Source organism: Heloderma suspectum, chromosome 4 (assembly GCF_057233095.1).
Source record: "Heloderma suspectum isolate Gila_16-S chromosome 4, 16-S_ref, whole genome shotgun sequence".
NCBI lineage: Eukaryota > Metazoa > Chordata > Lepidosauria > Squamata > Helodermatidae > Heloderma > Heloderma suspectum.
Window position 1 is genome coordinate 268,644,264 of NC_139461.1, and position 68,693 is coordinate 268,712,956.

Consider the following 68,693-nt stretch of genomic DNA (forward strand, 5'->3'; position numbering starts at 1 on the left):
CTTACGAATCATTACTAACAACAAAGCTAGCGGAGATGACAGTATTCCAGCTGAGCTATTTAAAATCCTAAAAGCTGATGCTGTTAAAGTGCTGCACTTAATATGCCAACAAATTTGGAACATTCAACAGTGGCCACAAGACTGGAAAAGGTCAGTTTACATTCCAGTTCCAAAGAAGGGCAATGCCAAAGAGTGTTCAATCTACCGTACAATTGTGCTCATTTCACATGCCAGCAAGGTTATGCTCAAAATCCTACAAGCTAGGCTTCAGCAGTATGTGAACCGAGAACTACCGGAAGTACAAGCTGGGTTTAGAAGAGGCAGAGGAACTAGAGATCAAATCGCCAACTTTCGCTGGATCATGGAGAAAGCAAGAGAATTCCAGAAAAACGTCTATTTCTGCTTCATTGACTACGCTAAAGCCTTTGATTGTGTGGATCACAACAAACTGTGGCAAATTCTTAAAGAGATGGGAGTACCAGAACACCTTACCTGTCTCCCGAGAAACCTGTACGAGGGTCAAGAAGCAACAGTTAGAACCAGACATGGAACAACCGATTGGTTCAAAATTGGGAAAGGAGTACGACAAGGCTGCATATTGTCACCCTGCTTATTTAACTTATATGCAGAGTACATCATGAGAAATGCCGGGTTGGATGAATCACAGGTCAGAATTAAGATTGCTGGGAGAATTATCAACAACCTCCGATATGCAGACGATACCACCCTAATGGCAGAAAGCGAAGAGGATCTCAAGAGCCTCTTGCTGAGGGTGAAAGTGGAGAGTACAAAAGCTGGTTTGAAACTCAACATTAAAAAAACTAAGATCATGGCATCTGGCCCCATCACTTCCTGGCCTATAGAAGGGGAAGAAATGGAAGCAGTGACGGATTTTATTTTCTTGGGCTCCAAGATCACCGCAGATGGTGACTGTAGCCATGAAATTAAAAGACACTTGCTCCTTGGGAGGAAAGCTATGGCAAACCTAGACAGCATAGTAAGAAGCAGAGACATCACCTTGCCGACAAAGGTTCGTATAATCAAAGCTATGGTTTTCCCAGTAGCAACGTATGGCTGTGAGAGCTGGACTATAAGGAAGGCTGAGCACCGAAGAATCGATGCCTTCGAACTGTGGTGCTGGAGAAGACTCTTACGAGTCCCCTGGACTGCAAGGAGGTCAAATCAGTCAGTCCTAAAGGAAATCAACCCTGAGTGCTCATTGGAAGGACAGATACTGAAGCTGAAGCTCAAATATTTTGGCCACCTAATGCGAAGAGAAAGCTCACTGGAAAAGACCCTGATGCTGGGAAAGATTGAAGGCAAAAGGAGAAGGGGACGGCAGAGGATGAGATGGCTAGATAGCATCACCGATGCAATGAATATGGACTTGAGCACACTCCGGAGGAGAGCGCAGGACAGGAAGGCCTGGCATGCTATGGTTCATGGGGTCACGAAGAGTCGGACACGATTGAACGACTAGACAACAACAACCACTCAATAGCCAGTGGGCAACCGAGACCATTGCTCTCCCTTCTTATGGTTCTTTATCTTTAAACCAGACTTGGACTGGACAGCCCTTCAACAGAGAACATTTTAAGCAGAGGAGTTGACAGTCCTTCAAATAGAGGACTGTCCTCTATTTCAGCGGTCCCCAACCTTTTTGGCACTAGCAGGGACCGGTTTCGTGGAAGAAAATTTTTCCAAGGACCGGGGGGTCCATTTGCTTCCGTGTTCTTTGCAGTAATAGGCTACGTAAAGATTTACGTAGCCTATTACTTGAAGAACAGGGACGCAAATGGTGTCCGCTACACGGATGCCATTTGCGTCCCAGCGGACGGAGCTGGCTGGCAGCTCTGTGGACTTGCCGTGGAGTGGAGCCAGCCAGGGCTGGCGAGGATTCTGGGGGGCAGGGATGGATCACCTCCCCCCCCCGCAGACCCCCATGGACCCAAGGTAAGAGGGTTTCGCACACCCCTACGCTCACCTCCTGCTGTAAGGCCCGGTTCCTAACAGGCCACGGACCAGTACCGGTCCGTGGCCTGGGGGTTGGGGATCCCTGGTCTATTTGACATGGCCACCCTAATTGAAACTAGCAAGGAGTTTCTCCAGACTTTACCTTGAGGCTTTGCCAGCTTCTCCTTCAGCAAGGCAGTGCAAAAGTTTCCACCCTCCGATTTACGAAAAGGATCTTGTTACTGCCAAGATGGGGAGAAGTTTCACTGCCCCACTGACATCGGAACTACCAGCCTCCACTGGTTTCCTCACAATAAAATATTGTAAGTTAGATCCTGGAAAACTGTGATGGCCTTCAAATATAACCACATCCTTAAAGGAAGATGTACACAGTCTTAGAGAAACAGCTGTCCTTCGTGCTATAATTTGATCAACAGGGAAAGGCCCACATAATAAGTAAAGTGATACCTAGCCTCTGTTGTTGGGTGTGGATAGGTTTTCAGGTTTTTCAGAACTCAACCAAGAAAAAAGTTCTGTGAAGGTCAAATGTACATTCTGACAACTAGAGATACATTCTATAAATATATTGCTTAAACCACTTATATGTGTTATTCTGTGGAACCCAAAGCAGAACTATTACTCCATACTGAACTCTTTGTTTATACATTTATAACTCTTGAGGCAGAATTGTTGTCAGATTTCTCCACCAGCACCACAACACGCACACAGCTGATCTCAGCTAAATTTTCTGTCCTTGATATCAGGAGGTTCTAGGCTGCAACTTGCCAATGACATTAATTCTGGGCAAAATGTTTGATCAGATTTGGGGAACGTGTGGGACTCTCCTTCTGAGTACTGTTGGGATCTGTGCAAACTATGAGATCTTCCTGGGCATTCTTGCTATTCTCATCCTCTAGCCCTGGATCAGGGTTATGAAATAAAACAGATAATACAGACACTTGGTAAATCTACCATGTATGGCCCTTTCATCCATTCCCCCAAACAAGCTTGCATGCACTTGTGCAGGGATTGGTAAGAAGCGTTTTGCAGTGGACACAACTTAAGAACATAAGAGCCATGCTGGATCAGACTAAGGGTCCATCTAGTCCAGCACTCTGTTCACACAGTGGCCAACCATCTGTCTACCAGGAACCCACAAACAGGACACAAGTGCAATGGCACCCACACACACACCCATGTTCCCCAGCAGCTGGTGTACATAGGCTCAGTACCTTTGATACTGGAGGTAGCACATAGCCATCAAGACTAGTAGCCATTGATCGCCTTCTCCAGGAATTTGTCCAACCCCCTTTTAAAGCCATCCAAATTGGTGGCCATCATGACATCCTGTGGTAGTGAATTCCATAGTTTAAGTATGCGCTGTGTGAAGAAGTACTTCCCTTTATCTGTCCTCTTGCTGTGTTATTGCAATCTGCTAAGTGTTTGTTTAGTAACAGTAATTTTTGAAGAGTCACCCTTTGCACATAGAATAGAGTAGGGGTGCAGAACTTCACTGCTGGTCAAATCCAGCCCTCAGAGGGTTCCAATCCAGCCATCCAGGGTTCCTTAGATGGCCATGTACCCTTCCCGTGGCCCCACACCCTTTCCCCTAGCTATCAGTCATTTGGTGGTTTCCTGGCCTTTATGCAATTTTCCCCCTATTCTAAAAGGCTGAAATGTCTTCTCAAAGGCTTAGTTACTGGCAGTGAGAGCTTTAAGCTAGAATATGCTGGTATTTGGGGCATTTTGCCCCTGCCTCTTTTTACCTTTGGCCCTGCCCATCATTGGAATGTGGCCCCCAAGAGCTTCTCTGAAATGGAATTCAGCCCTCTGACTGAAAGAGGTTCAACACCCCTGGAACAGATGACAGTGACTTGGGGTAGTGCTGCCATCCTTAATGTATTAGTGAGAGGCTGAGTAAGCTGCCTGTACCAAGGATGAGGGTAATCAGAGAATGCTTGATGCTGCAGATTAAGCAAAGGCTGTGCTATGAAAGCTTGATGTGGTAGGCAAGTGGGACAGAACAATCTATCCAGTTATGATAGCCCCAAATCCTTGTCTGCCCCATCACTATTAAAAACTGTTAGCCCAACGTTGCACGGGCTCTGGGGAATGGTAGATACAGCGCAGTGGGACGTCAGCAGCACTGCTCCTTCTCTCAAAAAATCCCCCTGTGCTGCACAGATATACCATGGATGGTCTTGGAGGAATTGTCCTACTGAGCTGGCATGGAGGACCTGGCAAAAGGCTCCACCGGCATATCACACGAAGTAGTTAACATTGCACCTAGTGTCAGCTCCAGGTTTTTGAGAGCTCTTGGGCAAGACACTCTCAATGGGTGCATTCTCTCAGTGAATCTACCCTCTCAGCACCATTGTCACCAGCTGCAATTGCTCCTCATTGTCTTTCTCATCATTGCTACCAAAGGCAAAGCACCAGTAAGAACATAAGAAGAGCCATGCTGAATCAGACCAAAGGTCCATATAGTCCAGCATTCTGATCACACAATGGCCAACTGGCCACCAGTGAGCAAGTAGGCAGTGGCAACTACTGCCTACTTGCTTCTCACCACCACCGTTGTCTGGACCAGAGCGAGAGGCAGGTGAACAACCAGGTTGCAGTGGCGAGGAGGAGGATCAACTCCAGGGGGTTCTTGTCAGTGGGCCCCTGCTGGGGTGTGGGCCCTCAGTAGGTGCCCAACCATGCCTCCCCTTGATGCCAGCCCTGATTACACCCATAAAAGTCCACTTCGCTGTGTTTATCATACCCCTACTGCATATATGTGTTATCTGTAAGGTATGCTGTATGTGCCAACCAAAAGGGAAAAACAATAGTTCTACTAAGGAAACATGTGGATGCCCAATTTTTAAAGCAGTAGTGTTTTGAGGAAAGAAACCTTTTGCACCCTTGTAGCATAATGACTAATGTTTCAGATAACCCATTTGGGGCCTCTTGTGGTGATAAGCAAGCCATAAATGCTGAAACAAAAAAACCCTGAAGCAATAATAGAGAGGGGCACTACTCTCCTTTCCCCTCTCGTATCTTTCCAAGAGACTCTCCCCTTCCATTAATGGATATTTCAAATTTGGAAAGGATTCAAGAGACCATAGTAAGGTAAGGGAAACATCCAGATGTATCTGTAATAATTATGCTCTGCTTGGGGAGTTGAAGGCCCTTGAATAACAGGCGTAGTTTCCATGGATGGCTACAAGATTATAAACATAAAATTTATAAGTGGAATGGGAACATTTGGTTTATTTTCTCTCCTTTTTACAATCACTGCCATTTAAATTGAAAACAGTGAAGGGTAGCAGATCCAGGCAACAACCTGAAGATTGTAAACATAATAATTCATGTCTTACTGATGGGATATGGTCATATAATCAGTAAATTCATTTAGCCTACTCTGGTTTCACCATTAACTTTCTATTTTCTCATTTCATTGGCATCTCCCTGCCCAGTTTATGTCTTTCTTCAATACATACTGTGCTATAAAGCAGAAGCAAATATCTTGAAGGGTAAATAAAGAGGTAATGAGTCTACAAAAATGTTATTGAGGTACATTAACTCCTACTTGCTGTCCTTTAAACTTTTCCCTCATCCAGGATTCATTTTTACTGTTTGAGCAGGTTCTGGTATTACATTCTATCCAGCCCCTTTGACTTTTAGTTTGTGTCTGCACTGCAAAATGCTTTGCAGAGGCTGGAAGATCCACTGTGAACAATGGAGAAAACGAAGTCAGACTAGTTGCCAGTTCTGATACAGGATGAAAGCAATTTTGGAGGGCTAGAAAAGTACTATGATTGTGTGAACATTTGCTTTTAAAAAACCTTCTTTCCCCTGTTCCCCTGTGCCCCTGTGCCACTGTTTCCCCTAGCTACTGTTGCTCCAGAGTCATTTTTTCCTAGTTACTGCATCTTTCTGGATTATTCACTTAGGTGATCCCAGCTGTTGAGGGATCACATGGTGAACAGGTTGACAACATGATGCTATATAGCCAATTGGAGGAGAGCAAATTAAGTCCATTGAGACTGAGAAACAAAGAGGGAGATGTAAATTAAATTGGTGAACATTTGTAACAAGGAGTCCCGAAAAATCCTTAATAGAGGTACATTTCAAAATGGCCAAACAGGTCTCTGAAACACTGAGTGGTTCCAGCTCACTTCCAAGAGGAAGACGTTCAAGTTATAGTCTGTGTAGAGGGCAACCTTGAATTATACATGGATATGAGAAGAATGACTTTGACTTTAATTGAACAGACATGAGTTTTTGAGGCACTCTTCTTCCAGTGTTGGAGAGATAAAAGACAGAGTGTGAAGGCCACCATTTAAAGAATGCTGTAAAAAGAAATGCTATTTTGGGATTCAAGTGCTCAAAACTCTCATGCAGTCATGGTGCTTTGTAAATGGTAGCTATGAGAAGAAAATAATGATGATGGTGGCATTGACACAGTAAGACCTAGGAGCCCCAAGAAGGTTACCAAGATAGCAGCAGATACTGGCCTATGCATGGAGGTTAGGGTCAAGGTCAGTGAGTGGAGGCAAAAGGCAGCAAGCCTCTCCCACATTTATAAACCTCTGAGCTTTGAATTCAAACCTAAATCTCTCCCCATCCCATCTATACAAATAATGGCTAATAAGAAAAGAAAGCATGAACATAAGAAGTGCCCTGCTAAGGGTCCATCTAGCCCAGTATCCATTTTTCAGCAAAGGTGAGCTAGATGTTTCTTCATGTGCACAATAGGACATGAAAGCAACAGCCCTCCCTCTCAAGGAACTGGGGTTCAGGAGAGTATTGCCTCTGAATCTGGAAGTTTCATTTAGCTATCATAACTGATATTTATTTATCCATACATGCTGTCCTCCATGAAGTTGACCAGCCTTACCCAATCCAAGGCCTTCCAGATGCATTGGACTACAACTTCCATCATCTCCAGTGAGCATGAATTGATGGGTGGATTGATCTATTTCCAATCCATGTCAATTTTGCATACGTTCCTTCAAGTCTGTTCCATACCGTTTCTACATTAAACTGATATTTTTTAAAAATACGAAAATTCCTATTTTACACATGCATTTAAATACACTTTCATTAACATATTGTCTCATAAAATATGCATTTCTGAATGTATTTTCTCTCAAAGTACACCTTTCTAAACATATATTCAATTTTATGTGTATTTTTGTATGGTTTTTGAGCCAAGAACTGCACAGCAAAAGTCGGGTAACTGCGAAATCCAAAGGATAACTGCATTCTGATCTACATATTACTCAGGATGGTGTGGATCAGGCTGCTTCACTTTGAAATGTGGACCAAGCAAAATCCTTGAACATCCCTAATGGCACTACGGTGGTGTAGTGGTAAATGTTGACGTGCAGGCACTCATCATGACAGTCCACATAGGCACACCCCCAAGGAGGGTCCAAACATTCAGACAACAAACTAGTTTTAGCAGTTTCCATCTCCACCCCCAGTAGATCTTTTGTAAAGCTAATGAATCTTAATTGACCATTCAAGACCAAGCCAAATACTTTGCATTACAATAGGGAACAGTATTTTGTTGCTGGAAAAATTTGGGCAGTATCCAACAGTGTCATTTCATCAAATCAAATTGTGATTGTGCATCTTCACCCAAACCAGCAGTTGTTGTGCAATGTGCAAGCAGAGCTTGTGCAAGCTATGAAAAGATGCAGATGCAGAAGCAGAAGCAGAACTTGCAGAAGTGGAACCGAGATCCATTAGTGGGGTGGCTGTGCAAGCAGTTGCACAAGCATAACTTTAGTTGTATGCTCCTCTTGGTATAGTTATGCACCTAGTTATGCAATTCATTTCCCCCCAGGAAGGCCTGGCGTGCTATGGTCCATGGGGTCACGAAGAGTCGGACACGACTGAATGACTGAACAACAACAACAACTGTGAGGATTGCTGCTAAGCTCAGAGAGAACAGGGAACTCTGAGAGGGGGTAAGGTGGCAGATGACATCAGTGTCCTTGCTAATAAAAAAGTGCCAGCTCTGCATCTCTGTGAGCCCTGACTCCACTACACCACTATCCATAGATCAGTTATGCATTATATGAAGAACTGCTTTCTTTGGCTGTCCTAAATCTACTGCTACTCAGTGATGAGTATCATGAAAGAGGGAGAAAAAACATTCTATCTACTCTCACCACACCATGCACATAAACCTCCATGATATCCCCCCCATCTGTTGTCTTTTTTCTTTGAACGAAATAGCCCTAAACACTTCAGCCTTTCTCATAGGGAAGATTTTGCAGTCCTTCCATCATTTTTTGTTGCCCTGGTGGAACCCTCACAAATGAGAGAGAAAGGGAAAGCAAGTGAGAGTGTGCATGTGTGACAGTATAAATACTGGAGCTTCCTATGTCTGTGAGCCTTGGGGAAAGTGTATACACACACACACACACACACACACACACACTTTGCAAGAACCAGATTGTTATTAGCCTAGTCTGTTCACTTCCACTATCCTTTCAAATGGCAAGGTCTGTAAGGAAATCAGGAAGTTGCCTTTGCAACTTCCTTCTTTCCATATCCTATTTAGTAGCCCAGGGACAGCAACTTGTAGGAGCAGTGATGGTGGAATTGTTTTTCACCACTTTTGCCCAGCTGCTCCATATTCTGTGAGACTCAACAGTAACCTTAACCTGGCTTTGTCTGATTCATCCGGTCAGTGCCTCTCAATGTTCTGGAAACACTTTTGCAACCCTGAATTTTCTTCAGAACCCTCAATTTTCTTCAGAAGTGAGCATGCGCTCATTCCGAGTGAACAGCTGTGGCACTGAATTATTTGAAGTTACCAGGAAAGGAGGCACAATAAGAGAGGCACACTAAGAACATATTTTCCCTCCCCGCTTCCCTCAAAGACAGTCTTAATGTTTTGTAGAAGCTCTCTTTGCAACAGAGAATGGTACAGCTAGTGCATTTTTAATTTTTAAAAAATAGATGTATAGCCTACTTTTCAGGGTAAAAACACACACAAAATGGACCACAACTTAATGAAAAAACAAAATACATAATCAGTAATCCTCAAAACAATATTCAGTAAATAAAGCACTGAAATAGCACATAAGTTATAACAAATAAAATAGCAGCAGCAGATAAAGCCTTAGTGAAAAGCATAATACACTAGAATTAATCAAATGCAGACTGGAACAAATTAGTCTTTAAAATCCTCCTAAAGGCCAGTAAATAGGGGGCCATGCACACTCCCCGGGGAAAGGCATTCCAAAGATGTGGAACCACAACAAAAAAAGGCACGACTGTCCTGACACTATCAATAGCACAGCCATCTCTATTGCTGATCAATAACATTCCCTTCCATGACAAGGGACAGGAGTCAATAACTAGCTTTGCTGGAGGAGCACTTAAGGGTTTGGTGGGCCAAGAGAGGAGGGAAGAGTGATGGAACTTCCAAGGTGATGCTCACCTTGCTCAGCATGTGGCACCTTCAAAATGGCACTGCACCTCTTGCGAGTCGCATTGTACCTGTGAAACGTTAAGGAGTGGCAAACTCTGGGCACCAGCCCTGAATTTGCCACCTATACAATTTGCAACTGGAATCCACCTTTATCCCACTTCATCCTAGGACCTAGAACCAGACGTACACAACTCTCACACAACCACAGTCCAATCAGCACAAAATTATCATACTGGGAGCACTAGTTTGGGGAGAGAGGAATTGTGTTTTCCTCATGATTAAATATGGCACCTGAATTATGGGAAAATGCAACAGAAGCACTTGTTGCAAAAGAAGCACTTCCTTTAAAGAAGACATGTGGATTTCCCTGGGACAAAAGAAGCACAAGTGGCGGCTGGTGGCTGGTGAGGCAAAGGGCGAGCCATTGGCAGAAGCAGAGCCAACTCTACATAATTTGGTACACAGCCTCTTCCCTTTCAAGGTCTAAGTACACTTAAGCAATGCATAAATAACCAGAAGAATAGTGTCTTACCTTGGTTCAGAACGTCTGAGGGCTGGCACACCAGGCTCCATGATGAGAGAAAGTGTGTAGGGCCTCCTCTTAATGCTACCCCTATCCTCTACTTAAGCTCACCATAGAGAACTGTGGCCATGGGGCTTGCAGGGGCAAAGCTGGTCGTCTTCTCCAGCTTCTGTGGAACAACTGCATATTTATCCTTTACAAAAAGATTGCCAGGAAAGGCCCTTAGAATTCTGGGACTTTTAGGGAAGAAATACATGCTACATTTGCTATGAGTGTCCTGCCCAAAACAGCCTCCTGTGGTGGATGTTCCCCCTTCAGGCCATAACATGTAGCATTACTATAGGGATCCTCACCATTAAGACATGAATATCCAACCCCCTGCTTCATGTCCCCAGCAGCTATGTGGCTGGAGACATAGAATATGGTGGATGTGAGCAATTTGATAAGCAAATTGGTATATTATAGCTAGGCTGAGGATCACTTGCCATGGGCACCTCAGCTGCATGATAAATTCTGCTGGCAAGAGGAGTCTGGCAATACATGGCAGAAAGTGCAACAAGCATGTAACCCACAGTAGATGGCTGTGAATGCGTAAGAAATACGTATCCACCAACTGTGGACTGTCCTTAGGGATATCAGAGAACTCTGCAACAGATCCAAATCAGTTCAGATTTCAATGAATCCGAACCACGGATTCTGCAGCAGACTGGCTTTTGCCCTCTTGGGCAAATTCCGTGGACTTGTGGACCATTTTCCCAACTTTCCTGAATTTTGCACAAATGTTGTTGTAGAGGAATATGCATAATTAAAAAACGGGCAAAAATGCGCATTTCTCCCATAGGCTAAAGCATGAAAATGCGCATTTGGGGGGAATCTGTGCATTTTTGCAGTGCAAATTTGCGTAAATGTGCATTTGCACAAATTCGGAAACAAAGAAATCCAGTTCCATCGATGGGTGGATGATGGAATGAAAGGTGCCTGACAATCTGCAAAACACAGATGGAACAGATTTTATACAATTCATATATCCCTAGCTGCCCTGCATGCATCTTGTTTGAAAACTGTAGCTGTATGTACATTAAAATACGCCAATCTGTTTTATTTTATGGTTATGTTTCCATGGTGTCCCTCAGTGTAGAACAAATGATCACACTCCTGGGTTAGATGGGATGTAATTACTTCTCTTTGCATTGGGCCAAGATGCCCACCTGCAATTAAGCGGTGTGAATCTTTGTGTATCTGAGTGTGTGCCATTATGCAAAATGAAATGTTGTGCATCATTTTTAATGGCAAGAATATTTTAACCATTCAACATGTAAACAACCATCTGGGCTGATCCGATCAATGCCGCTCTCCAGGCTGCATTTGATATGGTACTATATATAGAGTTCCTGGAGTTTTATTTAATAGGACGGTACATTTGATCCTAATGCACCATCTCAAAAGTAATGAAGCAGAAAAGATCTTTATCTTGTGTGAAAGTTGCAGTTATTGGCAACCATTCAGAAAAAAATAAAAGTAATTGCACAATCTTTGGGAGATATTGTATTGCTAACTGATTTCTGTGCAAGGCTTGGGTGGTTTTCATTCGGAGTTAATCAGGCAATGGACCATATATGTTGCAAATACATCATTTTCAGCTGCTCTCCAAGATATTGACAAATACAATTGCTGGAGGTGCTACTCTGATTTCTTGAGCATGTATGCTTTTTATCTCCTTTGAGCTTTAGCCTATGCTTCTTCTTTTTCTGGGTGAAGAAGCTGAAGAGAAATACTATTTCAGCGTGCTAAAATCATCTACCCAGAGTTGAATATAAAAGACTATCCAGTGTTTAAGAGGCAAGACTGCTAAGATTCCATTTCTGTTAGCATGTTTTGTGCAACTGAAGCACACATGAATACACACATTTTGTGCATTACCCAGACCTCTAAGAAGGCCTTGAACTGGAGACCATCACCCCGATTATTTATTTATTTATTGCATTTATATCCCACCTTTTTTCCTCTTGCAAGGAACCCAAGGCAGCTTACATTATCCTCCTCCTCTCCATTTTATCCTCACAACAACAACCCTGTGAGGTGGTTTGGGCTGAGAGTGTGTGACTGGCCCAAAGTCACCCAGTGAGCTTCCATGGCCGAGTGGGGACTAGAACCCAGATCTCCCAGCTCCTAGTCCAACACTCTTGCCACTACACCACACTGGCTCTCTACTTAGCAAGGGATTTAGCAAGGGAGAGTCACTCACATAAGGCGGTGATGCAGCTAGGACTGGACTTTGGAGCTAAATTCCAGTGCCCCACAGTCCTAGGGCCCCCCGGGTAAGCCCCCAGAGAGCAGCAGATGATGGGGAAAGCAGCAAACAGGTCAACACCTGGGCTGGCAAACTCCATTTTATTCTTGTAATCATGGTGGTGCTATGATTTAAGTGAGTTTAAAATGCAAAACTGCACAGGCTCGGATTGTTGTTGTTGTTGTTGTTACCTTCAAGGTTGGCAAACAGTTTCTTGTAGTAGTTGCCACCGCTGCTGCTGCAGTTGTTGGTTTGCTCTAATGTATCAGGAATTTATAAGCACTTGTAAAGTATGGAATGGTGGGCTGGAGGATGGGGAGCGAAATGTTAATTGTTGATTCACAACTGAAGTATTGTGGGTGGGGTGGTGGTGGGGCATAAAATCATTAAATCCAGGGTCTTAAATTACCTAGCTGCACCATTGATCACATCCAGGTCTGAGCCAAAAGTTTTTTTTTGGGGGGGGGGAGAACTTTTGCCTGAAAGGGGAGGGGGCTCCTTCTTCATTCTTTGTTTTTCTTGCTATGAGCCAAGTGATATCTGGCTTGTTATTTACCATCTTGAAAATATGCTTATTTATTCCATCCTGAAAAGAAAGGATGACATCATTTAACACTGGGTGAACGTAGAGATTGCAACAAGAAATAAGAAAGGTCATCCATTAGATATGCCGAGTGCAAGGAATTTTAATGAGTCAAACACAGCACATCAAACTGTGCTCAAAATCTTTTGTATAAAGTACCAGTCTTGAAGAAAGTGATGGTATACTGTGCTCCTTACACACCCCACCCTAGTTTGGGGGTGAGATACTTTGCTCAAGTTGCCTCTGCTGTCTCCTGGTTCCATGTATAGTGATGGATCCAGGAGCACCGCCAAGCTGCAAAACTGGGGTAACAAGAAGAAGACAACACCCATCCATCATTGACTCACTGGCAACACTATCTTCCACCCAGGAGAAAGCTCTCTGACTATCATTACTTTGGTTTCAGCCAGGCACTGCTTCAGTGAGCTCCAGGGCTGGCCCTACCATTAGGCACAGTGAGATGGCTGCCTCAGGCGGCAGGTGCTGAAGCGCAGGGATCTATGTTGAAACACTGGAGGACAGAACTGTGTGTGCTATCAGTTCACTTGTCACAATTGCACTGAAAAGCCTGAAAATAAGACTTCATTAGTTTTAATAAGACTTCAGGACTTCTGCAACTTTTTAATTTTTTAAAATTAATATTTATTTTATTTTTAAACCCAAGTGTTTGGATTAGCAGTCATGGGAACCAAAGAGCAAAACCTTGTATCCTGACATGAACACATCTTCAATAAGCTATTTTTTAGATGTGAGATTTGTACCTGGGGAAGGGGGACTGAATGTTTCCCTTTGAGATAGCATAAGGAGTTGCAGAATGACAGTTTGCACAAGAGCCAAGTGTTATATGCATGTAAGGGGATCAGTTTATTTGCAAAAGCAGAAAATAGGTACCAATGTGTTTTGAGCATAAACAGTTCTTCATCGGGGAGCAGAGATTTTCTGGCAAATCTCCCTTTAGATTGCTTCAAGAGCAGTTGTCCAACGATAACCTAATTCAGTGCTATAACCTATAGCTTGAATCAAGATAAAGGGTTTTATTTTTTTTATCACACTGCAGATGTTATTTAACTTACGAACACTTCTTAGTGAACAGACACTGTAATTAGTTTACATGCATCTTAAGGAGCGCCTCCAGCAACACCAGACAGGCCACTTAACAAGATCAGCCTCGGATGGCCTTCTCTCTGTCCCATCAGCCAAGACAGCTAGGTTGGTGAGGACGAGGGAGAGGGCCTTCTCTGTGGTGGCCCCCACTCTGTGGAACTCCCTCCCTAGGAAACTCCGCCATGCCCCCTCTTTAATGAGGTTCCGCCATGCATTAAAAATGTGGTTGTTCCGGCAGGCATTTGGGGTGGGTTAGGGTATTTTTTATTATGTTTTTAATGTAGAATTTTATTGTTTTAACTGTTTTGTTGTTGTACATCGCCCAGAGTGGCTGGGTGACCAGCCAGATGGGTGATTAATAAATTTAATAAATAAATAAATAAATAAATAAATAAATAAATAAATAAAATGCATCTAAGCTTTAATGTAATTATCATTGCCTGTATTTCTTGCATTTCATTCCCCTCTGACTTCACTGCTAAAATAATTTTCATTTTCTTTTCTCTTCTCTACCCCCATACGTGTATATATATTTGCCAACTCAGGATGACTTTCTATGCATCTAACGAAGTGGGCTCTGGTCCACAAAATCTTATGCCATAATAAATTAATTAGTCTTTAAGGTGCTACAAGACTCGTCGTTTTTGTTGCAATAGACTAACATGGCTGCTCTCTGGAGACTGTCTTACTTTGCAACTATGGAACGGAGGAAACCTCTCTCTCTCTCTCTCTCTCTCTCTCTGTGTGTGTGTGTGTGTGTGTGTGTGTCTGAGAGAGAGAGAGAGAGAGAGAGAGAATATTTACTTATATAACTTTCACTCCAAATCAAAAAGCTGGAACCATTGTATTACTATAATTGTAAAACTGGCCAATAGACCAGTTTCAAAGACGGACACTGTAGATGTTCAAAAGGCAGGGACCACAGGTCAGTGGCAGCATACATGCTTTGCGTGCGTAAGGTCACAGGATCATGCCTCTGGACTCTCTTCTTCTTTTTTAAATTGTCAGATTGCCTGGCTGGGTCCTTGCAGAATTGCTGCCAGTCAAAGCACACAGCAGTGGGCTAAATGGACCAATGGGCTGACTCAACATGAGGCAGCTTGCTGTATTCAAAAATAACATTGAGAGGACCAACTCAAGTTCTGCTTTGACTCAGGTAAGAATGTGAATCAGATCCACAATTCCACCTCTTGTCCAACTCCCTGTCGAAAAGTCAAGTCTGGAAATGCAAATGAGAGCAGATAGCACATTTCCTTTATGCTCTGACTCTTGTTCTCCTAGCCTTGGTTTCTCTGGTTCTTCTGTTGCTCACGCTTGCTGACCTTTTGCACAACAGGGGATTTCACAGAGGGTTCAGCAAATCAGCCTGCTAAGAGGCCATGTTAACATTACAAAAGCTGCTGCAACGTCACCGTGTTTCGAAGACATACAAAGGCAAATAAAGAGAACAATTCTTCCCAGCTGACAAATGAGTGAAGAATGAATGTGCTGCCTACCTGATGGGACATGTGTTCAAGCCTTGTGGGTCTATGGTGCACAACATAATTTGGCGAGATGTTCAGGTGATGATGGCTCTAGCTTTCCTTTTGGGGAATCCATGGTGTTGTTCCATTCTGGAGAGCGTGAAGGTGAGTTTGAGGTGGTACAAACTGTGTGACATAATTCAGAAAAATCTGAGGTTGGTGGAGTGGTGTTTGGAGACCCTTCAGTTGAAAGGTTACCAGCAGAGAGGCATCCATGCAGCTAGACAACACGGCAGTTCCAACCTCTCCATCAGCATTCTGGACTGTATATGAGAAATGTCGCGTGACCCTGATAATTGCTGATGAAATCACTGTGGTCAAACTCCATAGCTTCAAGCAACCATGGGTTCCTCATGAGTGGGGTGGAGAAAGGAAGAGTGAGCATAAAGTCATGGAAAGAATAATCCAACTCTTGCTCTTGCTTGAGCTGCAGATGTCTCACAAGAACAAGGTTCACATGGTCTAGGCATCTTGAGATGATGGCCCATAAGAAGCTCAGCTGGGCTGGATCCCATTTTGGGGCAACATGCTGAGCAAGCAGAAATCTTGTGAGGCTTGTTGGCCAGGCTCTTCCAAGATTGCTTTCTGGCACATGTTTTGTATCAGCACATTTGCTCAGCTTGCTCATTGGCCTTGGATCTGCACTGGTGATAGTTGAAATGAAGTTGGAGCCAGGACAGTCTTGGAATTCTCCCAAGGTGAATAAACTGGCATTGCCCAGAATGAGAGTACTTGGCAGTTAGTGAGTTGAAAACAATTGACAGAGAGCTGTTATTGTGGCAGCTGATGCTATGGTCCATGGGGTCACGAAGAGTTGGACACGACTTAATGACTGAACAACAACAACAATAGTTAATTCAAGCCATTTGAGTAAGAGTCCACAAGGATTTCTCTGAATTACAAAACAAATACCTAAGTTATTGCAGGTGTATGATGAGGGCTTCTTGTTCACCTCCTAGGGGAAATTGGTGCCTTAAGTGAATTATGGTGGGTAGCCTGATAGGTGCTGCACTCCCTCATGGCCCTTTCTAGGGGGGTGTTTCCACAACAACAGAAGGAGAAGTGAATGGAGGAGTACTGGATTTTTAAAAAAGGAATCAGCTTTGCTGCGCTTTGGTCCATGCAGGGCTCCACAAGCAGGTTCTCCACACCAGTAAAAATCACTTCACAGAACATACTTCCAGGTGGGGGTGGGGGCTCCCCACAGAACATCATCTGACTGGCAGGGGCTGCTCAACCAGTAAGAGAGGCTTCCCCCGCCCCAGGCGCTCCCCCTTTCTCCTTTCCCCTGAAGCTCCAGATGCACCTGCATTTCAGGATCAACCCTCATTGACCACAATAGGAGTTACTTCTGAGTAGACACACATATGTTTGTGCTGGGAAATGGGAAACACCTTTTGTCTCGATAAAAATCACTCTCCTCCCCCCTCTCCCCGCCCTCTCTGCACCTGCCTTAAGTACTTCCTTAAAGTGACAATCATTAAAACAACATAGTGTTAAATAAACAATCAGTAGGAACATAGTGTTCTAGCTGCTGTGCTGGATCCATCGAAGCTTCGACATTAAGGCTCCTAAATGTGCTTATTTCAGTTCATGGGAATGTCAGTGGCTCCCTGGAGTGCACATTTTGGGGACAAGTCTCATTGAGCACAATGGGAGTTACTTCCAAGTAGACACACATATGCTTGTGCTGGGAAAGATGTGTGTGTGAGGGATACGGGGATGGGAAACCAGCCCCCTTTCTAACCCGATGCTGCTCAGGAGCCCTATAACGAAGGTGTGAATTAGTTACTTCCTAAGGTAAGAAACCAAACAATGGAGAATCAAAGTCTCGAGATCATGCTTTACAGCCTTTAGGGACTGGGTGCTTTAAACTGTGCCATTTCAATTGAGGAGGATCTCTGTAAATATTGATGTGAGCATTCAGAGGACAAGCCTCATTGAGCACAATGGGAGTTACTTCCGAGGAGACACTAACTGGTTTGTGCAGGAATGGGAAACACACAGGAAACACCCCTTGACCGGGGTCATGGTGAAAGGCACACACCTGGGCAGGGCTAGCATACCCGAGGTAAATGCGGGGGTTGGGGCACACAGCAACTAGACCAGGGAGAACCCAACTTAAGGAAAAGAATCAAGAACTTTAAGCAGTGTCAGGAAATCCATTTTTTCCATGCTAAGCTCCAGGGTGGCTGCTGGATGGCCACAATGTCATAGATCCCTAACGGCCTCCAAAGACAGCCAGCTCAGAGTAAATCGCTCATGGAGAAACCCCCTAAGTAATTGTCTACCCCTGGCTAGATCACGTATAACTTCTGAACAGTGTTTTCATCCACACAATGCCCAGATGTTCTGTATGTATTGTTGCCACTATGATCTGGCATTCAGCTTTTGGAATTACTCATATGAGATAAACATTATGCTGGCACAATGGAAATCGTCTGAATTCTTTGGCCATTGTCTCATATGGTCATCCCCTCCATACACACCCTGCTGAGAACATGTGCCAGGATAGGATCTTCACAGTCTTTCTTGCTATCAGTTCAACCTGAAGAGGGTGTTCTAGAATGCACTAGATGGTGGTGCATCTAGTGGTGCACTAGATGGTGGAGAAATAGCACAGTTATGGGTCTCTAGTGGTAGATTGGCTCAGTGTATTGCCTTACCAATGAATTGTCTGGTTTTGTAGAAGTATGTAGACATCACAGAATCATAGAATAGTAGGGTTGGAAGGGGCCTACAAGACCATTGAGTCCAAACCCCTGCTCAGTGCAGGAAGCCTGATCCCCAGGCGGTCTCCCATCCAAGTACTAACCAGGGCTGACCCTGCTTAGCTTCCGCGATCAGATGAGATCAGGCACATCCAGCCCTTTGTTTGTTGACCCTGCTTAGCTTCCGTGATCAGACAAGATCAGGCACATCCAGCCCTTTGTTCATTAGCATTATGTGTGATGCTCCACCATTGCATATAGGGAGACAAAATAGGAGATGTTGGTTTGTCTTAAATAAAACAAAAAGAAACACCAAGAAACATCTAATGGTCAGTGCAGATTTCAAAAGTGAGGCCATAAATATAATTGGAGAATTGCTTTACTCCCACAATAAAAAGCCTTCTTTATCAATCTGGGCATTATTTCTCTTAATGGAAGCCATTGCCTTTGAGTAAAAGGAAATAGGTGCATCAAGAGTATCAGGCAGTGTGTGGCCAAGGAAAGCTACAGCACAAGATGGCAAGAGGTCACTGGCAATGTACAGTCACCGTAGTTCACCATAGTAAATAAATAAGGGCAAAGTCAGAGGTTCGTAGCTTCTCAATGTTTCTTTCTTTCTTTAGAACATTTCTAACCCGCTCTTCAGTCAGGACACAGAGAATGGCTTATGACATAAAACAATTCCAGACAACAATGTAAATGTTAAAACAGTAGAGCAGCAGCAAATATACCAGTCTTAAAACAAAACAGCAGCAGCAACAACAACAACCAGGAGACTTAAAATGGCTGTGCAAATAAAAAACGGTATTTAGCTGTCTCTGAAAGGTAAGAAGCTTGGTGCCAAGACAGGAGGTGAGACTTCTTGAGGAGAGCAGTCCAAGGACAACATGCCACAATGAAAAAATCTCTTCACCCCCAGTTACCACACTCCTCATCTCCAAAGGCAAGAGAACCTCAAGGCCAGGCCAAGACATGTAACTGCCTGAGGCAAAGGACAATGTTGCCCCACCATTGCATATACAGAAGCAACCTAGACTGGCAGTTGAATAACACTTCAACACTGGTTATAGGATAGTGTTCCCCACCACACTTGAGTGCAGTAGGCTTGCTTAGGGGAGTGTAGGGTAGGGCGTGTGGCACACATAGCTTTGTCCTCCAACACTTTGCCATTGCTCCATGTTCCTAGCATCCATCACCTGAGGTAAATACTTCACTCTGTCTAATGGTAGGGCCAGTCCTGGATACTTGCCCTGGAACCTGAAGAAAGGCCCCTGAGAATAATCTTTGCAGTCAGGCCCATGCAGGAGAAGATGCTTCTTGAAGTACCTGGGTCCCAAGCCAGTTATGGCTTTAAAGGTTAAAAACCTGCACTTTCAATTGTGCCTGGAAATGGACCAGGAGCCTGTGAAGTTTTGAAAAGCTTCAAAAGCTTACTTGCCATGCAAGTAAGACAACTTCTGCAGAGCTCCTTTATCCAGTAACCATAAGGGACTCTCTTATGGTTGATTTTATCTTTCAAGAAGATGTGGTTATAACTTGAGTAGTCCTAAGAAAGCTTCCAGGTCTTACCTGCATTTTGGTATACAGTCATCACATAATGGGGCTGTCCATGTCCAAACAAGCCATTGGTTTAAACACTGATGGGTTGTCAGGGATTTGTGGGTGCACTGCCCATAGCACGCCTGCCTCTTCTGCTTTACTCTACAACCCACAATCAGCTCAGCAACCCACAATTGGCTCCTGTCAGACTAATCTGATCTCATGTTTTGATCAGGTAACCTTCCTTGTGGACTGTGGGAATGCTGTGGACATAATATATCTCACCTTCAGCAAAGCTTTCAACACAGTGCCCCATGATATCCTGATTGTTGTTGTTCAGTCATTCAGTTGTGTCTGACTCTTCGTGACCCCATGGACCATAGCGTGCCAGGCCTTCCTGTCCTCCGCTCTCTCCTGGACCATGCTCAAGTTCATATTCATTGCATTGGCGATGCTATCTAGCCATCTCATCCTCTGCCGTCCCTTTCTCCTTTTGCCTTCAGTCTTTCCCAGCATCAGGGTCTTTTCCAGTGACTTTTCTCTTCGCATTAGGTGGCCAAAATATTTGAGCTTCAGTTTCAGTATCTGTCCTTCCAAGGAGCACTCAGGGTTGATTTCCTTTAGGATGGACTGATCTGACCTCCTTGCAGTCCAGGGGCTCGTAAGAGTCTTCTCCAGCACCACAGTTCGAAAGCATCATTTCTTTGGCGCTCAGCCTTCCTTATAGTCCAGCTCTCACAGCCATACGTTGCTACTGGGAAAACCATAGCTTTGATTATACGGACCTTTGTCGGCAAGGTGATGTCTCTGCTTCTTACTATGCTGTCTAGGTTTGCCATAGCTTTCCTCCCAAGGAGCAAGCGTCTTTTAATTTCATGGCTACAGTCACCATCTGCGGTGATCTTGGAGCCCAAGAAAATAAATCTGTCACTGCTTCCATTTCTTCCCCTTCTATATGCCAGGAAGTGTTGGGGCCAGATGCCATGATCTTAGTTTTTTTAATGTTGAGTTTCAAACCAGCTGTTGCACTCTCCTCTTTCACACTCAACAACAGGCTCTTTAGATCCTCTTCGCTTTCTTCCATTAGGGTGGTATCGTCTGCATATCTGAGGTTGTTGATAATTCTCCCGGCAGTCTTAATTCCGACCTGTGATTCATCCAACCCGGTGTTTCTCATGATGTACGCTGCATATAAGTTAAATAAGCAGGGTGACAATATGCAGCCTTGTCATACTCCTTTCCCAATTTTGAACCACTCAGTTGTTCCATGTCCAGTTCTTACTGTTGCTTCTTGACCCTCGTACAGGTTTCTCAGGAGACAGGTAAGGTGGTCTGGTACTCCCATCTCTTGAAGAATTTGCCACAGTTTGTTGTGATCCACACAATCAAAGGCTTTAGCATAGTCAATGAAGCAGAAATAGACGTTTTTCTGGAATTCTCTTGCTTTGTCCATAATTCAGCAAATGTTGGTGATTTGATCTCTAATTCCTCTCCCTCTTCGAAACCCAGCTTGTACTTCTGGTAGTTCTCGGTTCACATACTGCTGAAGCCTAGCTTGTAGGATTTTGAGCATCACCTTGCTGGCATGTGAAATGAGCGCAATTGTACGGTAGTTTGAATACTCTTTGGCATTGCCCTTCTTTGGAATTGGAATGTAAACTGATCTTTTCCAGTCTTGTGGCCACTGCTGAGTGTTCCACATTTGTTGGCATATTGAATGCAGCACTTTAACAGCATCATCTTTTAGGACCTTAAATAGCTCAGCTGGAATACTGTCATCTCTGCTAGCTTTGTTGTTAGTAATGCTTCTTAAGGCCCACTTGACTTCACTCTCGAGGATGTCCGGCTCAAGTTCAGTGACCGCACTATCATGGCTATCAGGGACATTCAGATCTTTCCTGTATAGTTCTTCTGTGTATTCTTTCCACCTCTTCTTAATCTCATCTGCTTCTGTGAGGTCCCTGCCTTCTTTGTCCTTTATCATGCCTGTCTTTGCACAAAACGTTCCCTTGAGATCTCCGATTTTCTTGAAAAGATCTCTAGTCTTTCCCGTTCTAGGGGTGGACGAAAGTCCCTTACCTGTCCTCGAAGGACGTTCGCGGTGGGGGGGAGGCACTTCGCTGCTCCCCCCGCGAAGTTCCGGCCGGGGGGGGGGAGGCTTCCCGCCTCAGCCCGGCCGAAATTCAGGCCGGGGGGGAGGCTTCCCGCCTCGGCCCGGCCGAAATTCAGGCCGGGGAGGAGGCTTCCCGCCTCGCCCGGCCGCGAAAGTTTAAAAAAACAAAAACAAACGCCCCCTGATCTGCAAAGATCTGCAAAGATCACGGCTAGATCTGCAAAGTCAGCTGTGATAGGCTACGTCAATCGTCACGTAGCCTATCACGGGTGACTTAAAAAAAAAAAAAAAGCGCGTACGCGAATGGCGGCCCCCATAGGGAGCCGCCATTCGCGTTCCTTATTTAGTCGCTGTAGTCTACGTAAATCTTTACGTAGACTACAGCGACCAAATAAGGAACAGGAATGGCGGCTCCATATAGGGGCCGCCATTATCCGTACACACTTTTTTTTTTTTTTTTAAAGTCACTCGTGATAGGCTACGTGACGATTGACGTAGCCTATCACGGCTGACTTTGCAAATCTAGCCGTGATAGGCTACGTTAATCGTTACGTAGCCTATCAGGGGGCGTTTTTTTTCTTTTATTGCAATGGCGGCGGCAGCAGCCGGTCGAAGGACCAGCTGCTGCTCCCGCCCCGCTCGAACACCCGCTGAACCGCCAGCTGGACCCGCCGCCGGGAGGGACATTCGGCGAAGGTAAGTCCCGTCCGGGGGGGGGTGCGGGGTGCGGGGGGGTTGGGAGGATTTCTTCCTGAAACTTGTTCGGGGGGCCAAACACGTTGGCGCTCGGCCCCCCGAAGTTTCGGGGAGAAATTCTCCGCCAACCCTATCCCGTTCTATTGTTTTCCTTGATTTCTTTGCATTGTTCATTTAAGAAGGCCTTCTTGTCTCTCCTTGCTATTCTCTGGAACTCTGCATTCAGTTGGATATATCTTCCCCTTTCTCCCTTGCTTTTCGCTTCCCTTCTTTCCTCAGCTACTTGTCAAGCCTCATCAGACAGTCACTTGGCTTTCTTGCATTTCTTTTTCTTTGGGATGGATTGAGTTGCTGCCTCCTGAACAATGTTATGGACCTCCGTCCATAGTTCCTCAGGCACTCTGTCTATCAGGTCTAATCCCTGAAATCTATTCCTCACCTCCACTATATATTCATAAGGGATATGATTGAGGTCATACCTGAATGGTTTAGTGGTCTTCCCTATATTCTTCAATTTAAGCCGAAATTTTGCAAGAAGCAGCTCATGATCTGAGCCACAGTCAGCTCCAGGTCTTGTTTTTACTGACTGTATAGACCTCCTCCATCTTTGGCTGCAAAGTACATAATCAATCTGAATTCGATATTGACCATCTGGTGATGTCCATGTGTAGAGTCGCCTCTTGTGCTGTTGGAAAAGAGTGTTTGCTATGATCAGTGTGTTCTCTTGGCAAAACTCTATTAACCTTTGTCCTGCTTCATTTTGTACACCAAGGCCATGCTTGCCTGTTATCCCAGTGATTTCTTGACTTCCTACTTTAGCATTCCAATTCCCTATGATGAAGAGGACTTCTTTTTTTGGTGTTAGTTCTAGAAGGTGTTGTAGGTCTTCATAGAACCGATCAACCTCAGCTTCTTTGGCCTCAGTGGTTGGGGAATAGACTTGAATTACTGTGATGTTGAATGGTTTGCCTTGGATTCGTACTGAGATCATTCTATTGTTTTTGAGATTGTACCCCAGTACTGCTTTTCCCACCCTTTTATTGACTATGAGTGCTACTCCATTTCTTCTAAGGGATTCTTGCCCACAGTAGTAGAAATAATGGTCACCTGAATTAAATTCGCCCATGCTTGTCCATTTTAGTTCACTGATTCTCAAGATGTCGATGTTCAATCTTGCCATCTCATGTTTGACCACCTCCAGCTTACCTTGATTCATTGATCTTACATTCCAGGTTCCTAAACAATATTGTTCTTTACAGCATCGGATTTTCTTTTCACCACCAGACACATCCACAGCTGAGTGTCCTTTCAGCTTTGGCCCAGCCGCTTCACTCTTTCTGGCGCTACTTTCTGCTCTTCCCCAGTAGTATATTGGACACCTTCTGACCTGAGGGGCTCATCTTCCGGCATCATCTCTTTTAGCCTTGTGATACGTTCCATGAGGTTTTCTTGGCAAGAATACTGGAGTGGGTTGCCCTTTCCTTCTCCAGTGGATCACATTTTGTCAGAACTCTCTGCCATGACCTGTCTGTCTTGGGTGGCCCTGCATGGCATAGCTTATGGCTTCACTGAGTTACGCAAGCCCCTTTGCCACAACAAGGCAGTGATCCATGAAGGGGGATATCCTGATTAGCAAACTAGCTAAAAGTGGGCTAGATGAAACAATGATCCAGTGGATCCACAGTTGGCTACAGAATTGGACTCAAAGAGTGCTTATCGATGCGATCTTCTCAAACTGGGGAATGGTAACAAGCGGGGTACCGCAGGGCTCAGTCCTGGGCCCAGTGCTCTTCAACATTTTTATGAATGACTTGGAGGAGGAGGTGCAGGGAATGCTGATCATATTTGCAGATGACACAAAATTGGGCAGGATAGCTAATACCTTGGAAGACAGAAACAAAATTCAAAGTGATCTTGATAGGCTGGAGCGCTGGGCAGAAAACAACAGAATGAAATTTAATAAGGATAAATGCCAAGTTCTGCACCTATGAAAAAGAAACCAAATGCACAGTGACAGATGAGGGATACTTGGCTCAACAATACTACAAGATCCTACTATAGAAGGATCTTGGAATTGTTGTAGATCACAAACTGAATATGAGCCATCAATGTGATGTGGCTGCAAAAAAGGCTAATGCTATTTTGGGCTGCATTAATAGAAGCATAGCTTCCAAATCCTGTGAAGTACTAGTTCCCCTCTACTTAGCAGTGGTTGGGCCTCATCTGGAGTACTGTGTCCAGTTCTGGGCACCGCAGTTTAAGAAGGATGCAGACAAGCTGGAAAAGGTTCAGAGGAGGGCAACGAAGATGATCAGGGGACTGGAAACAAAGCCCTGTGAAGAGAGACTGAAAGAACTGGGCATGTTTAGCCATGAGAAGAGAAAACTGAGGGGAGATATGGTAGCGCTCTTCAAGTACTTGAAAGGTTGCCACAGAGAGGAAGGCCAGGATCTCTTCTCTAGGGATGGCGGAGAATTCTGCCACGGATTTCAGTGAGGCTGAATGCACTGACATTCGGCCCCCCTGAAACCCATGGCGGAACGGTCTCCCACCTCCCGCCACCCCGCAGAATTCCCCCCGAAACAAAACTTACCTGTGGCGGCGGCGGTGGCTCCAGCAGCGGCAACTGGTCTTTCAGCCGGCTGCTGCGGCCGCAAATGGCAGCCGCCATTTGCATCCTGCCAGGCTGCTGTGATAGACTATGTAAGTATTTACGTAGCCTATCATGGCAAAGAGCAGGGACGCAAATGGCGGCCGCTACGCCGTTTGCACCACTGCTCTTTCCGTGATAGGCTATGTAAGTATTTACGTAGCCTATCATGGTAAAGGCAGCCACGGAAATGGCAGCCACTATGCCGTTTGTGTGGCTGCCTTTACCTATCGTAGGTAAAGTAGCCTACGTAGGTTTGCGTGGCTGCCTTTGCCTTTACATAGCCTATCACGGCAGCCTGGCAGGACACAAATGGCTTTCCGGGGGGAGGGATGGAGCACCTCCCTTCCACCACGAATCAAACCTGTCAAAAGGTAAGTGACTTTCATACATCCCTACTCTTCTTGATCATCCCAGAATGCAGGACATGGAATAATGGGCTGAAGTTGCAGGAAGACAGATTCCAGCTGAATATCAGAAAAAATTTCCTGACTGTTTGAGCAATACGACAATGGAATCAATTACCTAAGGAGGTAGTGGGTTCTTCCACACTGGAGGCATTCAAGATGAAGCTGGACAGCCATCTGTCAGGGATGCTCTGACTTGGATTCCTGCATTGAGCAGGGGGTTGGACTCAATGGTCTTATAGGCTCCTTCCAACCCTACTATTCTATGATTCTATGATTCTAGGAGGAGGAGGTGTAGATGCCCCTGCCTACATGCTCACTGGGCTTCTCCACACCAGGCTTTTTATCCTGCAGCTTACTGGGACTTCTGCTTTCAGATTCTTTGCGGGATTAAGATCGGCTCCTTATACAGGCTGACACAAGCTTTATTTCCAGGGTCTTCTTTTGTCTGCAAGTTCTACATGTTTCATTATATAGCCAATAGATGGCGCTGTGGTATAGCGGAACAATGACACATGGCCATTAAAGCGGATTAGCATTTATTACTGCATTATCCCCGATCTTTTAAAAACCAGAATAAAGTGCTGAAAGTGCGGGAGACACTCTGGAGGTTTTTGAAATCGTGTAAAGGACCCTCAAACTTTTGTGCATGACCAATCACAAGCGTGCCATAAAAGCCTCGTGTAGAAATGTCCACAGGCTCCTTGCCTGTCATGCAAGCAAGTGGCAGCAATGATGAGAAAGAAGATGAGGATCAATAGCAGCTGGTGACCATGGTGGTGAGAAGGTAGGCTCACTGAGGGAATCTTGCCCAAGGGCCCTCAAAAACCTGAAGCTGGCACTGAAGGAGAGAATTCATTTCTGAATCATCCATCGGACTCCATGTACATTTTCGCCCCCCCCCCCCAGTTTTGAAGCCAAAAGTAATAAAGGTTGTCTAAGCAACTTGTTTTTTTTTTTAAAGAACATTTTCCATTATCCCAGCTCATCTATCAGCTTGGTACAACCACTCTCTGGAGTGAACTGATCTGAACAACAAAAGCTTGAAATCAGTAAAAGCTCCCCTAAGGCAATAGCTTTTTAGGCGTGTGATTTTATTATTATTTTTTTTAAAAAAAACTTGCAAAATTCCATCTTTGATAGTGTGGCTGTGAGTTATGGCCATGGAATCCTTTTCAATTTTTACCTCATCCTCATCCTTTTTCTTCTTCCCTGTGAGATGTCCTTCTGTCTGTCACACATAGCTGGTTCTTATTTAAGAATGACAGGTGGCCAACTGCAGTGGGAAAGAAAGACAGAGTAAAGAAGCTGGGGCCCTTAGCTGGTAATAATTGCTCCATCAATGTCTGTGCCATGGTTTTACAAAGCATAATTCATTGAAATAAAAACCTCTTCGAGATGCTCACACTACATAAAAGCATATAAATAAAATATAAATGATGAAAACAAGACATGTTAATTACATACAGTGGAACAGGCTCATCTGAAAAAGCTTGGCTGTCAAGTCTAATCTGAGGCTTGCTGGTGATTTATGTTTTTTTATGGTTTATGGAAACAAGCTGGGAAAACCTGATATTGGTGACAAGGGAAAGGCCTACATGCCTTATGAAACTGACAAAGCCATCATCAAAAGGCTCTAGAAGACCTATCTTAAATGGCTATATAAGCAGGCAGTGTGGTGCAGTGATTAGCGTTTCAGACTAGAACAAGGGAGGCACAATTCCCTGCTCAGCCATGAAGTTCACTGGGTGTCCTTCGACCAGTCGCTGTCTCTCAGCCCAACCTACTTCGACCAGTCGCTGTCTCTCAGCCCAACCTACCTCACAGGGTTGTTGTGACTGAGGATAAAATGAGCAGAGAGTACTATATTCACCACCCTGAGCTAACTGGAGGAAGTGCAAGATATAAGTGCAACAAATAATGAAATCTATCTACCCTTACGTAGGGCTTGGCCAAAACCTCTGTAGCAATGTTCAGCTCAAAAGGGGACCTTATCCAGGGGAGAGGGAAGGTTCATGAAAACCCCTTTGTTTCCCCCTACTGTTTGGTGACATGTTCCCCTACCCTACCCTACCCTTCCCTGAGTGAAGGCAGGAAGCATTACTCTCACTCTGAGTTGGTTTCAAATGTTATTAGAAATCTCACTGGGAGATTTGAGAGCCTTCCCTCCAAAATGTCTGCCAGGATAATGGGCTGGAAAGCTCACACCGCTCCAGATTCAGAGCTGACACCATTTCAGGCAGATGCCTATCTATTTATCAGTCAGTGGAAGCTGGTGGCTCTAATGTCAGTGGGGCATTGAATCCGCTCTGGGTTTCAGTCTGGACTAGTCAGAACTCTAAAGGAGCTCTTCAAGGTGCTCTGCATCTTGGAGAGTTCCTTTAGAGTTCTGACTGAAACTCAGAGCTGATTTATCTCCCCACTGATATTGGAGCCATCAGCCTCCACTGCTATCTGTCTGCTATCTATCTATCCATCTGTCTATCTATCATCTATCTAGGTCTGATTTATGTGAAGGGCTAAAACAAGTTCAAGGACAGCCCTATCTGTGAAAATGGCCATGTCGTGTAGAGAATGTGCGAAATCATACAAGAGCAAACTGGGCTGCTAGGGCACATCAGCTTTGAACACTGTTCAAGGCTCTTTGAAAAGCAAGTACGGATGTATGAAAGTCACTTACCTTTTCGAAGGGTGACATTCGCGGTGGGGGGGAGGCGCTCCGTCCCTCCCCCCGAAATTCTCTCTGGCCGGCTCCACTCCGCAGAGATTCCGCAGAGCCGCCGGCCGGGGCTGCCGCAGCCGGACATCCGGCCCCTGGGCAGCCTGCAGGGACGCAAATGGCGGCTGCTGTAGCTGCCGCCATTTGCGTCCCTGTATTTTGCCATGATAGGCTATGTAAATATTTACGTAGCCTATCACAACAAAATCCCCACAAAAACAGCGGACGCAAAGGGCGGCGGCTACGGCAGCCGCCATTTGCGTCCCCCCCCTTTTTTTTGCCGTTTTAGCCTATGTAAATATTTACGTAGGCTATTATGGCAAAAAGAAAAAAGGGAACGCAAATGATGTAGTGGCTGCCATTTGCGTTCCCTTCTCTTTTTTTGCCGTAATAGCCTACGTAAATATTTATGCAGGCTAAAACGGCCAAAAAAAAAAGGGAACGCAAATGGCGGCCACAGTAGTGGCTGCCATTTGCATTCCCTTAGTTAAGCCGTGATAGGCTACGTAAATACTTATGTAGCCTATCACAGCTTCCGCAGGGGCGCAAATGGCGTCCCTGCGTTAGCCGTGATAGGCTACGTATTTACGTAGCCTATCACAGCTACATGGAAAAAGCAAATGGCAGCCGCAGACGCGGCCGCCATTCGCAAGTCGGTGCAGACAGCAGCAGGTAGGTGCTCCATTCCAGGCCCATTTCGCGGGGTGGCGGGGTTGGGGGACTTTGTTCCGCCATGGATTTGGGGGGGCCAAATGCACTGGCATTCAGCCTCACCGAGATCCATGGCAGAATTCTCTGACATCCCTAAAAGCAAATGCCCTGCAGACTTTCAGTTCCTGGCTTTCCTCAAGGATCCCTCAGCTATGTAGAGACTGTTACGGCCTACAGCTGAAATAAATCTGTGGTTCTCTTCCAAGGTCTTTTCTTTGGTTTTGTTATCATTGTCAAGGTGCTTTTTGCAGCAGGGTCTAATGGCTGTTTCACACACAGACTTGCAGGACACGGAATAATGGGCTCAAGTAACAGGAAACCAGATTCCGGCTGAACATCAGGAAAAACTTCCTGACTGTTAGAGCAATACGACAATGGAACCAATTCCCTAGGGAGGTGGTGGGCTCTCCCACACTGGAGGCGTTCAAGACGAGGCTGGACAGCCATCTGTCAGGGATGCTCTCACTTGGATTCCTGCACTGAGCAGGGGGTTGGACTCGATGGCCTTGTAGGCCCCTTCCAGCCCTACTATTCTATGATTATGACTTTATTTGGCTGTACTTACTCCAACTGATGTGAAAACCTGTCATATGCAGGATCCCTTCTTCTCTTTCATTCTTTGCAAAGCCACTGGGGAGGGAACTGCCCCCCCTTTCCAGAGAGTGATGCTCCAGAATAACCCGCAGCATTGCAAAGACTCCTTCTTGGATCATAGTTTGCTACATAGCTGCCATTAACACTCTGGCCCATTCTAGCATACTGGACCTCTACTGCTTTCTTCCTTCCAAACCAGATGGCATGGCATCATGGGAGAGAAGGCAAAGCCAATGGACATATCATTTAACTCTGGGAATCTTTCCCCACTTTTCCTCGTCCTTTCACTGGCTTTTCATAGAAGCAGGATTTCCATCGCTGGTTGATCAATGCCTGTGAGAAGTTTTGTTTGCAAGCTTTCACCCAATGGGTCCAACAGTGTTTATCAGTATACTCAGGAAGCTTGGAAGACATCAACAAGGGAGAGGGCCTTCTCGGTGGTGGTCCCCCAATTATGGAATGAGCTCCCCGATGAGGCCCACCTGATGCCAACATTGTTATCTTTTCGGTGCCAGGTTAAGGCCTTTCTATTCTCCCAGGCATTTGGCAGCATTGACGAGTTTTAATTGATCCTGGGTTGTCTTATGGTTATGGTTGATTGCTTCAGATTGCTTGCTTGAAGTTGTTTTAGATATATGTTCTCTTGTGTATATTATATCTTCGTGTGTGTGTGTGTGTGTGTGTGTGTGTGTGTGTTTGTTTGTAAATGGCTTTTAACCTCTGTATACTGCATTTTTAATGTTTTTAATCTTTGTAAACCATCCAGAGAGCTTTGGCTATTGGGTGGTATAGAAATGTAATAAATAATATATCTGTATCTGTATCTATATCTATGCATTTGTCTTGTTAGTCCTATCTTCCTTCAGAGCTTTAAAACTGTGGTGAAGGGGAAGTTGGTGCAAAGAGGGTAAGTTTCCTTTCCTTTGTATTTAACAAAAACACCACTGGTTTGTTTTCTGGGCGCTTCATGCAGACGTGGCTTTCAAAGTTTTGTGGTTTGTAGGAGGGAGTTTGCCTGTGACATAGAGATAAGCGGTGGGAAAGTTTCACCTTTTAAATTCTTAATGTCTGGCTGCTGTTAAAAGGCATAGGAAGCAGGCCAGTAAAAAGGTGGTAACCTTGTTTGTTACATGTAATGTTATTAAGCTAGAAACCACATAAAGATGATGGCAAAAAGTGGAAGAGACGCATGGTAAAATTTTCTGACAGTGAAAAAAGGATCCTCACCTTGTTTATTGCTCATGTTCAGAATTTTGTTTTTTATGGCTTTATTTTTATATAGAATTTTCCAGTATACAAGGAAGACAGGCTAAACATAGCCTGATTTTTAAGAAGTAAATAGTGAATCAAGAACAACCAATTTAATTAAGCTGCATCGAGTACAGAATCACAAATCCTCCAAAATGTAATTATTTTTGCTTAGTAGATCAGAAAGATAATGATTTGGGGAGGATTGGATTTGGAATGACATACTTCCAAAATGGGTATAATATTGTATAGAATGTTGTAGCTTAGTGGTAGAGCACATGCTTTGTATGCCAAAGTGCCCCAGGTCCAATATCTGGCATCTCCAGGTAGGTAGGGCTGAGAAAATCCTCTGCTGAAGACCCTAGTAACCAGTCTTATCCGCCATGAATTTGTCTAATCCCACTTTAAAAATGTCCAAGTTGGTGGCCATCACTACATCTTGTAGTGATGCATTCCGCACTTTAATTATGTGTGGTGTGAAGAAATATTTCATTTTGTCTGTCCTGAATCTCCCACCATTCAGCTTCATGGGATGACCCCAGGTTCTATATTATGAGGGAGACAGAAAAATGTCTTTATATCCACTTTCTCCATACCATGCATAATTTTATACACCTTTATCATGTGCTTCCGTATTTGCCTTTGTTTAAACTTTAAAAGGCACCAAATGTAACCTTTCATCATAGGGAAGCTATTCAACCCCCCAAAAATTTTGTTGCCCCTCTCTTTTTGCACCTTTTCCAGCTCCACTATTTTTTCTTTAGATGTAGACCAATGGTCTGCCTCATCATAAGGCAGCTTCCTATGTTCCTATATCCAAGACAGTTGATGGAGCTAAGCTAACTCTGATTAGCTTAACACACAAACACACACACACACATACACACACGCACACTCCTGAAGCTCTTTGCCTGTATGTTTCTCATAACACGGATGTGCCTGTATGAGTTTACTATCTTAACACAGATGTGTCTGTATATTTTTACTGACTTGATGTGCCTGTATATTTTTACTAACATAATACAGATGTTTTTACTTATGGGGCAAACAGAAGCATTGGGGATGGTGTTTCATCAGGAAGACACAACATTTGCCCTGTAACACGGTCCCAGTCTTGATCAGAGCCCGTACAGCTGATATTTGCAAACATTTTAAAGAGATGAAGATGCATCCACCCCTCTCCATTGTAATGTATTTTTATTTCTTTTATTTAGTTATAACATTTATCCTCTGCCTTTCAGTCCCATAAAGGGACCCTCACAGTGGCTAATTACATTAAAAAGAATATACTATCAAAACAAAATAGAATGAAAACAGAAAGTCAAATCACAAATCAGAGCAATAATGCATCAGGTCAACACAGAAGGGCATAAGATGTAGTTTGGTCCTCATACACAAACTGTGTTTTGCTTTTTAAAAATGAACTTTTAGATTTTTTTTTAGATTATTATTTATGATGTTTATATGCTGCCCTGTAACAAAATTTTCAGGGCAGCTCACACAATGGAAAGGAAAGGTTCCTCCTGTGCAAGCACCGGGTCATTACTGACACCTACAGGGATGCTGCTTGTGCTGGCGTTTTCATGGCAGACTATAGCGGGGTGGTTTGCCATTGCCTTCCCCAGTCGTGACTACCTTTCCCTCAGCAAGCTGGGTGCTCATTTTACCGACCTCAGAAGGATGGAGGCTGAGTCGACCTAAGCCGGCTACCTGGGACCCAGCTTCCGCTGGGATCGAACTCAGGTTGTGGGGAGAGTTTCGGTTGCAATACTGCCGCCTACCGCTCTGCGCCATACAAGGCTCTTACAATACATGAGCTCACATAATAAAACAGGTTAAAAACAATAAATATAATAAAGATGTAAGAAGTCCCACAATAGGGAGGGGAGATGAATCACGGGGTAAGAAGGGGGAGAAACAAAGTATGTTGAAAGGTGGGATAGAAATCTTTTAAACAAAATAAAATTAAAAAAAGGGTGCAAGAGAGACTAGAATGAACACATCCAAAACCCAGTGTATGTTCAGGTTGCTCAAGTTGTCTCTATTCTGTTGGCATTTGTGTGTGTGTGTGTGTGTGTGTGTGTGTGTGTGTGTCTAAACACACATTTTATTCATATTGAGTTCAGCCCAAAGCTCTAGAGTCCATGATTGCCATCTCTGTATATCAGCGGAGATATCCCCTAGCACCTTATTCATATTAATTTTGACGAGGCTTGTAATATCTCATGGTATTATTTCCAAATATCCTATTTTTCCAAGTTGCTCTTGGATTTTCCAGTTTTGAAAAGAGACTCTTTGGGTTGCAGATTCCAAAAGCATCACCTCTGATTTCTCCCAGTTTGTAGTAAATCCTAAGTATTTTCCAAATGCTTTTATTACAAGTATGATTCTAAGCATGTTTACTCAGAAGTAAGTCTTGCTAAGTTCAATAAGACCTACTCCCTTGCAAATGTGCTTAGGACTACAGCCTTAGTCCATTAGTGTAGGCATGGGGATACCACTATGGTAGATACCCCATAAACATGTGGGCATCATTTCCATATAACAGGGTTCCCCATATTTTAGATCTCTGTATTTTATGTGCATTACATCATTTGCCTGCCTAAGTGCATGCACAAATCATCAAGAGAAATAGGTTTGAGAATAGGGAATTTCCCTCTCATGTGCTACATTTAACTGAAAATGACTCAGATACTGGTAATATATTCATAATTTCTATCCAACTCACAAAATCAAAGGGTGAAGGATATTTCAGAAGGACAGAACATTTTTTAAAAATCAATTTCATTTTGTCAAAAGGTTTTTGGACATTTAGGATCAGAATTAAAGCTTGGTCCTTCTTGTTTCTGATTATGACTATTCAATCCATCGATTGGCAAATATTGCCTCCTCTAGTGAATCTAGTGAGAGAGTGGATCACTCCTTTTAAAATTTTGACCTGTGTGCCAAAAGGCCTCATTTGCCTTATAAGGTGCTTTATCGTGGGGAGCTGCCTGACCTCCAGATGTGTTGGACTACAACTCCCATTATCTCCAGCCATTGTGGCCAACTCTCATCATTTCCAGCCATCATGGCCTTCCCCAACCTGGCACCCTCTAGATTTTTGGACTATAACTCCCATCAGCCCCACCCAACATGGCCAATAGTAATGGATGATGGAGGTTGTAGTCCAAGAACATCTGGAGGACTGTAGGCAATACTGTGTAGGGCCATATATACACTGCCTATATTGTTTTTTAAAATTACATTAGGGAATTACAGACAACCTTGTCTTCAGGATATTAACTTTTAAATACTATATGACCTCTGCTTCCTGTGGCAGCTACTGCTATTGCTATGTATGAAACAGTCATGTGCAGGCTGAGTGTGCCCACATCTCTGCGCACCTTAATCATTCACACACACACATACAGATCACATCATTAGAAGTGCATGAAGGAGAGAGCAGGTCTGCACTCGTTGGCTGTCCCACTTCATGCATTCCTATTGCTTGGCTCCATCACCTTCCATGCATTGGAGACGTACCTTCTGTGGTGGGAGTCTGTGCCACTCATGTAGGCTTCCTGTATGATTTAGAACCTAGAAACTACATGAGTACAGCATGCTCCCCACTACAGACAGTCACCCTTCAACACACGGTCGCAGTCTATGCTACGGTAAGTGTCGTTCTACACCAAGAAAACCCACCTTCTGGATTGCATCATCCATTCCGGAATGCACATAAAGAGGGAAACTATGAGTAAAGGGGCAATGGAGATTATGTAGAACAGGGGAGGGTAGTCATTAGGATAGACAGAAGAGACTTGCCTCTTTGTGAAAAAAGTTCTGCCTATGAGCCCTTCTGTCTTCCACACAACTTTAATGAGGGCTAGAAACTTGGAAGTTGAAGTTTAGAAACAAATTCTGTGCCTCTTGTCTAAAATCTGCCTGTTCTGTGCATCTCTTGCAGTGGATGCAGCCTTACACAATAAGCCTTCATGTAGCCTTTTAAAACTTTAGTTTCACCCTTTAGAGAGTTAGAAGTAAGATGAGAGGGTTCTACTGTTAGAAGTGCCCTAAAAATAATTTGAAATAATATTTTTTAAAAATTAAGAAGCAAATATACGATTCCATTCCTAAATTGTATTATTTGTGCCCCCAAAAGGTGGGTGGATACTTTCAGAATATGGTCAATCCAATTTGCCTATAGGCAATACTTGCAATTGCAGCATTTTTATTCTTTTTATCTTTATCATTTTATCTCTCATTGTTCACCTCCCGGGAATCTGTTTAGATGTGGAGTGGTATACTATTGTTATAAATCAATCAATACATACATATGGCAGGACGGCAGTTCAAGACCCAAGTGCCACGTGACGGAGTGAGCGCCCGTCTTCAGTCCCAGCTCCTGCCAACCTAACAGTTTGAAAGCAAGAAATTGCAAGTAGATAAATAGGTACCACTTCGGCAGGAAAGGTAACGGCGTTCCGTGCACCTCGGTGTTCAGTCATGCTGGCCGCATGACCACAGAAGCGACTTCGGACAGCACTGGCTCTTCGGCTTAGAAATGGAGATGAGCACCACCCCCTAGAGTCGGACACGACTGGCTGGGGACAACTTTACCTTTACCTTTTTTTTTGGCCTGGCTGGTTTTACAGCATCAGAGTCTCCATCATTACTGGAAGCATTTATTGAGGCTTGTCAGGCAAAGTGACCCATAATCCATGGCTATAAATACTTGACTTGTGCCCAATTCCTGTGCACATTTGCAGTCACTGCTCACTTGGCATGAATGGGAAACTTGCACAAATTGAGAAGCGATCAAATGGGAGATTTGCACAAATCTCCCCAACTTTTTGCGGATCTCCCCAAATTTCCTAATTTGTGCAGATTTCCTCCACAGACCAAAGCAGGGCTGATTCAGCCTACTGGGGAAATTTGTGCAAATTAGGAAATTTGTGCAAATCTAACTGGGAATTGGGAGTGAGACGAACATGAGCATGTGTTTGACAATTTGCAAATATTTTCACTGGACACGTTCTCACACTCGCAGTCATGTTCAGGGCTTTGAATGGGGCATGCTCACATGTTTTGTAAGCAAAATTGAAATTCTCAGACATCCCTTCTTATAACACTTTCAGACATTTGAACGGGTGACATATAGATGCCACCTTCAAATGAGTATTTGGATATCAGGACCATTTTTGTTGAAGCCTACGTATAATTACTAGTAAGTTGTATTTTCAAGTGTTTGCATTTCATATGTATTCATTGCTATGGATATATACAAATGTATGCATGTATATTAAAACAAACAAAACAAAACCAATTTGCCCTTAGGAGAAAGGATATGAGTATTTCTGAAAATCTAAAATATAGGTAAATGGGTCTGCCATTTGTGCAGGGTTAAACTGGAACCTTCTTGGAGAGCACAAATCAGGATATTTGTATCTGAGATTTAAATCATGGGTTTTGCTGAGTACTTGATAAATCATCCCACTTTTTCTTCCATACTTTCTACAAAACTTGAGAGTACCTTTCTGCAAACATGGCTGCTGCCATTGTTTTCTGCACACTAGATGCTAACAACCTTTGGAACTCATTGATGATGGGAGTAGGGAAAGGCACTGTAACTTCATATAGAGCCTAGAGCCATATTTCAGCTTAAATCTGGAACAGATCAGGTAGGTTCTTTCTGTAATGGGGTATTGTCTAGATGCTCATATTAATATTATGTTCTCTTTTTCCAGTTCATTGCTGTGTACAGGTTTCCATGGAACAGGCTGTCCTTCTGTAGACCAAATATAACCACTTCATAATTATCTAGAGCACAAAATAGTTTATTGCTGTGCTGGTAAACACATTCCATTTAGATATGTAGTCCTGCAGCTATAATGAATAGCCATTCAAGTAATTCCTGCCAGAAAATGATGCCTCCACAAGATATTGGGCAGAACCTCCTAGTCCTTTAACTTTGGTTCACATGGTTAAATACATACACACACACACACACACACACACACCATGATAATTAGCTCCTGGAGCCACAGACGTAAAACAGGTTAAACTGAGAGAAACACATTAAATATGCCGCTATTTCTTTAGCTCTGTTTGTTTGTGCACGGGACAGAAAATTAGATCCAACATTTTCTGACAAAACATTCTTGTCAGATATGCCTAACAAGCTAAGAGCTTATTTAATTGAACTTAATAAGAGGAAATTTGCGAAGTACATTTTCCCTAGCTGTCTCGCAAACATAAACCCTTCCCCCTCTCTTTTTCTCCTTTAAGCTGTGATACTCATATAGATTTTCTATTTTTTCCCCTTTTAAAATATTCAGTGTGTGTAGCAAGTATGAAAAATAAACCTTTTTTTACTGGTGGCATGCATGATGGATGACTACTGGTTAACTCACCATCATTAGACCTTTTCACATGTTCAGTGTAGGATGTAACCCTTAAAGGTGGGTGGGCAGCATGAGATCACAGCAGCATTCCCCACCTCTGACCTACACATGTTCAACTGAAAGGGTAATATCCAAGGTTAGTCCTACTTAGAGAAGACCCATTGAAATGAATGGAACCTGTTAATTGCGACTAACATATGTCCCATTCATTTCAATGGGTCTTCTCTAAGTGGGACTACCGCTGGATACTACCCAAAGTTTGAACTGATCATATGCTTGTAGGCTCTGTACATGCAGTTAGAGATATTACAAAGAGCAAGATTCCTAACCACATGAACAGAGCCTATGCTTTGCCAGTTCCAGCGTACACCTGCACATCCAAAGGCAGGGCTGACCCAAGCCATTTCACCACCTGAGGCAGAGGGGTGGTGCAGTCACTGCCGCCATAAGCATTGCCAGCACAAGCCTCACAGCGTTGCCAGCAGCTACTTATCACAGGCACTGCTGCACCTTGGAGAAGCTGCTCCAAGACCTGCCAGACCTGCCTCGGTGACACTTCCCATGCAATCTGGTCTCAGTGTGTGGTTGGCAGCCATGGAAGACCTGGCCACCACTCACTTTCACTTTCGTTTAAAGAGGCAGGGTAGCTGCTGCCCTTCAAAGAAAAGAGAAAGTTTCTCACCCATAGTATTCCATGGCCATGCTGTGAAACAACCAGCAGCAGGGGCTCCAGCAGTGAAGCAGAGAGCCAGTTGTTGAATGCCCAGCTGACACTGGGTCTCCAGAGGTGCAACAAGGTGCTGGCCTGGCCTTTGAGTGCTCAGCCAGATGGCTGCTGGTGGTAGGGGTTGGAGCAGAAGCAGCTGGAGGAAAAGGTGTGCCTCTTCTGACATGGCTGCCAGGTGAGAGGCATGCTCGTTTCGCTCCCCGCCCCCCAGTCTGCCACCTGAGACATCAAGGAGCCTCATGGTAGGGTCGGTCCTGTACATAGGTTGAGGTTTGGTCTTGCTGCTGCCATCCTGCTCCCCTTGAAAGTGTTGTAGCTTCATGAGAGAGTGAACAACTTCAAGAACTACCATAAGAACAAAACTCCAGATGCACCCGCATTTGCTGTCTGACATTACAGGAGCTAATTTTCAAGCATGAGCTCATTTGGTAATCCACTGAAGATGCTGCAGTTTCTTTGGATTTAATATTCATTTTACTTTTCTCTTGAAGTAAGGAGCTTTGAGAATGATGGTTCAAAAGATCCTAACATTCCTAACAACCTAATGTTTCTAATAACACAATCTTATCCTCTTCTACGTGCTTAGTCTGAGGTACAGGACTGTGCTTAAATCTCCTTGTACTGGTGCAATGCATCCAGGAGTGCTGGATTCATGCCACTGGAAGCCTTTCTATGCAAGTGCAAGGCAGCTGTACTGCCCAAGTATACTGGCACTGGTGCAAATATACTGAGCAAGGCCAAACAAGGGCAGAGAACAGGATGGGATGGGAGGGTGGCTCTCCAGGATTGGGATCATTTCTTGTCCTGGCATACAGCACTCCACACAGAAAGCATGAGTATTTGAGACAAAGAAAACTGCCTTATATCAGGTTTGTATTGTCTACTTTGGCCGTTCTCCATGATCTCAGGCAGGGATTTTTCATTTGCTTCCTGATCCTTTCCTTTCTTTAACTGGAGATCCTATGGATTGAACCTGGAACCTTCTGCATTCCAAGAATCCAAGCAGGTGCTCTACCACTGAGCTATAGATCCTTCCATTATTATGCCCTAGACTATATCCATTACTATATCCTGGAGAACAAACTTCAGAATAATCCTCCTCTTGTAGATAGACAGGAGGAGGGTAGGATTGTGACTTGTCCAGTAACCAATCACAGCACAGCATGAGATGTGTAGATGTTGTAGCAGTGTCATGATCCATGATCCATGGGGCCATATCACTCCGCTTCCACACTGATAGAATTGTGAAAGCATAAAAGGGAAAGGAGTTGTGTGGGGCACTGGAACACTAATGTCCCAAGTGTCCCCTCGATTTACTCTTCCACCCTGGTGGCCTCCAGACATTTGGACAACTCCCATAATCCCATTTGGCCATAATGGTTTGGGGTGATGGGAGTTGTAGTCCAACAAATCTGTAGGGAACCAGGTTGGGGAGAACTTCCTCAGGGGGGCATATGGAAATGCTAGGACACAGGTGGTGATGGGGGTCTAACAACCGCTTGGTCTGTGACAGCCTTGCCCAACCAGCTGCCCTCCAGATGTTTTGAACCATAACTCCCAACATCCCCAGTCACCATGACCAATGGGCATGTAGCTGGGGATGACAGGGGTTGTGGTCCAACACACCTGGAGGGCAGCAGGTTGGGCAAGGCTGGTCTACAACATCTCAGGTAAGAACACCACCTAGGAGCAGTGCTTTCCCCCTGAACTCATGACCTGTCCCGGCTGTGCTGTGCTGGAAGAGGGGAAGGAACAGGTTGCGGTTGACAGACACGTAAGTGTGATGTTGCTGTAAGATGGTGGATATTTTCCATGCATAGCTGATCAGTGATCCCAAAGAGAACCATGGGATTTCTGGAGACACTGTGCACTTGCTAAGGAAGCCATGGAAGTGGATGGTGCGGCACCGTTCTCAGCAGAATCCCTAGAGCAGGCTGTCCATGTCTACCTGAATTCTACACCTTGGATGTCAGCTTTCTACACAGTGTAACCTTTAGTGAACCATGATGTAACTCAGAACAAATATGGCATCAGATGTCTAAGTAACTAACCTGCAAGTCAGAATGGACAGTTGGACCGATCACAATCAGTCTATTTCCAGCCTGTGTCAGTTTTCATGTGTTTTTTCATATGTCTCTTCGGTCCTGTTTCCACATCTGCACTTTTTAAAATTAGCACAAAAATGTATTTTTGGACACATGTTCTCATGAAATACATATTTCTAAATGTATTGTATCCCAAAATACATATTTTATATGCATTCTGGCACTTTTTTTGAGCAGAGAACTGCACTGCAGCATTAGGAGAAGTGCAAACGCGGAGGGATAATTTGTGTTTTGATCCACACATTAGTCCGAGAGATGCAGATGCCGTTGGTTTGCTTCAAAATGTGGACCAAGCAAAACCCTCAAGCATTCCTAGTTGGGTACTTACCTCAAACCATCAGGGAGCAGAAAGAGGCAATGTCAGCATGAGGTTATCGCATACCACGTCATTCTGCTTTAAGCAGAGATCATACCACATGCCGGACTCCCACATTCAGTTATGATGGGATCATGATAGTTTAGCAGATACTTCCTAAGTTACTGAGGGAATCACACTTTGCACACACGTATAAAATTTATTTGAATTTTCTGCATCAGGCACTGAAATATCTTAGGCTAGTCTCAGTGCCCTGTGTAGTTTCCTATTCCTCTTCATTACTTAGATGCAGAAGAAATTGTTCCAAAAACCTGCCTGACTGGAAGCAATGGCAAATCAAAGAAATATGTGTACTCCATGGAAGGAAAGCATTTTTCAAAGCATTTTCAACTCTCTTAAAATCATAAGGTAGCAACCCCCCTGATAGATCCATTTCACTCTAATTTTCAACCTGGCCATGTGCTTTCTCCTGTGTAACCATCTCCCCACCCTCATTTTAAGATCTGCCTATGAGGCCCTGTTCCAGGTTCCAACCTGCAGAGGGGCCAGATCTACTGGTAGCAGGGCCTTTTCTGTGGTGGTCTTGGAGCTGTGGGACATACTTCCCCAGGAAATCCATGTGTGTTCATCCCTGGTCTCTTTCTGGAAACAATGAAGACATTTTTGTTCTGCCAGGCACTTTGAAATTGATTGCTTTTAAAAAAATGTTGCACTAATGCGATTTTATATTATTGTTTACACCTTGCTGAAACCAAGCAGGGCTCGGTCAGGGGCCTGCCTTCATGGGTGATTTGCTGCAGACTGGGACCATTTGGTGGTCCTTTGCAGCACATAATGCGGTGGCCAGTCTGCAGCCACCCTAGAGTTTACCTGTGGGGAAGCTGCATTTTTGCAGAGTACTTTTACTCCTCCCCTCCTTTAATTCGGTTCCCCTGCAGTTCAGCTGCTGTGTGCCCATCCCTCTGCTTTAAATTTGGTATGACTGGGTGTTCCTAGGGCTGTGTGTTTCACCTGGCCGTAACCTCAGTAAATTAAGTAAATAGACTAAGTAGAGTAACTAGCCTGCCTTTCCAACTCATCAAAATGCTACAGCACTCTTCCATGCCTTCAGAAACACACTGGACTTCCTTTTCGCCAGTGGGAGTAACTAGCCTCCATTTCCCAGACCATCCCCATTGAGAGCTGTGATTACGCGTTTCTCTGATGCTTGTCTTACTTATTTCTCATTGTAGGACATGCAATTTATTTGCTCCGGAGACATGTAATATGGGGTTCCAACAAAGATTTTTGCAAAACTGGTATCATGGTGAAGTATCCTGGCCAGGCCAAAGTCACCAAGCTTCATGTTCTTCTTGCCATTGAGGAAGATATTTGCTGGCTTTAGATCCCGATGAAGAACAGTGTGGCCACCATCACTCCGCCTGTGACACTCTTTCAAGGCCAAGGTCAACTGAGTGAGGACTCGAAGGACAAAGGTCTCATCCAGATAATGTCTTCCTTCTGTACATTTTGCAATCAGAGTTGCCAAATCTCCGCCTCCACAGCATTCCATCATAATATAAAGTGTTGCATCCATCCCGTTAAAGCATTGCATTTGTCCTGTTAGTTATACAATCATCATACCGAACAATATTAGAATGTTTCAGCTCATGGAGCAAGTTCACTTCAGAAAAAGCATTTGCTTTTCAGATTCTGTCATAGATCCATAGTGAAGTTTTTTCCAGACCAAGATCTTGCCATCCGCCCTTCTCCACACCTTCTGGCACCTGCTGTAGGAACCAGAGCCGATGGTGAGAAGCACCTCACATTCCTTGGGTCGGGTTGGCGTCCTCCTTTCGCTGCCCCTTGAGCAAAGTAAGTACACAGCCGACGCTTGTGTTACTTCCCCGCTTCTCTGATGCTTGTGTTACTTCGCTGCTTCTCTGCACAGAGGGAAAGGGCTGGCTGGAGTTGCCTCCCTCTGCTAGCGCTGCTGCTGCCACCTCTGCTGGCCACCTCCTCTCCTCTCTCTCCTCCATTTTTTAGTTTTCACTGTATCACTATATCGATATAGCAGAATACCGGGGCTGCAGGCTCCCGCTCCTGGCTGCCTACTGTCGCTAGATAGCTAGCTGAAACAGCTAGTACTGCTAGTATTTGAACCAGATAATTTTCTTTCCCATTTCTCAATGGGAAAAAGATGCTACAGATTCTCAATGGGGGGAAAGCAGGCAACAGAGGCTACAGAATGTCAGTGGGTGAACTGACTAGATCCCTGTATTTATGCCCTGGAAAAGGAGCAAGGGAGTGGGAACTCCAGCTCCCTGACTCTTGGCTGGAATGGGGCAAAATTGTGCTGGTGGGGTGCTCTCATGGGGAGACTTCAGATGCTGTCAGGGATAATAACATGGTAGCCAGGGGGAGCCTGGACAGGGGTGGAAAACAAGCCTCTCTCATTGGTTGACCAGCACCTGCCGGGTTGATGACATTCATTTCTACTCCCCAACCCAACCTGGATGTATGTTGCTTTCAAGCGCTGTGTGACTCATGAAAAGCGGACTTTTAAGATACAGTACACTCAGCTTTTCTTGCTTCACGTGTCCCTGATGGAACAAAGCATTTTCATTTGATTCCATGAAAATCCGGATAATGCCCCATCGTAGAGAGCCAGTGTGGTGTAGTGGCAAGAGTGTTGGACTAGGAGCTGGGAGATCCGGGTTCTAGTCCCCACTCAGCCATAGAAGCTCACTGGGTGACTTTGGGCCAGTCACACACTCTCAGCCCAACCCACCTCACAGGGTTGTTGTTGTGAGGATAAAATGGAGAGGAGGAGGATAATGTAAGCCATCTTGGGTTCCTTGCAAGAGGAAAAAAGGCAGAGTATAAATGCAATAAATAAATAAATGGTGCTTCTCATTCCATTGTTGTGAAGATCTCCCCCTGGTCAATGCCTGGATGGCACTGTATGCCACCTGGAGTTCCATCACAGAAGGAAGGAGGGATATAAATCTACTAAATAGACAGATAAAGTTTCTGACAGCAAAAGGCAGGAGCAAGCCGCATTTTACTGATATATATTGACATGACACATGTGATGGTGGAGTTGCAAGTTATACTCTTAGTTTTGATTTCATCCCTTCTCTTTCTAGGATTTCTGCACTATGCTCATACTATGCAATATTTATAACAGACCAACAATATAAATTATACAACATTTTGGGGGGGCTTCCCCCAATGCCTGTATCACAAACATATATTTAAAAATGAAACAAACCATGCATTCTATAGCATTTGATAACCATCTAATAGATAATTCTGATAGAGAACATTATAGAATGATTTTGAAAAACATGACTAACTCTTTCTTTAGGGTTTCATCCCTATCTAATATTGTGTGACTCTTCCAGATACTTAATGCACCCTTGCTGTAATCCATTTAAAGAGGTCAACATGCATAAGCAAGTTTCTGAGCACATGCCTCTTGGTGGAGCAGGAGCTATGGATGTATATCTGATATGTCTTCAATGTGCATTAGAATCTGTACTCAAGTATGGATGTATCTATACATCTGTTTCCCACCTCCCAGCTGAGCAGAGCAGAGGAGAGCAGAGGTAGCTGCTCTAGCTGGTCCAGGGACTACAGAAGCAAGCAAGCTCCCAGAGGGTGAGCAACCAGAGCGAGTGAACAGGGGAAGCAAATAGGAGTTTGCCAGGGGAGTTGCTATGGTAGAAGAGACAAAAGAGACAAAGGCAAAGAGGTAAGTGGGCTGCAGGAAGCCCAGGGGGCTGTCCTTTATCCTTCCGAGTGGCTGTGAGCTCACCAGGTGCTCCTGAGAGCTCCAACTGAATTTGGGGTGTGTGGTCTGAGTACTCCCAGCAGCTGTGGGTAGGAAGCTTCAGTCTGTTTCCTGCCTCCCAGCTGAGCAGAGCAGAGCACAGCAGAGCAGAGCAGAGCAGAGCAGAGCAAGCTGCTCCAGCTGGTCCAGGGACTACAGAAGCAAGCAAGCAAGCACCCAGAGAGTGAGCAACCAGAGCGAGTGCACAGGGGGAGCAAACAGGAGTTGGCCAGGGGAGTTCGGCAGGGGAGGTCAAGGGGGAGGCCTCTAACATTTTTTAAAAAATTATTTTTCTTATAACACATACTTCCACACCAGTGGGACTCTGCTTTTAACCTCTAGTGAGTAGAGCAGCAGGCACAGGCTACTCTAGAACAATCAGAACGCTGGACACAAAAGGGAAAAGAGGCTATGGAAGGACAAGACTCTCCAGTGGTGGTGACCTGCAAGGTGTGTGCAATGTTTGTTTTCTGGCCTGAGAACAACATGGCCTACACATGCAACAAGTGCAAGTTGATCACGCTGCTGGAAAAAAAAGTAAGAGGACTGGAGTGGCAACTGTCGACCCTCCAGGGAATAAGAGAACACAAAGAGTTCTTGGACAGAATGGTGGAACTACAGCAGCAAAGTGAAGACCAGAAGCTTGAAGAGCAACAGCAAGCTGAGGCAGAAATGGGAAATGCTGAGGTGAGGAAAAATGCAGTAGAGGATACTCCTTGGAAAAGGGTGACAGTTAGGAGAAGAAGAACTAGACGCCACTCTGCACCAGTGGAAGCAGTGGAGCTGTGGAACCAATTCCAGGTACTTGAGGATGAGACTGGAGGACAGCCTGCAGAGGAAGAATTACAAGGGAACCTGCATGAGAGTGAGCAAGAGGCTGAAGGTCAATCAAGCAGAGGCGATGAAACCCAGGCCTACAACAAGAAGAGTAGTAGTAGTGGGAGACTCCTTGCTGCATGGAATTGAGACCCAAGTATGTCGTGAAGACCTGTGGACTCGTCAGGTATGTTGTCTCCCAGGAGGATGGATTAGAGACGTGACTGAAAGGTTGCCTGCTGACAGGTATCCCTTTCTTCTCATCCATGTGGGAACAAATGATTTTGCCAAGCGGAGCCACGAAGAAATCACATCAGACTTTGAAGCTTTGGGAAGGAGACTCAAGAACTTTGGGGCCCAGATAGTTTTCTCATCCATACTTCCAGTAGCTAGAAGAGGGATAGAAAGGGAAAGAAAAATACTCCGGGTGAATGACTGGCTATGAAGGTGGTGCTGGCGTGAGAGATTTGGATTCTGGGACCACGGGCTATACTTCCTGGAAGATGGGCTGTTTGCAAGGGACGGGTTGCACCTCACAAAGGCTGGGAAGAATGTGTTTGGCCATAGCATGAAGAACTTCATCAGAAGGACTTTAAACGGAAACCTTCGGGGAAGGGAGATGTAAAGTTGGGGGTGACAATGGACGAAGGCTCATGCACCGCAACAGACAGAACAGCTCTAATAGTACCCAATAATAGTCTTCAGAAACATGTAGGAAGAAAGCCAGACTTATGAAGCACATGGTCTTCGATGTCTATATACTAATGCTCAGAGTATGGGAAACAAACAGAATTAACTTGAACTCTTAATACAAGAGGGAAATTATGACTTGATAGGTGTAAGTGAGACTTGGTGGGATGACTCTCATGACTGGAATACAGCAATTGAAGGATATAACTTGTTCAAAAAGAACAGGAGGAACAGAAAGGGAGGTGGGGTTGCACTGTATGTGAAAAATACATATCTCTGCACAGAAATACAGGAGGATGAGCTTGGTAACCCCATCGAGAGCATCTGGATCAAAATAAATGGAGCAAAGAACAAAAGGAACCTGGTGGTCGGAGTCTACGACTGGCCACCTAATCAAGGAGAAGATGAGGATGAAACTTTTGAAAAGCAAATTGCCAGTGTTTCAAGGAAGCATGATGTAGCAGTAATGGGGGACTTCAATTTCCCTGATATTTGTTGGGAGACAAATTCTGCAAAACATGGCCCCTCCAGGAAATTCCTGATTTGTGTGGCAGATAACTTCCTCCTACAGAAAGTAGAGGAAGGAACTAGAGGATCAGCTATCCTTGACTTGATCCTTACCAACAGAGATGACTTAGTGGATAAAGTAGCAGTTACAGGAACTCTGTGGGAAAACGACCATGTTATACTTGTTCTTGGTTCTAAGGGAAGCAAAAGCTGAGTGTACCCTGGATTTTAGGAAAGTTGATTTTAATAAACTCGAGACAATGATAAGTAAAGTCCCATGGCAAGCGACTCTAACAAGAAAAGGAGTCCAAGATGGGTGGGAGCTTTTAAAAAAGGAAATTCTCAAGGCACAATTACAAACAATTCCAACAAGAAGAAAAGGTGGAAGACAACAGAAGAAGCCAATGTGGCTTCACAAAAAGCTTAGAGATGACCTGAAAACAAAAAAGGACACAGATAGGAAGTGGAAGGAAGGCCAAGCAACAAAGGAAGAGTACAGGCAGGTAGCACAGAATTACAGGGATGGTGTCAGGAATGCTAAAGCTGAGAACGAGCTGAGGTTAGCGAGGGATGCTAAAAGCAACAAAAGGGCTTTCTTCAGCTACGTGCATAATAAAAGACAGAGGAAAGAAATGGTGGTTCAGCTATTAAATAAGGATGGCAAAATGATAACAGATGACCAAGAAAAGGCAGAGGTGCTCAATTCCTACTTTGTCTCAGTCTTCTCCCAATAGAGGGACTATGACTCCCCTGGCAAAGGCGAAGTACAGGCTGAAGGGGCAGGATTGCAGCTTGAGATCGATAGGCATATGGTCAAGGAACACCTAATGACTTTGAATGAGTTCAAATTTCCAGGGCCAGATGAACTGCATCCTAGAGTAATAAAGGAACTGGCAGAAGAACTCTCAGAACCACTGTCTATTCTCTTTGAGACATCATGGAGGATGAGTGACGTGCCAGATGACTGGAGGAAGGCTAATGTTGTCCCTAGGGATGGACGGAACACTTACTTTCCATTCTGTTCTGTTTCCGCGGTTGGGGGGAGCCGCTCCATCCCTCCCCCCGGAATCCTCGATGCAGGGGGAGGTGATCCGGTCCTCCCCCCCCGGAATCCTGCCTGGCTGGCTCTGCTCCGCGGCCAAGCCGTGGAGCCGCCAGCCGGCTCCAGCTGCCTCCGGCTGCCTGCAGCCAGACATCCGGCCGCTGGGCAGCCCTGCAGGGACGCAAATGGCGGCTGTCGTAGCCACCGCCATTTGTGTACACTGGTTTTTTTTCCCCCTGCCGTGATAGGCTACGTAAATACTTACGTAGCCTATCACGGCCTCCACAGGGACACAAATGGCGTCCCTGCGTTAGCTGTGATAGGCTATGTAAATACTTATGCAGGACAGCCACCATTTGCAAAGCAGCATGGACGGGAGCAGGTAAGTGCTCGATTTCGCACACCTTTTGTGGGTTGGGGGTGGCGGGGACTTTGTCCCGTGTGCCTTTTGTGGGTTGGGGGGGTGAGGGCTTCATTCCGCGATGGATTTCGAGGGGCTGAATGCACTGGCATTCGGCCTCACCGAGATCTGTCACGGAATTCTCTGACATCCCTAGTTGTCCCTATCTTCAAAAAGGGTAAAAAGGAGGAACCTGGGAACTACAGACCAGTCAGTCTGACATCAATCCCTAGAAAAATTCTGGAGCAGATTATCAAGCAATCCATCTGTAAACACCTTGAAAACATTGCAGTGATTACTCGAAGCCAACATGGATTTGTCAAGAAGAAATCCTGCCAGACGAATCAGATCTCATTTTTTGATCAAGTAATCTCCCTTGTGGACTGTGGGAATGCTCTAGACATAATATACCTTGACTTCAGCAAAGCTTTTGACAAAGTGCCCCATGATATCCTGATGAGCAAACTAGCTCAAAGTGGGCTAGATGAAACAATGATCCAGTGGATCCACAGTTGGCTACAGAATCGGACTCAAAGTGTGCTTATCAATGGGATCTTCTCAAACTGGGGAGAGGTAACGAGTGGGGTACCGCAGGGCTTAGTCCTGGGCCCAGTGCCCTTCAACATTTTTATTAATGACTTGGAGGAGGAGGTGCAGGGAATTTGCAGATGACACAAAATTGGGCGGGAATGCTAATACCTTGGAAGACAGAAACAACATTCAAAGTGATCTTGATAGACTGGAGCGCTGGGCAGAAAACAACAGAATGACATTTAATAGGGATAAATGCCAAGTTCTGCATCTAGGAAAAAGAAACCAAATGCACAGTGACAAGATGGGGGATACATGGCTCAAAAACACTACAAGCGAGAAGGATCTTGGAATTGTTGTTGATCACAAGCTGAATATGAGCTAACAATGTGATGTGGCTGCAAAAAAGGCAAATGCTATTTTGGGCTGCATTAATAGAAGCATAGCTTCCAAATCCCGGGAAGTACTAGTTCCCCTCTACTCAGCACTGGTTAGGCCTCATCTGGAGTACTGTGTCCAGTTCTGGGCACCACACTTTAAGAAGGATGCAGACAAACTGGAGAGGGTTCAGAGGAGGGCAACAAAGATGATCAGGGGACTGGAAACAAAGCCCTATGAAGAGAGACTGAAAGAACTGGGCATGTTTAGCCTTGAGAAGAGAAGACTGAGGGGAGATATGATAGTGCTCTTCAAGTACTTGAAAGGTTGTCACAGAGAGGAAGGCCAGGATCTCTTCTTGATCATCCCAGAGTGCAGGACACGGAATAATGGGCTCAAGTTACAGGAAGCCAGATTCCGGCTGAACATCAGGAAACTTCCTGACTGTTAGAGCAATACGACAATGGAACCAACTCCCTAGGGAGGTGGTGGGCTCTCCCACACTGGAGGCATTCAACGAGGCTGGACAGCCATCTGTCAGGGATGCTCTGACTTGGATTCCTGCACTGAGCAGGGGGTTGGACCTGATGGCCTTGTAGGCCCCTTCCAACCCTACTATTCTATGATTCTATATGTACTGCATTGCCTTCAATGGTAATTGCATTCTATTGTGCATTGAAGCACACATTGGAATGCACTTCCCATTGAAAGCAATGCATTTGGATGCTTATACCCATCCCCGTTTTGACAGAACTTGTCAAGTGTAAAACAACTTTTTACAAGTGCAACTAGAGGTGGATTGGGACATATATCATTCATCTGCTCTCTTCTTCACTCATTATGCTTCTATGTAGTTCTTTATAGTAGTTGCAGGTACTACTTAACTAGAACAGGCCTCAAGACAATAAGATGATACTGTTGCAAGTCTGTGGAATGTTAACAGCTCTTTTGCACTATAGGAGTAGTTTTGATTTGTCACTGGAAATGGACCGTGAACAAGACCAGTTGTTTCTGACAAATCAAATTAACCTGCATTAACATGGAAGGAAAGACAAACATTTGTCCCAGATAATTTTCTTTGAAATATATATATATATATATATATATATATATATATATATATTTTAAGAAACCTGAATCAAAACTGCTCTTATGGTGGTTAGCGTTTGTTCATGGCTTTTGGTATTGAAAACAGTGGTTCCAGCAATAGGTGTTAAACAGCAGGAGCTGAAATATAAGTCCTATGATTTGATTTGCTACCAGCAAGTCACCGCTTATCACAAGGCATAGTGCTGCCATACAAGTGGAATGTTACCCCAAATGAAGGAGTTACAGGGATGTTGTACTGGAGTCACAAAGACATTAGCTAAGATTCAGAAGTTTAAGGCTGCAGTGAAAAGCAGACCTTCTCTAAATGTTTAGGAACATAGGAAGCTGTCTTATACTGAGCCAGGTCATTGGTCCATCTAACCCAGGATTGTCAACACTGACTGGCAGCCACTCTCCAAGGTTTCAGGCAGGGTTTTTTTTTCTAGCCTTACACGGAGATACTGGGGATTGAACCTAGGACCTTCTACATGCAAAGTAGGTGCTCTACCACTGAGCTATGCCCCCCCCCAAATCTTTGTCAATTTATCATTAATCCCAACTGAGGTCAATATTTGGATTTAAAGGCTCAAGCAAGAGACAGGATTGGGAACAAAAAAAAAAAAGGAGAATCCATAAAATTTGACTTCCTGGGAATGGTGAGGTTCATTTTGTGTATATACAAGTGTGGACCTGCAAAAAAAATTTTATAGTATGTCCTCACCCCCTAATAAGAGCACTCCTTTTAAGGGTGCCAGCCAGTCATGGCCTCCTCTAGCAGGCCATTCCACCACAACCACCTACCTACACACACACAGGTCTTGTTTTCCAAATGGCAGTCCACACAGTCTGTGGTTACTCAGCATGCTCAGACATCAATGGGCTGTTTGGGGGTGGGGAGGTTGTAACTTTTTGTGCGTATTTTTATGAACTTAGGGTTTTCCCAAGCATGCTGAAACTTCCCCCTTGTTTCTCAGTGGCCCTGCTTGGGGTACATTCCTGGCCAAACTCACCATATAACTTTGTTATTAGAGGGAGTACGCACGTCTGTGTGTGTGTGTGTGTAAAACGACCAGTTAAAATATAATATTAAACAGAGAAAAAAGAACCAATCATCCCAAATAAACATCACAGCTGGGAATGCTGCTTTCTGTATCCGTATGCCCAAACACATTGCGTAACTAACACTGACCATTAGGATCTCTTCTGCCATTACCTCATTGGTGTGCAAGACGGACTGCAGTATGCCTGCTTCCTGCACCACTGTAGTATATTGGCAGCCCCAGGACACATGGGAGGGGCAGTCTGTGACATGGCTCATTCCTGTGCCAGCCCAGCACCGACCCAGCGGCTGAGAGGGCCAGTGTTATTGTTAGGGGTGTCATAGTAAATTTAGAACAGCAGGAACACATAATGACGGTCCCATAGCCATGCCCCAAAGAGATTTCAAAAATGCAGGTGACTGTGTTGATCTGTGTGTGTGTACATACACACACACACACACACACACACTGAAGAGCAGCAGTACATAGCATAATACCCAGTTTGTTAGGATCTGCTAACAGTCATGAATAGTGATCTAGCGAAGGGCAGTTAGAGGTTAGCATGCTGGACTTTTGCTGGAGAGACTGAAATTGCATGAGAAAGAGAGGGACACAAGATGTCCCCGAACAGCATAAGTCTATCAGTTCAAGGTTTTCCAGGAGTTTCTTTTCCCGGTACCAGGGGAATACACTTTATCTCAGTGTCAACAAACTGGTTCTATTGGTTTTATCTCTGTCAGTTCAGGAGCAGGTCCTTGGTAAAGCTACTGGTTCTTAATCGCCCATTCAAGACTTGTTGTTGTTCAGTCGTTCAGTCGTGTCCGACTCTTCGTGACCCCATGGACCATAGCACGCCAGGCCTTCCTGTCCTGTGCTCTCTCCCAGAGCGTGCTCAAGTCCATATTAATTGCATCAGTGATGCTATCTAGCCATCTCATCCTCTGCCATCCCCTTCTCCTTTTGCCTTCACCATTCAAGACAAGCCACCCTAAAATCCTTTGCATTACAAGGGGGAGGGGGGGGTGTCACCATGGTCGATTTGCTGCGAGCTGGCTGTGTTTCAAGGTCTTTGGGGGCACATGACATCATGGCCATCCCACAGCCACCCTGGAGCTTTTCATGAAAAAAACGGATTTCCTGAGACTACTTTAAGTCCGATTCTTTCCCTTAGGTCAGAGTCTGCACGGTATAGTTGCTGTGTGCCCCAACCCAGGGGACTGGAAACAAAGCCCTATGAAGAGAGACTGAAAGAACTGGGCATGTTTAGCCTTGAGAAGAGAAGACTGAGGGGACGTATGATAGTGCTCTTCAAGTACTTGAAAGGTTGTCACAGAGAGGAAGGCCAGGATCTCTTCTCGATCATCCCGGAATGCAGTACACAGAATAATGGGCTCAAGTGACAGGAAGCCAGATTCTGGCTGAACATGAGGAAACACTTCCTGACTGTTAGAGCAATATGACAATGGAACCAATTACCTAGGGAGGTGGTGGGCTCTTCCACACTGGAGGCATTCAAGATGAGGCTGGACATCCACCTGTCAGGGATGCTCTGACTTGGATTCCTGCATTGAGCAGGGGGTGGACTGGATGGTCTTGTAGGCCCCTTCCAACCCTACTATTCTATGATTCTATGAACCCCTGCATTTACCTCGGGGATGCTAGCCCTGCCCATGGGTGTTGCTTTCACAATGACCCTGGTCAAGGGGTGTTTCCTGTCCCTGTGTTTTCCCGTGTTTTCCAGCACAAACCAAGTATTGTCTACTCAGAAGTAACTCCCATTGTGGTCAATGAAGCTTGTCCCCTAAATGCACACTTCAGAATTTATAGAGACCCCCATCAATTGAAATAGCACATTTTAAAGCACTAATTCCCTAAAGGCCATAAAGCACTATCTCAAAGCTCCAGTTCTCTGTTGTTTGGTTTATTGCAGTTTGGAAGTAACTAATTCGCACCTTCGATTGTGTGCAACATTGGGTTAGAATGGGGGTTGCTTTCCCGTCCCTGTGTTTCCTGTCCCTGTCTTTCCCACCATAAACATATGTGTATCTACTCAGAAGCAACTCCCATTGTGTTCGATGAAGCTTGTCTCTGATGTTTACTTTCTTTCTTTTTGGAAGTAATTAATTCACAGCTTCGCTTCTTTGCAGCAACAGGAGCTTCATGGGAAAGGAGAAAGGGGATTAGAAAAAGGGCTAGTTGGAGCCAGGCTGCTTCAAGTATTCACAGGGTGAAGTCTCCTAAAGGTTGTAAAGCACTTTCCCAGCTGTAAGGGACTAGTTAAAGCGGAGCCTTGCTTTAAGGGAGGGAGAAGGATCTACAGCTGTGTTTCTGTAATGTTTCGTACTATAAGGACATAATTAATGCTGGGGCTGGGGCTGAAGAAAACTGCTTTTGTCAAGACACAGGAGGAAACCTCCCAGGATTTTATTGAAGGAGAGGTGGGGGGAGCCTCTCTTATTGGTTGAGCAGCCCCTGCTGTCAGATGATGGGTCACTCCAACCCCTCCTCACCTCTGGAAGTATGTTCTGTGAAGCGACTTATGCTGGTGTGGTGCACTCACTCATGGAGCCCGGCATGGACCAAAGCACACCAAAGCCGATTCCTAGGAAAATCTGGATAATCCTCCATTTACTTCTCCTTCTGTTGTTGTGGAGAAACCCCCAAGGATAGCTCACAACAAGATATAGTTCCTGGGAATGTCCATTTTCTCCAGCTACTTGTGAGGACTGCAGCTAAGCTCAGAGGAAACGAGGAAGACTCAGAGGGCTGGCTGATGACATCATCATCCTTGCTAATCAAAAGATCCTGGTACTTCAGCCCTGCAAGCTCTGGTTCCACTATGATACCAGTTTTTGTGGGAAGGAGATGTATTGCCAGCTCCCCCCAGCCATGATCTGGGATTTTTAATTTTAATAGAATGGCATGGACTAGTCTACCTGAAAGAGTGTTTTCTCCCATGTGGTTCTGCCTGAGTGATAAGATTGTCTTCAGAGACTGTTCTCTGGGTACCACCACCCACAGTGGTGTGACAGATGGCTACCAGGGAAAGAGCCTCCTCTGTGGAATGTCCTTCCCAAGGAGATCCACCGTATACATTTAGATGTCAGGTTAGTACCTTCATCTTCCAGCAGGCATTTAATCTTTAACCTGCTGCTTGATTATTACATTTATTGCTAGCTTTTTAATGTTTTTAATATTTTTTAATGTTTAATATTGTATTTGGTATTTTTATTGTGCATTCTTTGTTTTATTGTTTTTTGCTTTTTTATGATTGCAAACTGCCCTGAGAGGGCTTCCCAGTTGGGCGGCATACAAATCTAATAAACATACAAATGGGAAAGAGACATGGTTGTGCTCTCACCACTGAGGGAGCAGTGGAATGAGCCCTTTCAGTCTATTTGTGAAGAGAATAGAAGTTAGGCTAGTAAAGCTATACCTACATAGCACCTTAAAATCAATTCCCAAGAGTTGTCAACTTTGAGATTGGGCAATATATACTTATCCAAGTACTCTGCAGGCATTTTTAGACTCATCTCCTGAAGAAGGTCCTGGTGGGTTGAAATGTATTGGGCTTAAAATAAAATATATACTTTCAGCATCTTAAGATGTAGTCCTTCCTTTTTTGGTGGTTGCCTCTTCAGGAGCCTTTTCTCACCACTGACATGCTAAGATTTTCCCATATCCCTTTTTATTTTTCCTTTAAATATATATCTTGCTCATTCTACCAGAAGGCAGCCATGGATTTGTAAAATTAGTCTGTCATAACAAATTCATATCCTCATCAAGAGCCGCTGCTGTGCTCTCCCTTTCAGGCTGGAACAGTCCTGGAATAAGACTGCATTATCTCAGTCATACCCAGCTCAATAGTGTTGTTCCCCCCCACCCCCCAAAGCAATTGCCTTTAAATGTGGTTTGTTATGCAACAGCAGAGCCACACTTACACCTACCTCTAAGATGAAAATCAAGTCCTTTAAGCAAACAACACAGCTCTGCCGCTACTTTGTCCTGCTTTGCTAGGCTTTTCATTTTACAGTGACCTATATTGTATTGGTTATGCATGAAAGTGAAGGGCACAGAGCAGAATAACAAACCAGGTGTAACTTGAACATTTCAGATAAGCAAGACTTATCTGGAACCTCTTTAAGACCCAAGGAAAATGGAGCTCAAGTCTCTTCGACTCTTAGGGACACCTCTGATGTTACGTGTGCCTAGTAGTCCCATATTGAATTTTAAAGTTAGAGGTGCCTAGTTCTCCTTTGCATTTGTCCATTGTATTTATAGGACCTGTTCCTTTAATGTAGGGGAGGACAGCCTCCGACCTGCATGCCTATTCCAGACCCTGGAGCCCTGGGGTCTCTCTGCAGGCCCCTCCTATTCCCCTCCTCAGGCCCCACCCTACCAGGGGCTTTGTGAGGTGTTGCAGAGAGGAATCCCCATTTTATCTCAATTGTATGATTGGAGATAACAAGGGGATTCCCCTGTGCACAGCTCTCCTCCCAACAGAGGGTGAGCAAGCGGTACAAAGGTGAATCCCCTTCTTTAACTGAAGTAGCAAACAGGTAGTCTGGCCCTTATTTATTTAAAAAGTTTGAAATGTTTGAAGTGGCATTGAATATTTCAGCAAATAAGTAAATCAAAATCCATAAATATTAAACTCTTAAGAACAATCCAGGAAACATTAAAAGCAACAGCGCAATAAAAAACAACAACAACTACAAGCAGCATCATAAGATGGGGGGTACGTAGATTAATCACAAAAAAATCTGGCTTAAAAAAAAAAAGGTTTTAGCCTGATTCCTAAAAAAGTCATTAAATTAGGTGTCAAGCAGACAGCCCTGGGGAGGGCTGTGTGGGGAGGTGGGAAATATGTGGACAACACATAATTATGTCGGACAGTCAAGTGGTGATGATTGTTCGGAACTCCAGTTAGTCCTACCAAAGAACAAAAGGGCAACATAATGGTGAAGAAATCCACTTCTGATAAGTGCAAGGTAATGCACATTGCAAGGGACAATTTGGGCTACTCATGCACATTACTGGGTTCTAAATTGACTGTAACTGTTCAGGAAAAAGCCAGGTGTCATTGTGGAAAGGAGTGATATAAACATCTGCTCAGCATGGAGCAGCCATTAAAAGTATAAAAAGATAGCCGGCTGTGCTGCACTGAGGCAGTCAAGATAAAACCAGAAATATTAAACTAGGCTCAAAAGCCATATTCAAACCAACTCCTCTCATTTGGAAAGTGCAAGGGCCCCTGAGAGAGGTGTGCTAAAAGTACAGGCAAGAGAGAGAGTTTTGGGAGACACAATGGCCTTCTGTTCTTTATCACACAACTTTTTACTTTAAAGCTATCTGAATGAGTCAAGAAGCATGACTAAATAATGGGGAGCACATCTAGGAAACTACCTTATACCTGGATCATCTACTCTGGCCACTGGCAGTGACTCTCTGGTGTCTCAAGCAGAGGTCTTTCCCATTACCTTCTACCTGAGCCTTCTAGCTGAAGATGCCAAAGGCTGAGCTTGGGGGCTTCTGCAGGCAAAACACGTGCTCTTGTCGCTGAGCTAGGGTCATTGGAGGCTGGTGGCTCTGATGTCAGTGGGGTGGTGAATCTGCTCTGGGTTTCAATCAGAACCTTGGATAGCTCCTTTAGAATTCTGACTGGTTCTGACTGAAACCCAGAGCAGATTCACTGCCCCACTGACATCGGAGCCACCAGACCTTCACCAGCTAGGTCTCCCTCCCTGTTCTGCAAATTCCTTGCTTGGCAGGCAAGGGGACACTGGGGAGCATTTTCAAAGAATGGCAATGGCCTTCCCCTTGTTACCCAGCGAAATCATACCCTCAGGACCTAGGACTGGCCCCTCTGCACTGCCCTTTGTTGCTGTGCATATTTCCTGCCATGGGGACCCAAAGGGTGGTAAATAGATAGGTGATACTATTATGGTCTCCCAATTTTCAGGTGTTGTGTGAGTCATTCCAGCAGCAAATAAGGGTTAGTTGCCTTTTGGATTTGAGAGAGCTCTGGAGACTTATGGTGGTGGTGTGTTCATTTACAAATATATGCATTGAGCAGGGAGGAGCAGACAGGTACCTAGAAAGATAGTACAAGTCTGTAGTGTAGTATCAGTTTCCCCAAAAGCAAGCAGCATCCCCTTGGAGCCCTGCAAGGCTCCTTCTTTTGAAATGCTGCAAAACTCAGACTATGTTACCTCCCTTGCATCTTTCCAAACAATTTCTCTCCCCCTCTCTTTCTCTCTCTCTCTCTCTCTCTCTCTCTCACACACACACACACACACACACACACACACACTGAGAGAAAAGGAAGAAGACTAGTCTAACCCTCACGAGGGCTCGGCTCCTATGTCCTGGCTGGTAGTAGCCATCCAAAGAAACAACTTGCAGATGTATTTAGGGGCCAATGAGGAAAAATCAACCAATCATCACTGATCATTAGCAAGCAAGCACGTATACAAAAGATGGTCACTTAACAGCCATTAAAATGTTATTTTCTTTAGATGCTCAGGTCCCACGCATCAGGAAATGCTGTAATCTGGCTCCTTGGTATGGCCTTCTGGATATACCAAGCCATCTCCCACTTGATGGCTGCCTACAGCTCAGGTATAACAATCTGATAACAATCTGATCGTGAGGATAAGGGCCATTAGGCAGGATGAGGCAACTGCCTCAGGCAATGGATGCTGGGGAACGGCAGTGAGGTGTTGAAACGGTGTGGCTGACATGGCCTGCCCTGCATCCATTAAGCTAGCCTGCTGCCTTCAGGATCACACTGTCCCATCCCCAGGGTCAAACTAAGATTAAACTGCCGGTCCAATCAGCTTCTGCACATGGAATGGTGTGTGTGTGTGTCGGGGTACCATCTTTGTCTCAGGCAGCAACACGCTTGGGGCGTTCTTGGCTTATCCAACTGTTTACATAGTTACTTTCACCCATCACCAAACAACTGCTGCTGGAGTTGTGATTAGTGATTACAAGCTCTAGTCACATGCCTATTTAAAAAGCCAGAGCTATGCCAGCCACCTGCTCAATGCCTCGTTCTGCAACTTGCTTCTTCACTCAGCAAATGTTCAAAATCCTCATGAGTACAATGGGATGTTCCTGCTCTCATTTCCCCGTTTTCTGTTTTAGCATTCAAAGATGTAATTCCCTAAGGTCTGGTGGTTTGTCATCTTCTAATACATCTAATTGCCTAATTATGTGCCCAAACACCATCACAAAGCATTGTAACATTTCATTCCCCTGTCTTCCTCCTCCCTCCCAACTCAGCATAGGGAGGTTGTTTTCTGAGTCTTGCAGAATGAGAAAGGCAATTTGAACAGTCAATCCCAAAGGAGCAACAGGAACCTTTTGCACATGGGTGGCCAGCATACAGCATAAAAGGGTGCAGGCACCAGACATTTTGGCAGTCATGGACAAGAAGGCCCATAATGCTGGCTGTGGCAGACTTCCCCAACTGGGCACCCTCCGGATGTGTTGAATTACAACTCCCATGCTGGATGGGGCTGATGGGCATTGTAGGCCAACACATCTGGAGGGTGCCCAGTTGGGGAAGCATTGGGTTAGACCTGCAGTCCTGCTTGCCTCTCCTGCCGTCCTGCACTACAGATGGTTCCCCAGCTCAGCAGACTGATGGCAAAACCACACCAAGGTTCAGAGGGACCCTTCCCTAGTATGCAGTGAGTAAAGTGACTCTTTCGCATACTTTAGGCTTGACACGTTGCTGTTGTACCATTGAGCTGTGAGCTGGGCTCCCCTTTGGGCCGTGGTTAGTGCTGAGAGCTTGTGCAGTTATTTGTAGTTTGTACTTGGTATAGCTTCCAAATCACATGAAGTACTAGTTCCCCTCTACTCAGCACTGGTTAGGCCTTGAGTTCTGTGTCCAGTTCTGGGCACCACACTATAAGAAGGGTGCAGACAAACTGGAGAGGGTTCAGAGGAGGGCAACGGAGACAATCAGGGGACTGGAAACAAAGCCCTATGAGGAGAGACTGAAAGAACTGGGCATGTTTAACCTTGAGAAGAGAAGACTGAGGGGAAATGTGATAGCGCTCTTTAAGGGTTCTCACAGAGAGGAAGGCCAGGATCTCTTCTTGATCATCCCAGTGTGCAGGACACAGAATAATGGGCTCAAGTTACAGGAAGCCAGATTCCGGCTGAACATCAGGAAAAACTTCCTGACTGTTACAGCAATATGACAATGGGACCAATTCTCTAGGGAGTTCGTGGGCTCTCCCACACTGGAGGCATTCATGATGAAGCTGGACAGCCATTTGTCAGGGATGCTCTGACTTGGATTCCTGCATTGAGCAGGGGCTTGGACTCGATGGTCTTATGGACCCCTTCAAACCCTAGTATTCTATGAATCTATGATTTCACCAGTGCTACTGCTTTTTTTGGTGGGAGGGAGCCTGAGGCAAGATGACCTCAGTGTCCCCCTCCCTGAGTGCTTCTACCTTCTGCTTGTCCCTGTCTACCATTGCCTATTTGCTTGCCCTCTCCTCTGAGCCCAATTTGCACCAATGCTCAGAGGGGTGGGGGCAAGATAAGTGGGGGCTCCTCTTCCTTACTGTTCACATGGACTCATGACAGGGCAGGTCAAAAGACAGTGACAGCCACTCAGAGAAGGAGCAGAGCTCTGAGGGCTGGCAGGGAGCCCTGGCTGCGGAGTGGGCCCCAGCAGGTGCCAATGTTGCCAGCTCCTGTTCCCAGCCCTAGATTTCATGGTCCAGGTTAATTAGGCCTCTAGATGATGGCTTTCCCATCAATATTATCAATCGTCTATTCTCTGCGGTAATTCAGGGCATGCCTGCACTGCAGTTTTGGAGGGGGTTAGATGTCCTCAATGCAGACGGCATGTTTATAAGACCAGCATAAGAGTCAACATGACGTATTTCACACTTTTAACATCAAAAAGACTCAATTTTGCCCACTTCATTTTTGGTTATATATGATTCTGCCTCATTGCAGAACAAGAGCCACCTTCTCGCAGAACCTGGGTTTTGAACTTGTTAAATGATACCAGTTGCAATAGGCTGCAGACAACACTGCTGGCAGTTTCAAGATCCTGTGGAAAGTTCTGGACTGAACTGGGTTCTAGCACATCACTACCCATCCAGCACCAACATCAGATCCATGTAGGCAACTCAGAGCCTATGCAATTGGATGCCATGCAGAAACTCCTGACCACAGAGAAAGGGAGTGCTGATTAAAGGACAATTTGTTGCAGAGAAGGAAGCCACTCATTACCTGCCTGTCCAGCCTGAAATTAATCCAAGAATGAATCAGGAAACAATAGGGAGGGTTTGGGGGGCTGCACTGCCTAGCCCTGCCCACTGCCAGAATAATGTGCAACCTCCCCTCTCCCTGACAAACATCCATTGGAAATTCATGGGAGTTCTTCACACATACAGATATATACGCGGAGAACCCTTACACTCAAGGAAGAACCCTGATGAATGCATGAACTCCCCTAATATAAAGGGTCTCCATATGAAGCCTGAGTGCACAGACACTTAGCATAATATTTGATTATCAATGACGACTTCCCAGTATAATCCTTGAAGTCCTCCCAACAGAACAGAATATTGTAGCAGAATTTATTGCTCTAAATAATGCATTTGTTTTCTTCTTTTATCTGAGCCAATTCACTGGTCATAAAAACTGGCCACATCCTTTTCTTTTTACTGCTGGCATTTTTGCAATCACATCCCATATAAGCTCAGCACTTAATACTCATCATGGAGCTTGCTTTTGCAAATGTCCGTTAAACAGCAATCCTATGGCTGTAGTATAAACAAACCTTAGAGCCTAAAATCCTTTTCTTAATGTCCTGCACTCTATGCATGAGAATTTAAAATTGTCCATTACTGCCACTCACCTCTTTCTACATGTTTTATTCTTTGCATAAGCCATCTTGCGATTTAGGCTTTTTAAATCATACAGCTGAGATGCTTTCCCTCAAATTTTAAAGCCTTCTCCTAAGCAAAAGCCTGGCAGAGCAGTTTTTAAAATAAAATGGATACTTGGAAAGTTGTGCCGCCTTTAAGATCCAAGTTCTGATTTTCTTGGCATGCCCATTAGCCTATGAGTATCACAAGAGCAAAAATGTTTATGTATATGCATTTTGAGAATCAAACAGGAGCAAGGTCAAGAAACAACAGTATTGTCATTGATCTTTCTCTTTTAAAAAAGATGTCTTGGTCACACCTCACCTGAACAGCTGAAATTGCTTATGTCTTGTATCTGATTAAAGATGGCTTGTTTCTCTTTCACTAAAAAACTGTTGCCTTTGGGGGAATAGAAAAAAACTGAAACTACACCACTAAATAAATGTTCCTGTAGCTACCCTGATGCTGTCTTAGCATGGATTTCAGATGGCTTGTTTTGCAGAGCTACTCTCAGCACAGAACAAGGACTCCCCTCCTTATGCCCTACACATGACACAGCACAATCCTATTCATCTTTACTCAGAAGCAAGCTTCTCTGTGTTCAGTGGGTCTTACTCACAGGGAAGTATGCCTAAGATTGCAGCCTTAATGCTACAATCTGAGCATGCACAGGAAGTATTTGGCTGAGCTTGTTAAAGGAGCTACAAGATCAAGCAGCCGGATCAAGTCCTCCCCTGGATTCTGGAATGTTTGCTAACGAAGCAAAGTAGAACTTAAAGACAGGATTGAATTTATTTATTTTATTTATAGGACTTTTATTCCACTCCCAAGCCAGTAAGGCTCTTGTAGCAGCTAACTAAAATAATTTAAAACATCCACTTAGAAATTGTTTAAAAGCCAGCTTCTTTTAACTCCTGATTGGATGCTGTGCAACGATCTTCCTCCTCCGGCCTAGATTTCTATCTGAGCAGCTGCATGCCCATAAGCTTTTGCTGCCCAGATCAGCATGGAAATGAATTCTGCATCCAGCTAAGCCAGTCATTCAACTACAGAGCCGGCATTCCAAATGCTGACTTTCTAACTGATATAGGAAGCCAAACTTCCCAATTGAAATCCTGATACTAATGTCAAGATCAATTTTTCTCAGTGGAATCTGACATCCAATTTGTCATATCAGCCCCTGAAACTGGTAGCATCGCCCATCCAATCCAGAAAATGATGGCTCATTTGAATTTCATTTAATGTTACCAGAACCTCAAATTTTCATGTCAAAATCTGACATCAAAGTGTAATATTTGGAACTGTAGCAAATGAGAACTTGGGGGAGGGGGGCATTTTATTTCATGCCTAGCCATTCTTTGCCACCCCAATCATAAATTAGTTTTAATTCAATATAAACTTATTTATTTATTTTATATTGAAAACATGTCTCCCCCATCTATTGACCATATGGTCCTTGTGCCAGCTTATGATCACTTAAAAAACCATAACAAAAACATTTTGCTGACACCACTCCAAATAATTAGAGAAAGCACAAAGCAGAGCAATTTTAAAAAGGAAGTAGAATAAGACAACAGTTCAGTCAAATCCTGCTCAATGAATGGGAAATAGCATTGTCTTACCCAACACTGAATTTATGTTAAAGTAAGCAACTGATGGGTAGATTAGCGGAAGGAATTTCATAAAAGGGGTATGGGAAAGGGACTGAGAATATGTTACAGTTTGTGGTTTTAATTTTGGGGAACTGCCCAGATAGCTTTGGCTATTGGGTGGTATAGAAATGAAAATAAACAAACAAATAAAATAAATAAATACCATGCCTGTCTCTTAAAAAATCGAATGTCACATTTCCATTTCTTAGCACATTCCAAGCATTCTCCAGCTCACAAATGGGAACACTCCCCACCCTCCATGGTTCTGTCTACTAGGTTCTGTCTACTGGGTTCTGGTTCCCTACTAGGTTCTGTGTTCTTTACTAGAGATCTCTTCCAATTCTCACTTTCTTGGATTGTTGGAAGTTGCCAATGGCCCATCTCCCCAGGTGTTCCTCTGCATAAATGCTGGACCTGCCAAGTCCTTAGTGATGGAACTCGGCCCACAGAGGTGTGTCCATTCCTACATGATCATGCCTGACGGGAGGATCCAACCCCCTCTGCCAACTCCCTCCCATGGTCCCACAAGGTTAAAAATGTGAATCATTCCTTGTAAAAAGTGGTCGTGGGTGAATATCATGAATGGTCCTTGCTCCTCCCAAGTAAGTCTGAGTGAGTTTAAATCCTGTTTAAGATTGTCTAGCTTACGTTATTTAGAGAGTAAACTATGTTGTCTCTTTTTTTATGCTACTTATTGCTTAAGAGATGGGGTGAATTTAGAGGTCTTGGCAAACATAAATGGAGTATTGTAGGCTGGCTGTAGCCTCACAGCAACTGAGCAAAGTCCACATGGGATGCAGTCAGCAAGCAGACTTTGTTCCTAGTAGTTCTCTACCTCACTCCTGAAGGTGAGGATGCCTGGAGCAGGTGGGGCTCCACGGGAGCACGTTCCAAAGGAAGCAAGTGTTCCATCAGATAACCGTGTCCCAGAAATGTGGTACAGAAATTCTAATGTGCTATATTTAGTGTGTGAATACTCTTATGGGAGAGACTGGAAGAACCTTCTGGAAAACAAATATGCCAGAGGCAATGAGCCTATGTACACCAGTTGCAGGGAAAAACATGGGTGGGAGGGTGCTGTTCCACTCATGCCCTGCTTGTGAGTTCCTGGTCCACAGCTGGTTGGCCACTGAGTGAACAGAATCCTGGACTAGATGGGCCCTTGGTCTGATCCAGCATGGCTCTTCTTATGTTCTTAAATATACTTCTGGTAAGTCAATGCCTTATATTTTCGTTCCTTGGGCTACAACAAGATAAAATTGGTTTTATTCCAATGGGTGAAAGATATTGATTATCTGAGCCATGCAGATTTGTTCTCCACTACAATTAGGGGTAGCTATGGCTGTACAAGGAAGCTGTGCTGCTAACTACTTGAGGTTATTATTTGTCCCTGTGAATTAGAAAGCATTTACACTAATTCACTTCAGTGTTCTGCCCTCAGCTATTTTGGAAGGAAAGTTTAATGGCATTCCATATGTGAATTGTGTATGGCCATGGGGCAGTGAAGAAAGTGTATTACACTTGTTACTATTCTGTAATATTTATGGAGCAGGGGTAGAGAACGTATGGCCCTCCAGAACTTGCTGGACTGCAACTCCCATCAGCCCTACCCAGCATAGCCAATGGTGAAGGATGATGGGAGCTGCAGTCCAACATCTAGAGGGCCACACTTCCTAGTTATAGAGACTTATAACATTTATTTGATCTTTGAATGCTGCTTTCCCAGAAAGATCATAGAATCAACAAATTGGAAGGGACTTTGGCAGTCATCTAGTTCTAAACTTGAGATCTAGCTTAGACTAGATCTAAAGGTCTTTAGAGTGGTATACAGCCTATAACAATCTTCCCCAACCTGGTGCACCCCAGATATGTTGGACTGCAACTCCCATAATTCCCAGCCAGCAGTGATTCCCAGTGGAATAAAGCCTGGTCATGGATACACAATCTCATGTAACTGAATCAGTTTCAATGTTTGTATCCCAAGCTATTAAGAATTGTAGGCAACTTCTGCACAATTGTTAAGGGGTACTGGTTGCTTTAATTTTGTCTTAATCATGTTTAATTGTTTTTAATAATGAGAAATATATTCTTAGTTAACTTCCTTGTATTTTTTATTCCCCCCTACCATGTTTGAAACAAAATATTTGTTTTGAAATTTGAAGCTCTATGGACTATTAATCAATTTGATACTGCTACTGGTGTAAAAAGTCAGTGAATGAATGAATTGAATTCCAAGCTGCTTATTTTGCCAGTCTTTAAAATATGCCAGTTTTGCCTCTTCTATTGATACTTGCCCTGCCCAGCCAATTTCCAGGCTTGTCTCTTGCCTGGGTCACTATTTGAGTTAAGTTCTATGGGATGGATTCAGACTGTCATGGACTCTTTGAAATCAGTGAGATAATTTAGTAGCGATTAACATTAAGTCCCTTAATTTCAGTGGCTCTTCTCTAAGCATGGCTAAATCTGGATCCAACCCTCCAGTATAGATCTGCTGGTTAGAAATCAGTTAACACATGAAAAGCTGATTTCCTGAAGGACCCTTCTTCTCTTCTGGTGGAGATGACTGGCAACCTAACGTAACAAACCAACTTTCCCAGAGATCTTGGTTTCAAACCTTGGTGTGAAATTGCATTCTTATGGCTCCATCATCCCAGCAAAGCTCTTACATTTGGGTGATCCACATTAAATTCCAGATTCTAGAACTATGTTCTGTGCATGTGTGTACACAAACACATACATAATGTTGGTGTCTTAGAGCAGGCTGGTGTGTACTTAGATTATGGGTAAACTTAGTCTGGCGAGGCTATTGGGATATAACCTTTTTGCCGCAATGTTACTAAATATTGTTAACTCTACCCCACTTCATTCATTCACTCACTCACTCACTCACTCACTCATTATAATTCTATATTACCAAACAGCCAAAGCTCTCAGGGCAGTTCACAGCATGACAAAACATAATATACAACTTATCACATTCAAGAACTTAAAACAGTTTAAAACAATTTAAAAACAATTAACAACAAAACTAGCAAGACCTGTTAAAAAATTAAACTGCTCCATCATATGCTGACAAATGCCTGCAAGTAGAGGAAAGTATCAACCTAGTGCCAAAAAGATGACAGTGTTGGTGATAGGTAGACCTCACTGGGGAGAGCATTCTACGGTTGGGAGGCCACCATCAAGAAGGCTCTCTCCCTTGTTGCCATCCTCTGAACCTTCTTTGGAGGAAGCACTCAGAGGAGGGGCCCCAGATGTTGATCATAATGTATGAGGAGGTTTATATTTGGAGAGGTATTGCAGTCCCAAGCTATATAAGGCTCTATAAGTCAAGACCAGCACCTTGAATTGGGCTTGGAATACAGGCAGCCAGTACGATCAGGCCAGAATTGCTGTTTTATGTTCAGACCTTCTAGTCCCCACTATCAATCAGGATGCTGCATTCTGCACAAGCTGCAGATTCCAAAACATCTTCAAGGGCAGCCCCACATAGAGCTCATCGCAGTAATCTAACTTGGAGGTTACCATAGCATTGACTACTGAAACCAGGTTATCCCTGTCCAGATAGGGGCATAAATGGACCATGAGCCAAAGCTGGTAAAAGGCACACTTTGCCGCTGAGGCCACCTGAGCCTCAAGTGACAATGATGACTCCAGGGGAATCTCCAAGCTATGAACCTGCTCTATCAGGGGGAGTGCAACACTGTCCAGAACAGGATGGACAGCCTGTTGTTGCTCAGTCGTTCAGTCGTGTCCAACTCTTCGTGACCCCATGGACCATAGCACGCCAGGCCTTCCTGTCCTGCGCTCTCTCCCGGAGCGTGCTCAAGTTCATATTCATTGCATCCGTGATGCTATCTAGCCATCTCATCCTCTGCCGTCCCCTTCTCCTTTTGCCTTCAGTCTTTCCCAGCATCAGGGTCTTTTCCAGGGAGTTTTCTCTTCGCATTAGGTGGCCAAAATATTGGAGCTTCAGCTTCAGTATATGTCCTTCCAATGAGCAGTCAGGGTTGATTTCCTTTAGGATGGACTGATTTGACCTCCTTGCAGTCCAGGGGACTCGTAAGAGTCTTCTCCAGCACCACAGTTTGAAAGCATCAATTCTTCGGCGCTCAGCCTTCCTTATAGTCCAGCTCTCACAGCCATACATTACCACTGGGAAAACCATAGCTTTGATTAGACGGACCTTTGTCGGCAAGGTGATGTCTCTGCTTCTTAATATGCTGTCTAGGTTTGCCATAGCTTTCCTCCCAAGGAGCAAGCGTCTTTTAATTTCATGGCTACAGTCACCGTCTGCGGTGATCTTGGAGCCCAAGAAAGTAAAATCTGTCACTGCTTCCATTTCTTCCCCTTCTATATGCCAGGAAGTGATAGGGCCAGATGCCATGATCTTAGTTTTTTTAATGTTGAGTTTCAAACCAGCTTTTGCACTCTCCTCTTTCACCCTCAACAAGAGGCTCTTGAGATCCTCTTCGCTTTCTGCCATTAGGGTGGTATCGTCTGCATATCGGAGGTTGTTGATAATTCTCCCGGCAATCTTAATTCCGATCTCTGATTCATCCAACCCGGCATTTCTCATGATGTACTCTGCATATAAGTTAAATAAGCAGGGTGACAATATGCAGCCTTGTCGTACTCCTTTCCCAATTTTGAACCAATCGGTTGTTCCATCTCTGGTTCTTACTGTTGCTTCTTGACCCTCGTACAGGTTTCTCAGGAGACAGGTAAGGTGTTCTGGTACTCCCATCACTTTAAGAATTTGCCACAGTTTGTTGTGATCCACACAATCAAAGGCTTTAGCGTAGTCAATGAAGCAGAAATAGACGTTTTTCTGGAATTCTCTTGCTTTCTCCATGATGCAGCGAATGTTGGCGATTTGATCTCTAGTTCCTCTGCCTCTTCGAAACCCAGCTTGTACTTCCGGTAGTTCTCGGTTCGCATACTGCTGAAGCCTAGCTTGTAGGATTTTGAGCATCACCTTGCTGGCATGTGAAATGAGCGCAATTGTGCGGTAGTTTGAACACTCTTTGGCGTTGCCCTTCTTTGGAATTGGAATGTAAACTGACCTTTTCCAGTCTTGTGGCCACTGTTGAGTGTTCCAGATTTGTTGGCATATTGAATGCAGCACTTTAACAGCATCATCTTTTAGGATTTTAAATAGCTCGGCTGGAATACTGTCATCTCCGCTAGCTTTGTTGTTACTAATGCTTCCTAAGGCCCACTTGACTTCACTCTCTAGGATGTCTGCCTCAAGTTCAGTGACCGCACTATCATGGCTATCAGGGGCATTCAAATCTTTCCTGTATAGTTCTTCTGTGTATTCTTGCCACCTCTTCTTAATCTCATCTGCTTCTGTGAGGTCCCTGCCTTCTTTGTCCTTTATCATGCCCGTCTTTGCACAAAACGTTCCCTTGAGATCTCCAATTTTCTTGAAGAGATCTCTAGTCTTTCCCATTCTGTTGTTTTCCTCGATTTCTTTGCATTGTTCATTTAAGAAGGCCTTCTTGTCTCTCCTTGCTATTCTCTGGAACTCTGCATTCAGTTGGGTATATCTTCCCCTTTCTCCCTTGCTTTTCGCTTCCCTTCTTTCGTGAGCTACTTGTAAATCCTCATCAGACAGCCACTTGGCTTTCTTGCATTTCTTTTTCTTTGGGACGGATTTCGTTGCTGCCTCCTGAACAATGTTACGGACCTCCGTCCATAGTTCCTCAGGCACTCTGTCTATCAGGTCTAATCCCTGAAATCTATTCCTCACCTCCACTGTATATTCATCAGGGATATGATTTAGGTCATACCTGAACGGTTTAGTGGTTTTCCCGACGTTCTTCAATTTAAGCCGAAATTTTGCAAGCAGCAGCTCATGATCTGAGCCACAGTCAGCTCCAGGTCTTGTTTTTACTGACTGTATGGAGCTTCTCCATCTTTGGCTGCAAAGGACATAATCAATCTGATTTCGATATTGACCATCTGGTGACGTCCATGTGTAGAGTCGCCTCTTGTGCTGTTGGAAAAGAGTGTTTGCTATGATCAGCATGTTCTCTTGGCAAAACTCTATTAGCTTTTGTCCTGCTTCATTTTGTACACCAAGGCCATGCCTGCCTGTTATCCTGGTGATTTCTTGACTTCCTACTTTAGCATTCCAATCCCCTATGATGAAGAGGACATCCTTTTTTTGGTGTTAGTTCTAGAAGGTGTTGTAGGTCTTCATAGAACCGATCAACCTCAGCTTCTTCGGCCTCAGTGGTTGGGGCATAGACTTGAATTACTGTGATATTGAATGGTTTGCCTTGGATTCGTACTGAGATCATTCTATCATTTTTAAGATTGTACCCCAGTACTGCTTTTCCCACCCTTTTGTTGACTATGAGTGCTACTCCATTTCTTCTAAGGGATTCTTGCCCACAATAGTAGATATGATGGTCACCTGAATTAAATTCGCCCATGCCTGTCCATTTTAGTTCGCTGATTCCCAAGATGTCGATGTTCAATC

The 68,693-nt window shown here is 44.5% G+C and overlaps 1 pseudogene; it reads right to left on the minus strand.

Annotated features, from left to right (window-relative positions):
- Nucleotides 1-41,552: 41,552 nt before the first annotated feature.
- Nucleotides 41,553-60,576, minus strand: LOC146348693 (serine/threonine-protein kinase Nek2 pseudogene; annotated as a pseudogene).
- Between the last annotated feature and the right edge of the window lie 8,117 nt (nt 60,577-68,693).